Source organism: Hypomesus nipponensis, chromosome 5 (genome assembly GCF_054491055.1).
Source record: "Hypomesus nipponensis isolate SF chromosome 5, ASM5449105v1, whole genome shotgun sequence".
In the NCBI taxonomy this organism is placed as follows: domain Eukaryota; kingdom Metazoa; phylum Chordata; class Actinopteri; order Osmeriformes; family Osmeridae; genus Hypomesus; species Hypomesus nipponensis.
In genome coordinates, this window is record NC_140365.1 from 14,749,590 (window position 1) to 14,821,678 (window position 72,089).

The following is a 72,089-nucleotide window of genomic DNA, read 5'->3' on the forward strand; positions in this document are numbered from 1 at the left end:
CCCACATGTGATCAAACATAGCTTCAATCATGTTGAGAATATCAGTATATCAGAATATATCAGTATTCTGAAGTGGCCAATAGGATTTATTAGTGGCCTAAGACTTTTACACGCTACTATGTATTTCAAGTTTCCATCCAGTCTCTTAAGATTGTGGTGTAGTTTTCTTGCAGCAATGAAGATGTCCCACCTTGTAGGTTCTCAAGTCTTTAAATGTGATGCAAGGTTCGTTGGCAACGCTGGAACATTTCTGTGGTCACAATCTAGGTCACCTTATGAACGAGTTGTAAGATCCTAGCTATTGCAACAAACAGACAGAAAGTAAAAACAGTATATAGGATGACAAAGCATAGATAACAGCTTTCTATAAGGAAATACACAGGTTGGACCATTTATTTCTCAAGTATGACATGGTTTTTATACAGAGACAAAATAAAAAATCTTTTTTTTATTAGATTATGCTCATTAAGTGGCCCTGATTAATGGTGAGAGGGGAAAAACAAGTTATACAAGTCATACCTTTATTTGAAAATGTACACTGTTCTAAAATATTATGTTGGTGATATGAGTTGGGTTGTGCACAGCTGAATACAGCACAGTTGAATAGATGTATGTGACAATCCTGTAAGGTGCAAGGTGCAGCCTCCGTGGATCAAACTTGTTGGTACAGCAAATCCCACACATGCTCAATTGTATATCTGGAATATTTGGAGGCCAGGGCAACACAGGAATGTAATGAATGCAGGATGCTGACCATATTCTATCCATCTGTGGTGGAGTGCAAACAAAAATATTTCACTATACTCATCTATGATTTACTCTTATACATATCACTCAGCCACTGCCTGTCTGTCTGTCTGCTTGCCTGCCCGCCCGCCCGCCCGCCTGCCTGCCTGCCTGCCTATCAAAAAAGAATGGCTAAAGCATTTGAGACCTCCTCCATCTACATTTAGTAGACGCTCTTATCCAGAGCGACTTTCCCCCTGAGGCAAGTAGGGTGAAGTGCCTTGCCCAAGGACACAACGTCATTTGGCACGGCCGGGAATCGAACCAGTGAGCTTATGATTACTAGCCCGATTCCCTAACCGCTCTGCCATCTGACTCCCATCTATATCAATGTATCCATTTTTCAATTTTTCCATCCAATGTATACATTTTTATAGGACCTGCATTTTATCTCCTATCCTTTCAGTTATGAGGGTTGTTATATACACTAGATGTACTACACAGTAAGTTACGGAAAACTTTGTTTACTTAGGAGGACATCTAGTGTTCATGTCTGGAAATACCGTACTCATGTTCCTATATACTTTTATTGTTATTTTGTAGCAGTTGCTGTTACAAAATACATACAAGTACACATCTTCCATGAGCCATTCAAAATGTTACTTGTGTTATGACCTGTTTATGCACGTCAACCTAAGAAAACTAGTACGTTAAAGGTTAGGGCATACTGTAGGTAGTTTTGAGTTGGGTAATGCTTTTCTTGACCCTGGTGACACATTTATGCTTTCACTCCCCACCAACCTTGTCAATAAAATGTCATGGTACTGTTAAAATGATATTGATGATACTGGGTTTTTTTGCGAAATGAAGGACTGAACCCCCTGCCGTGTTTATGCGACTACTTATTAATAAAATAATCAGGCTCACTCGGAGGTCAAGTTCACACGTGAAAACATCACTTGGTTTACTTTAGGTTCTGCACTCAATGTATCCATGCGCATGGCGAATAACTAATATGAGAACAATACACAGGGGTGTGCTTACACAAAGAAATAGATTCTTATTAAACACTACACCCCCTAGTTCAGGAATATATCTATGTACCACTAATCCTGTCTTTAAAGTAATTTACAAATATGTATATCAACTCAACAATTTTGCTACCTGTATTTCCATGTATCAAGCTGTCAAGCAGACACACACGGAAACACCTTTTTATTGAATATTTAGAATACATCTAAATGTACATCTAATGAAAGCCCTGAAACCTGAACTGAAACCCATCAACTATCATGTTAATGAAAAACTGACATGTTGCCGCATTTTGTTTCATGATACTTGCATGAGAAGTCTGTGACACTAAAATTGACATTTGCTTAATAAAAAGGATCTTCCGGTTTGGTTAAGTATACTCTTATAAATGCCTTTTATGCACATCAACCCGAAAGCTGAGCTCAAATTCTGAAATGGTTGAAAAGTCATAAATACAATCAATGGTTATATGATTTAATTGCTTATTATGTTTACCAATAGCTGGCGCTTTGACCAAATTGATGTGGTGTCTTACAAAAAAGAAGAATACTTCAAGTTTAATTTGTAAGTATACTTAAGTATACTATTATCATGGTACTTAAAGTATACTAGCAGTGTACTTATTTATGCATTGGAAGTGTACTTATTTATATACAATTTTTTACTAAGTAAACTGAATTGGCCCACTTTTTAGGTCATTTAGTGCTCTTTAAAGTACACTTATAGTGTATTTGAAGTTTACTTTAGAATATTGTAAAGTAGCCTGTGTAGTGCACTTTTAGTTTATGAAGTCTAATTCCTAAAGTATACTTTAAAGTGCACTTTCAATTAATGTAAATACTTCAAGAAGTAAACTTAATAAATGTCCATTTACTATGATTTATTAATATATTTAAATGTTTATAGGCCCCTTCAAACGCCGCCGATCTTGCGTCACTTGACGAGAACGGGGGCCCTCACCAAGTGAAACTGCAGATTATTAGTTGAAAGAAGCTATTTACTGCATATGCACTCATGTTGTAACAACCCGGCTCTTCTTATCAAACATAACATGTTTGATAAGAAGACATGTTTGATAACATGTCATTTAACTCAAGAACTTATATTGACAAGAAGTGAAAGCCAATAGAACACTCCATTGCAACACCAGCGCCCAGTAGCAGAGCTACGCATCCGCCATTTTGGGGTGAAAGCGACTTGGCAGTCCACTAGCTTGTTGCTGTCGCTTCAGCAATATCAGCTACTTTGTAAAAAAAAAAAAAGGAATGACGACGACACAGAATAACGTAATCACTAGACTAGTGATCATCAAATCCATTTTAACAGTTTATATCACACATGCGTTAGATAATCAGGAATGTTGGACAATAAATCTAAATCAGAAGGGATTTTATTCGCCTTGAATTTTTGCACAGACAAGAAATTTAATTTGGCAGGAAGGTGCATACAGTAAACATATAGGAATCTTGAAACTTAAATATGTGGACTAACTATACAAAAAGAGCAAAGTCTAGCTGATACTAAGTAAGTAAGTAAGTAAGACTTTATTTATATAGCACATTTCATGCAAGAATTGTAGCTCAAGGTGCTTTACATAAAATCAATAAAAACAATAATACAAGTGATAAAAGTAATTATTAAAATAGCAACAATAATATAACTAATAAAAGTAGTAAAACCATTCTGAGATAAAATTACTTAAATGCTTCGGTAAAAAGGTAGGTTTTAAGCTGTCTTTTAAAAGTGTCGAGCGAGTTTGCTTCCCTAATATTTATGGGTAATTTGTTCCATAGTTTTGGGGCGTAATTAGCAAAGGCCGAATGACCAATCTTTTTATAACTGCTTCTGGTGACCTCTAATAGGCCTGCATTTGATGATCGCAGTGTTCTAGCTGGTGTGTAGTTTATAAGGGACTTAGCAATTTAGCTAGGTCCTTGTCCGTATAGAGCTTTGTATGTGAGGAAAAGGACCTTAAAGTCAATCCTGAAAGTGACAGGGAGCCAGTGTAAAGTAGCTAGGACAGGACTATTGTGTTCTCTCCTTTTAATTTTGGTTAATAATCTAGCTGCAGAATTTTGAATGAGCTGAAGTCTGTCAGTGGTTTTCTTGGGAAGAGCAGTGAAAAGTGCGTTACAGTAGTCCAGCCGGCTGGATATAAGAGCATGAATTAACTTCTCTGTATCATTTTGGTTTATGAATGGTCGTACCTTTGCTATATTCCTCAGGTGAAAGAAAGCTGTTTTGGTCACTTTATTTATTATATAAAACTAAGTGGATTTAGAATAAAGAATAAAATATAAAATATAAGTAGCCATAATTTACAATCTAACCCAAAAATACAGATAGTGCAAAGAGAAGGATACAAGGATACAATAGTGCAAATTTCATTGTGCAGATTGTGATTTAAAGTCAGTGTGAGTCCTTGGCCTTGTTAAAGTGGCCAACAGCGGATGGGAAGAAACTGTTCTTGTGGCGTGAGGTTTTGGTCTTGATGGACCGCAGCCTTCTGCCGGAGGGGAGTAGCTGGAACAGGGAGTGTCTAGGGTGGGAGGGGTCGGCCACAATCTTCCTTGCGCGCCTCAGGGACCTCGAGGTGTGCAGATCTTTGAGGGAAGGCAGATTGCAGCCAATCACATTCTCAGCAGTGCGGATGATACGCTGCAGTCTGCTCTTGTCCTTGGCAGTGGCAGCAGCGTACCAGATGGTGATAGAAGAAGTGAGGATGGACTCAATGATGGCTGTGTAGAAGTGCACCATCATTGTCTTTGGCAGGTTGAATTTCTTCAGCTGCCGTAGGAAGTACATCCTCTGTTGTGCTTTAATATAGAACAGCAATACAACAGCTTTACAGTAAACAGTTAAAACAAGACTCAAATGTGTATTTAATGATTAAACTGATAAAAAAAAACATATACAAGACAACACAACATTTACTGTAGGTGTATTAAGTGAACAACATTTACTGATGGCTTTATTTAAGAAATGTTCTATTGCGCTTCTGATTTGGCTGTGAGATTCTCTGATTTTGGGTGCACAAGTTATGATGTATTCTAATCCTTATCAAGAGTCTAACCATGTAGCGTTAGGTGAGTGACTTTTTGCACTCCTCTGTGTCTCACACTACTTACCTGCACTCACACACAATCACCATACTACTGGTAAATAGCTTCCTACCCATCCCAACTGTGTGGATAACTGAGCTGATGTTTTTTTCAGAAGTTAGACTCCGAAGCTATTACTAAATCTACTTTAAGGCCCTTCTCTCCTGACTGGAGGTAAGCATACTGTTTGTCCTTGAGGAATGCATACTGTGAATCAGCAGGGATATCTGTGGTCAAGATTTTATAATCCTTACAGGGACCATCTTCATTGTCTGCAAATTTCCTCACAACCCTACTGGCCATATACCCAGCTATATAAACCAGTACATTTCCATCATGGTCAAAGGCAGATGCTGCTGAAACTTGTGGCCTCATCTCACTCAGCAGGTCCAGGGCACGTTTTGGTCGGATACCCTCAGGGATCTTGACATCTGATTCCAGCACAGCAACACTGTTCTGGAAATACAAAATACATACAATATTAATGTGAATCTGAATCAACATGCACCAATCCTACAATTTTCAATATTTCATAATTACTATTTGTTAACAAACAAGTATTCATTACTTCAATTAGATCATTTTACAGTTATCACTGACACCTTTGGCTTTTTTAGTCTTCTTCAACTGGTTCACTTCCCTAATTTAACAGTTTGTTGTTGCTTTTGGCATGTCTGTATATAGACCTCATGTTATTGCATATAGCTGGTCCTGGCTGAGTACTCTCCCTGGATTCTGAGGTTCTCAGTTTTACTATAGGTAGATAGCTGGTCCTGGCTGAGTACTTTCCCTGACCTCTCATGACCAAAGAGCAGTCCATCGGCTCTCCTTAATGGATAATAAAACAAGTTATTGTAGTGTATGTTACGGCCTGGGGGCCTTTTGTGTACTGTTTGTCTGCCCTGTCGTGTTTGCCCCTCCCCTTTTTGTTCTCCCTGTAGTTGTCTGCAGGTGTCTGTCCGCGATTGGCTGTGTTTGTTCCGGATCTCGTCCAATCCCGATCCCGTCCGTCTTCCCGGCAGCCTCTAAGACCCCGGAACCGTCTTTGGAACGGGAGTCAGCCATCCACGTTCTGTTTTGTGTTCACATGTATGTTCTGTTGGTAGCAGGTCCGAGTGTTTTGTTGAGTTTGTGTTGTTCGTTTGGTCGTTCACAGGAGAGAGGGGACAGGTAAGCCGCCCATGGGCATACAATCCTATCACTCAGCTTACTCCCTTGTTAACTCACTAGGCAAGGAACGGTGCCGCCCCATGTATTTTTGTTAGAGAGGCATTATCTGGGTTAGGCAGGGTATTTAGCGCTTTTATTATTTTCATTCCTTTGGCACCGTTCATGGTCCCCTTGTTCTCCTGTGACGCCTTTTCTGTTCGTGAAAATAAAACGCACGGTTCTCTACATATGCCTTCATTTGTGTTCATGTTGGCTGCTGGTTGTTGTTGTTGTTAGTCCCTCATTTGTCCCTAGACGTCGAAAGCCTTAGTTTGTTCAGCCAGGGAGGGTCGTAACACATTGGGGGCTCGTCCGGGATCTATTGGGTTGTCCGCCGTAGTACCGGTCTGCTGCAGCTAGCCAGGGTTGTGTGTTTTCGCGTGTTTTTGTGTTCTGTGGTTGGTCATCGCTCCGACCATCGTACAGCGGTTTTTGGAAGCGCCGTACAGCGAACTGCTGGACCAATGCCGCACGACTGATCTGTGTGGGTTAATCGACCATTATGGTCTGCCCGTAGTGAAGGGTAAAGTCAAGACGGTGCTCAGACAGAGTGTCGGAGGAGAAGATAGCTCTGGCTCAGGTACGTCGCCTCCTTCTGATCCTGGGTAGCCTCGTGCTCCGCCTGCCCAGTTTGACATCACCCGGAACATTGCCCTAGTGCCGCCGTTTCGTGAGTCCGAGGTCGATGCGTACTTTAGCGTGTTTGAGAGCATCGCTGCCACACTGAACTGGCCCATGGAGATGTGGCCTCTGCTGCTGCAGTGCCAGCTGACAGGGTAAACACAGGAGGTGGTTTTTGCTTTGCCTCTAGAGGACTGTGTGAAATATGACTGTGTGAAGGCGGCTGTTCAACGGGCGTATGAGCTGGTGCCCGAGGCCTATCACCAGAAGTTTAGGCACCACAAGAAGAGTACATACAAAACGTTTGTGGAGTTTGCTAGGGAGAAGGAAACCTTATTTGACAGGTGGTGCATGGCCACTGGCTGTGACTCTTTTACTTCTCTCCGTGACTTAGTACTGGTAAAGGAGTTTAAGAACAGCCTGCCTGATCGGCTAGTGGTCTACTTAACGGAGCAAAAGGTGGCGTCTTTAGCCCAGGCTGCGGTTATGGCTGACAAGACAGCGTTCACCCCTGCCCCTGCTACAGAGCCAGCCACCCGGGGCGCTGCGCCCTCGCACAGCCCCTGTTTCGCAACCCCCCCACCTCGCCGCACAGGTGGAGAGCGGGAGTGCTACTATTGCCACCAAACAGGTCATGTTATAGCCTTCTGTATGAAGCTACAGCGGAGACCGGTCCCTCCTCGTCCCGACCAACACCCTAAGCCTGTGGGATTGCTTAAACCCCTGTTTCCGGTCCCTTCCCTGGCACCACCTAGTGGTTTCGAACCCTTCATTTTCACCAGCTCTGTTTCTCTGTCCGACGATGACCAGCAGCATGTTAACGTTCAGATTCTGAGGGACAGGAGCAGGGCAGTCCATTATTCTCTCGGGTGTGCTGCCCTGGTCTGTTGAGTCCTCATGCCACTACATCGTCCTGCTACAGGGTATTGAGATGGGTTATGTGCCGGTGCCTTTACACTACGTGCACTTCAAGACCAAACTAGTCTCTGGACGGTTCAGAGTGGCGGTACAGCCAACTGGGATTTCCCTGATACTGGGGAACGACGTTGCAGGGGGTCGAGTGCTGCCAGTGCTAGAAGTGCTTGATATACTACAAGTGCCCGAGGAGAGTTCGCTTTCCTCTGTGTTTCCGGCTTGCGTGGTGACGCGTTCACAGTCTCGTAGGCTGGGTGATGAAGTGGTTGGTTTGGACGACACGGTGTTGGGCCCAGTGTTCCCCGAGGACAGCGTAGCTGGTTTGTCCTCCTGTAGCACTGACCGGAGGCACACGGGCCCCCTTAAATTAACGAGGGAGGTGTTTCCTGTGCCCAGAGAGCTCTTCGTGTGTGCGCAACGAGAAGACCCCTCTTTGGCCAGCTGCTTTTCATCAGTAATAGACCAGATGGAAGCCAGGGGGCAGTATACTGGGTATTTCCTGGAGGATGGGCTCCTGTTGCGTAGATGGACCTCCCACAAAGGGGAAGATGAGGGTTGGAGTTCAGTGTTTCAGATAGTAGTGCCACTCGCTTTTCGGTTGGATGTGTTGACCCTCGCTCATGACCTGCCCTGGTCAGGGCATTTGGGTGTCACTAAGCAGGGAATAGTACATAAATAGTAGTGAGCAGGGAATGTACATATTTACTGTATTAATGGAGTAATAAATGTTGTGCTGTAATGATTTGTTCTGAGTGATTTCTGGTGATGTTTGTAATGATGTGAACAATGTTTCTGCTTTTACATGATCATTGTTTAGTAATTATTATTAGTTTTCTTTTTGCTGGACCCCAGGAAGATTAGCGTCCCACTTTGGTGACAGCTAATGGGGATCCTTTCAACAATAAGCAATAAACTAAGATGTACCTTCGAGTACTACAACATTTATTTTGGCCGGGTCTGAAGAAAGATGTGGCAGGGCACTGCCGAACTTGCCGAACCTGCCAAGTAACCAGAAAACAGAACCAGGTTGTTCCTCCAGCTCTGCTCTGCCTTATCCCGGTGATGGGAGAGCCGTTCGAGCGCGTCAAAGTTGACTGCGTTGGCCCGCTACCGAAAACGAGGTCTGGGAATCAATATCTGCTAACGATAATGTGTGATGCCACCCGTTACCCAGAGGCCATCCTTCTACGCAGAAAAACGACCAAGGTGTTTTTTTCTGCCCTGACCAAGTTTTTTGCCACTTTTGCCACCACTCCCTAAGGTGGTACAAACCGATCAGGGTTCGAACTTCCTGTCCAAAGTGTTCGCCCAAGTAATGAAGATGCTCGCCATCCAGCACCAAGTTTCCTGCGCTTACCACCCGCAGAGCCAGGGTGCGTTGGAGCGTTGGCATCAGACACTCACGTCGATGCTAAGCAAGTATTGTCTAGATACAAGCAAGGACTGGGACGAAGGCGTGCCTTTTGTGCTCTTCGCATCCAGAGAGACCGTACGGGAGTTGCTGAAATTCAGCCCAGCCGAGCTTGTGTCTGGTCACACTCTCCGTGGTCCGCTGAAGTTATTGAAGGACCATGTAATGTCCCACATTCACGGTCCCCGTCCTGTGCGTGACTACGTTAGTCGGTTTAGGGAACGGTTGCACGGAGCGTGTCACCTGGCTAGACAGAACTTGGAAGTTGCTCAGGGGAAAATGAAGAAACGCTTCGACAAAGCGGCTGTTTTGCGCGACCTAAAACCTGATGACGAGGTCTTGGTGTTGTTGCCAGTACCAGGTTCATCTCTCTCTGCCCGGTTATCCGGCCCGTACGTCCTCGAGAATAAGCTCAGTGTGACCGATTACGTAGTGAAGACGCCCGATCGCAGGCGGCAGTCAAGGGTATGTCACATAAACATGTTGAAGTTGTTCCATGCCAGGGAGCCCGCGGCCCCAGTCGTGCCGGTGTTGAGCGTAGTTGTTGACAACTCTGAGGATGATGCGTCTTTGTTGCACCGGCTACCTCAGCAAGGAGCCCGGCTCGACAACTCGGCAGTGCTGCTCTCTCTTTTAAAGTACCTCAAGCATTTAGACGACGCAGAGAAGGTCGACTTGACACGTTTGATCCGGGGATTCCATGGGCTGTTTTCTGAAGTCCAGGGGTGCAAACTCGTCACCTTTCGGTGAAATTAGTTTTTGATCCAAAATAGGTCATTTGTGTGATTTGTGTAGATCTTCAATAAAAATATTTGTGTGTGTGTGGGGGGGGTCCTCCAAGTATCCTAGTCTGCGATAGTCTGTCATTAATATTTTTCTCAAGCTTGTTGTTTGTCAACATGACACGCACGCTTTTTATTTCGAGTCTTCCGGTCTGTAGCTCCCAGAGCCCCAGACATGACGTTTCGTGGCCACAAAATGCTAATTCGTGGCCACAAAATGCTATTTTGGGGATAATGACCTAGCCCACCTTTATTGCGGGCAGTTCAATTATGTGTGGGGCACATAGGCTATCCAGAGCAAGCTAAAGGTGCAGTCATGGACAGAGATAATTTGATTGTATTGTATTTTAGGCTCGTGAATGACCGTGGTAAATTTGGTTGGAAGTTCGATATTTAACAGATATTTGGACGCCCAGTAGGCTATTGTGTTATTTTAACCGGTGTTAGGACCACTACAACCGGCCACTTAGCCAATGCTTTCGGCTGGCTAAACTACGCGTATGTTTAGGGACCATTAACAAATTACACGTTTCAAAAGTCAATAGCTTCTCAACAACATGAACTAATGGCATCAAAATAATGTTAAACTGTTGAAGATGTATGCATTCATGCTGCAAAGCCGTTATTTTGTAAAGTTATTAAGTTATTAAAATAAACCTTCAAACTTCAATAGCTTTTTGGTCATGTGACCTATAATCCTCAAATTAATTTCAGTGTTCACTGACTATGCATATATTATTAAAGCAGTATAGTGCGAGTGGGGTTGTTGAGGAATATACCACGGGTGGTGTTCGGCCGTAGCCACGAGGCCGGAGGCCGAGTGGCGTAGGCAACAACACTGTGGTATATATGAAGTTTGAAGGTTTAAATTAATAACTTAATAACTTTACAAAATAACAGCTTTGCAGCATGAATGCGTACATCTTCAACAGTTTAACATTATTTTGATGCTATTAGTTCATGTTGTTCCTCCTCAACAAAAAATAGTTCCGGTGTCAACGTCAGCTGAGCTATTAGCCCGAAAGCTAACGTTATGCTAGCAAGATTCAAAGGCAATAACATTGTGTACGGTTGACAAACAGTAAATAATTTTACAGTATGTTTGACAAGAAGATTTGCTAGCTAACCAGCCATGTCACTGTCTCAAAGTCAATATCAAGATTTTCACAAACAAAGTATCGGCCATACTAGTACTAGGCTTCAGTACAGTACGGCCGCAGCCTGTGACGAGTTGAATAGCAAATGGATGTGAGATGACCGCATCAAAGTTGACATTTGCTCCAAACAGTAATTATAATTTGACTGTATGTTTAACAACAAGACTAGCCAGCTATCGACCCATGTCATTGTACATAAATAAAATCAAGATTTTTAAGAAGAAAATAATCGGCCATGTGTAGAGTTAGCTACTGTACTGCTACTATCGTGTTGGCCGCAGCCCGTCTGAAGTAGATTGACTAGCGAGGTGAATAGCGAATGGGATGTGAGATGAGCGGTTACGTGACACTGACACAGTACATTCTGAAAATAAACATTTTTCAAATACGTTATAATAAATATTGAAGTCACTCATTGTATACAAGTTAGCTTGTTAAATAAAGTCTTTCAAAATTGTAAATGGAGGCTTTGACTTGTCCCCGTTGTTATGGTTACTTCTTTGTATCAAAGCAAATGTTTCATCGCAGAGTGATTTTTTATTGGAGTGAAAAGTCAGAGTGGGTTGTTGTCAGATAATTCAACTCATGGAACGTCTCTCGTCCAATCAGAAACAGCTATTTAAGTCGAAAAAACCCAATTGTTTTAAAATATATATTAGCCTATATATATATATATATATATATAGATAGATAAAAATATATATTCCCCAAGGAGCATGCCCCGGACCCCCGAGGGGGTTCGGATCCTTGTCACCTTTTTCATGCCTGATGAGTTTGCACCCGGTCAGATGTACCCTCCCGCACGACTGTGTCGTTGTTAGTGGGGCTTTACCACTTAAACAGCGTGCCTACTGCGTTACCAGACCAAGCGTCTGGTTATGAAGCAGGAGGTGCGATACCTGTGGCTTGGCCACCTACAGCTCCAGCCCATGGAGTTCTCCATGCCTGTTGATCCCCAAACCAGATGGGACTTTCAGGTTTTGCACCGATTACCGGAAGCGAAATGCAGTCACCGTACCGGATTTGTTCCCGTTGCCCCGTATCGACGACTGTGTTGACACTATAGGGGCTGCCACCTACGACAGCAAATTAGACCTGCTAAAGGGATAGTGGCAGGTCACCCTCACTCCCCGTGCTTCCCAAATGTCTGCCTTTGTTACCCCCGACAATTTCCTACAGTACACCGTTATGCCCTTTGGGATGTGTAACGCCCCAGCCACTTTCCAGCGCCTTATCATTGTGTTATCAGAGGTGCAGGGCTGCACCGCAGGTTGGATGACCTAGTGGTTTACTTTCAGAGCTGGGAGGGGCATGTCACAACACTGCGAACAGTTTTCAAGCGCTTGGCTCAGACCAACCTAACCTTGAACCTAGCCAAATGTGATTTCGGGTTGGCTACTGTCACCTATCTAGGGAAGGAGGTCGGCCGCGGTCAGGTGCGCCCGGTGTCCGCGAAAGTGTCCGCAATAGAAGCATATCCACCACCTACTACACCCAGAGAGCTCCGTCGTTTCCTGGGTATGGCGGGTTACTATCGGGGGTTTTGTCGCAACTTCTCCACCGACAGTTGGTCTTCTCTGAGTTGTTAAACATCAATCTTGTAGCCAATGCCCGGTATTCACACTCAAACTGGACAGAGTCCGGGCTGTCACGGTTACCACCACGAGCTGAAAACACAAACACCATATTAATTACAGTTACAACTTACAATAAAGAGTTCAGTGGCGGTTCTAGACTAATTTTCAGGGGGGGCAAAGGGGGGGCCAGTGTTTAATCAGAAGGGGCACATTAAAAACGGAAACAAATGATATTTAAACATTAAATACTTTAATTTAGCAATACATTAAAATCATCCAAAATGCGCTGGCTCTCCCTCTTCCAGCTCCTCAACTCTCTCAATACCTTGATATGTTTCACTAACTTTTTAATGATATGTTTCTCTAACTTTTTTTTATTCAAAAGGCTGCAATGTCCCTTCCTCGGTTCATGATGACTACTACAAGAAGAAAAACTTAATAAAAAACAACAAAAAATACTTTTTTTGTCAGCTCAGGGGGGCCACAGGGGGGGCCAGGGACATTTTTACAGGGGCACTGGCCCCTGTAGTCCCCCGTGTAGAAACGCCCCTGAAAGAGTTACAATAAGCCATGTAATAATGCAAGGTACTGACTTTTTATTTTTACATACCACTAATGGTTGAGAAGTTATTCTCAAGGCAGTCTTGATTCAAGGGATTTGTCAAAAGATAGGAAACCTGGTGACGTTCACGGCGATCACCAGATAATTTTCAAGCACTACACATGGGATCTGCTTCGTTCCAGGGAGAGCACGTACAAGCTTCAGATGGGGGAGCCGCTCCATACACTTTTCCAAGAATGGGAAATGGGCAGATGCATCTGAGAGACTAGGCTTCAGCTTGTGGGAATCTTTGAGCTGCTTGGAGTTGAAGCAGTTGAATATGCCATCAAAGTTTTCACAGAATTTAGCAGCAGCCATGTAGTTCCTCTGCGCCTGACCTGTGAGTTGCTTTACATGTGCCAAGGTCTTTATCCCCACAGCAACGGAGTGGCTCAGGACCTGAATAGCAAACCTTACTCTCATGGAAGCAAACGGTGGGAGATGCACATGCTTCTAAGTAAGACAGCAAAACAATCGAATGTCCTGTTTGCGGTTGCAAGTATACAGATCCTCCAGAATGGTCCAGAAGATGTGATCACCATCCAGTGTGAATCCGCTTCTGCGCCAGTTATTGTGTATATTCTTGATCAGATGTGGTGTATCCCACAGGCAGAACACTCTGACAGCATCTACTTCAAAGTACGGCTTCTCCTTGGTTACACCAAGACAAGCAAGCATTGAAAAAGTTACCAGAACCCTGGTCACAGATGAAGACTAAGCACTCCATCCCAGCCTTCCTAAGCTCACAAATGGCCTGTAACAGCAATGATTGAAGCCGGGTATGTTGTATGGGCCTACTAGTGAAGCAATATCCAAAGAGTTGCTTCCACTTCCGAAACAGCCCTCTTACCATGAATGCAGAGGCATAGTTGGCTACGGTGGCATCACGAGAGGACGTGTTGTAGAGGGGCGGTACGTTTCCCTCTACGAATGGCTACCATGCCACAAGATGGCTGACGCAAGAACTACACCTCCCAGAATGCACCACGCCGACAGCTGCAAATGCCTCAGTCCTCTGATTGAGGCAGGAGCACAGGCGGGGGAGGGAGAGAGGACAAAAGGCTTGATACAGAGACCAAGAGAAAGAGAGCGTACCTGGCATAAGCAGAGGTCGGTGCCAGACTTCTAAGTTTTGATACCCTTGGTAGGATCCAAGGCGTGGAGCAACCTTTTTGTGTTTGACGGCACTTTTGTTTTGCTTCCTGACCTGTTTTGTGTAAATAAACCAGTTTCTTTTGTTTGAACCCAGTTTTGCCTGCTTTGTCCAGTTTTTATGCATTGCCCTGCACCCGGCATCTTGGTCTAGCCTCTCATGATACCACACTACATATGGAGTACGCTGACTTCTACCGAAATCCTGAAAACCTTCAATCCTGTCAGCAGACTCATTATAGTGGACTGCCTGTTTGAGAGACATTTCATCAGTGATGATGGCACAAACTTTATCCATGGGCTTTGTGGTCTCCATAGCCTTCTTCATTGTGGCAAGAATGTTGTGGTTAAAGCCAAGTTTGAAATTAATAGACTTCATAATGTTCTGCAGTGTGCGGACAGATGGCATAAAAAACACTTTAGACAGTAGCCTGTAACACTTTGGACTGGCATGTAGCAGAGACAAGAAGAAAGCTTTGTCCTGAGTGTTCCACCGAAAACCAAGAGCCTTCCGCTGAGACATATGTATCTGTGTACTCACAAAAGCATGTGCTTTGGCTGGTAAAAGCTTCTTAAACTGCTTCATCGCTGACTCCTTATTAACACCAGCCTTCCTGGTCTTCTTCAGCCGATTCACTCCCCTCATTTTTGCCTTCAGTTTGCACACCTGTACCTTCAGATTCCTAATCTTCATCTTTAGGGCATATTCCTTGGCAGCGACTTCAAGGCCTGTTGGCAATGACATTGGTGGCAAATCAAATCAAATGTATTTGTATAGCCCTTTTTACACGCAAGCATGTCACAGAGGGCTTCACATACGCCCATAGAACTGCCCCTCAACCAACCTAAACCCTCAAGGAAGACAAGGAAAAACTCCCAGAAAAACTCCCAACGGGAGAAAAAATTGAAGAAACCTTGGGAGGAGCAATTCAGAGAGGGATCCCCTCCTCCAGAGACGGTTGGTAAGAGAGAGGAGCAGAACATAAGCTAAACATAGTCATACAATGTCCATGGGTTTTGAAACACAAAATCCATTGTTCGGCTTTATAGACGTTGGATGGGACCTGGAAACTCGCTGTTGGCCGTCATGGAGACTGGTTTCCGGTTGACGACCTGGTCCAGCGTTGGTAGACTGACACCCGGGCAGGTCCTGACAGCTCAGACCCCCCACACCACAAGGGATGTGTGGGGGGGACAGAGAGGAGAACAGGGATTAGAGAATGCCAGGAGCAGCTAACAGTTACAGTCATAATCAATTGAGATCCCCACCGGTCAAGTGTGGACTAGTGCAGCAATTTAACAAAGCTAAGAGGGTATTTGATGCAGCCCCACACACCAAGACAGCCCCCCTTGGTTGGAACATGAAATCCATTCCGGGGGAAACAACTCTAAAATAGGTTATATTTATACGAATAAGGGTGAAAACAACCAGTCCCCCGTTGTCTCCAACTAGTAAACTATAACAATATACAGCAACAGAACTTTTACAGTAACAATATACAGTAACAGGTTTACTTTATTTGTAACATCTAAATGGGCAGTGTGAAAATAAGCTAAAATTACAATTTAAAAGTTACATGTGAACACACATAGGCAAACGCACAGGCAACAGTGGTGTCAGTGGCATTGAAGGCCCTGCTACAGAAGCATCAAGTTTATATCTGTCTCTGAACTAGTGGGTTGTTGAACACTGTCTGCAGTGGATGAGCCTGCATTTGACAGGTAAACAATATTCGTTTTTTTGCCTGTAATAGAAACACAAATTTTGAAAATGATTAACTCAAATCACATTACAGCAAAACATCAAGGTGTTACTTTCCCTTAAGACCATCAGACTGCCACTTTAAAATGGATAATGTGATAGCCATGATGAATCAAAAGTTCTGTACATCTTCAGTCAATTCTAAATATGTAAAAACAGCACTGGAACTCAGCAGGGTTGATGCAGGGTGTTTTATTGGTTCTCAACCTGGGAAAAAAAAAAAATGCTAAGTATACTAAATCTTAGCATACTTGAGTATACTTTAAGACTGATTAATCATCAGTATACTTCAAGTTATTGAATGATTAGTTAATTTGAAGTGTGCTATTTTGGAACAATTAATTTTGTACTTAATATATTTTAGTTGTAATTAAATTGTACTAAAGCACAATTTAAAGTGTATTAAGTGTACTTTTATGTGCTAAAGTGGAACAACTTCAAGTATACTTAGTACACCTTAAAGAACAACAGTTAGCTATCATTAGCTGAAAGCTAACTCAGGGTTCCGTTAGGAGGATCCCTATTTGCGTGCAGCTTATGCTGGGGACACACTAAACGATTTTTAAAAATCTTATAAGATTTTTTTGGTACTTATTTCAAGGTGAAATGTAACTAAACTTACATACTCACAAGAAAGCTTTATGCAAAACATTTAAATGGATCGGGGATGCAAATTTACATTCATTTCTTTTTATAGTCTAGATTTTTCTTTGTCATATCTGGCCTGCTGATACCAGGGGAACAATGCAACATCAACTGCTGTTGGTTCACTGATTATTAGATTAATTAAAATAGGTTTTACCTTCACACAAGACTGCATATACTTCCTTTATATTGCTCATGCAGTCCTGAGAGCATTCATTAAGGATGGAACGTGGGGTTAACACGTGGGGAGAGTGGGTTTGTCCCCTGCAGCCTGGAGTTTCTCAAGCTGAAATGACATCAGTATGACACTGTGAGAATCATTTTAGGAAATTACAAAGCAGAGTCTCCCAGGAGTCTGTTTTTGATGATTTTGCTTCACTTTCATCAATCATAGATTGCGGGTGGGGCTTCAGTCATCTACAGTTGGTTGACATTCGTTGCACATAGAAATATCTCACCATTAAGCTACATTTTAAGTAGGGGTTTCTTGTTAGGTACATCCAGACATAACTACAGATATTATGAAATACAGCAAATTTTAATATCATGAACCTTCTTAGAAAGCCAACTTACCAATAAAATGGCATCATTGTGTAAGGCTGGAACGTTGAGGTTTATCTTCAAACCAGCTGCCCACACTTCTTTTCGGTATCAAATTTTGAAACCTTTTTTGTAAGATGTCTTTTGTCGGCTGTGGCTGCTTATAGCTGCCACATATTTTTTCAAATGGCAGCTCTTTTTTACAGATCCTCCTGCCATTTAAAATACAAAAAACTGTCAGAGAGGAGAGATTGAGCATGAGAGAGAGATAGAGAGAGCAATAGAATAAGAAAGAAAGATGTGGTTCTTAAAAAACCCTTTGGGTTGGTTTGGTAACAAACAGGTAGTAGGTTTTGGGGTTAAATGGAGCTGAACAGAAGGTTAAAAAAAGAAGTGAACAAGAGCATATAAAAGTATAGAAGACTGATTTTCTTAGTCTAACCAGCCCATCTGAAATTATGTCAACTATTCTGCCTGATATTACAGACTACTACTGGTGCTGATCTTGGTAAATTTAGAGTCCTGCAAGCAGGAAATCGGACACTAGATACATTTACTAGCTCAGCTATCTGAGCCCGCTCAAATCTGGCATGCTGGCTAACGCATGCACTGTACAATGCTAGCTTTAGCTAGCCAATATGCCTCCTGTTCTTAAATGTTTATACTGCCGTTTTTTAATAAATAAAAAAAATTGCAATACAGTTAGGCGTCTATGTTTTGTTGCAAAAACAGAGGAATTATGGCTAGCAACTTCATCAAAACGTAGACTTCACATGAAAAATCGAGCAGGTTCATTTATATGCTACTTACCAGGAAGGGGTTGGAGTCGCACTGAAAGTTAAAATTGCGTGGTAGATAGTAACCATGGCAACCAGCCAGGTCGCGTGCTCTCCTTGTCCAGGCCTCGTTTCATTATGAATGACACATAGTTGACATCTATCTTTTCTCAGTTAATGTCAAGTCTTTTCTTGGTTACGGGTGGTAAAGGATACGTAAAAGCACGGATCAGTGGTTAAGTAGTAGGCTTTAATAGGTAAGGCTAGGATATTATTCTAATAAATGTAGCCTAATGTGCTGAGGTTTTTGCCTGTTCCCACACTGTACTCCTCATTGCAGCATTGTCTGGGGGTTGCCTTTTTCTCTCCTCTCTCCTCATGTTATACTGTAACCTCTCAAGTTGGCGCCGAAATATGTCTGCCTAGGTAGGCTCTCCTGCCAAAGTAAATTCCTTCTCTGTGCAAACTTTCATGGCGAATAAACACCAATTCTGATTCCAAATGAACACATAAAAAATTCCCCATTGTGTTGCTCCATTGAAATGAATTGGTTAATTAAAACGTGCCGAGGTCACAAAATATTCTCTCCATTGAAATGCACTGGTGGAAAAAACGTGGCATAGTCACGAAAAAAGTGCCAATTTCGTGAACGTGTCACGAAGTATTAGATTCTTTTTCGTGACTGATTCACATATTATGTGATACTGGGTTGAATTATGGGCAGTACTTTTGCGGGCAGACCACTAAAACGAAGAAGCAATGTCCGCTTTGTTTTCTTATTGATTATGGCATTACATGTGCAGTCCTGAAGAACAAAATGCAAATAGGATGATTGATTACTCATTTTATTTATGAGTCAAATAATGCAGCCACATACTTAAAATGAAAAAGCATTTCTGGACATTTTTTTTACATTACATTACATTTAGCAGACGCTCTTATCCAGAGCGACTTACATTAAGTACAGGGACATTCTCCCTGAGGCAAGTAGGGTGAAGTGCCTTGCCCAAGGACACAATGTCATTTGGCATGGCTGGGAATCGAACCAACAACCTTATGATTAATAGTCCAACTCCATAACCGCTCAGACATCTGACCACATTTTAATTTTCAAATTGAATTTTGGTATCTATTTGCTGGGAAATATGTGTATTTCTTTTTCATTTTTAATTAAGTGAAAGATTGAGCATTCTTGAACAGTGTTGGGTAACGTTACTTTGTAAAGTAACTAATTAGTTACTAGTAAAGTAACTAGTTACATTACTTAGCTACTTGCTTTAGAGAGTAAGGCGTTAAGTTACTTTTGCGTTACATTAAGAAAAGTCTTTTATTTCTAAGACAATTCACCTTGGTCACTCTAATGCCCAGAAGGCACATTTAATGGGTTGACCTCAGCAATAGCACATCATATACTGAATATTCAATGTCACTCGCATATAACATGATCAATCCTCATTATACAGCAAGACAGATCAAGGTAATAATCCACTATAATGAAAAGCAATATTTGCATGAAGTTCTTCAATCAAGAAACTCTTTAATCAATAATATTGTAAAATGTCAGGCAGAAGTCTAGTAGTTAGCTAGGTCTACAAGGGCTAGCTTTGAATCTAGGAGCAAAACGAAGCTAAGCTATAGCTAGGTATATGGTAGCAAAATGGTGTTCACTTCTGTACTGAACCAGACTATTTTACTTACTTTAATATAATCCTAAACCGAAACCACTGAACGATTCAGCAAACATCACACAAGCTTGAGTTCAATACATTATTTATTTGACATTACTTAGTCCTGTACATGCAAGTCTTAAATAACTATTTAACTGGTCGGCTCCATGACGCTGGGTAAATTGGGCTCGTGAGACTGCGCACCAAAAGAACGAAGGGGAACCCACCTGTCTAGCAGAGTAAGACGTTTTCGTAGGTACCTAGCGAAAGTTACCCTCAACTTTCCTAGACTTTTAGCTACATGCTGAGTGCTCTCGACCAAAAGACTAAATTAAGTATCGCGTTACTTGTTTGAACAAGGAACTAGTAACGTATTCATTCAATTAAATAAGTAGCGCGTTAAGTTACTCCTTACCTCACAAAAGTAGTCTGACTACTGTAACGTGTTACATTGTAACGCGTTACACCCAACACTGTTCTTGAAGAAGAAAATGTTAATGCAAATAGGATGATTACTAATTTCATTTGAGTCAAATAATGCAACCACATTCATTAAATGAAAAAGCATTTCTGGAAATGCAGTTTCATTTTAATTTTGGTCACGATTTGCTTCCATAATCCAAAAGCCCTCTCTCCATCATTCAGCTACTGTTGGCAGTCGAAGTCATGTGACGACAGGTGATTCCCAGGATCAAAAAGGAACCTGCGTTAATTGTTGCGTTAAAGTGAGAATGCTTTAACGCATTATTAACACGTTAACTTTGACAGCCCTAATAAAAATATAGATTTCAAACGACCATAAGTCTGCCTTGTTCCATTCACCTCTCCCACATCGTGTACAAAGGTACGGTCCGCTACAGATAGGGTTTCCAACCGTCCCAAATTGTTCGGGACATCCCGCATTATGAGTGATTTTGATTTGTCCCATCAGGGACAGCTCCAGTCCCGTATGGAACGCGGTTGTTGCTTGTTGTTGACAATGGTTGGTTTAGGCCTAAAGCTTATCAGTGTCTGTGGCATATGGTTAGAGTCTAATGCTATTTCAAGAAAACAACATGAAATTTGACAGAAACTTGTAATAATTGTCTCGCCTGCAGCCCGGCTGACTTGAAGCAGTCAATGGCATTCTCAGCTTCAAGGCAGCCGACTGCCGGCGCCGCCGGCGCTGCATAAAGTTGAACACGCCTTATAATACATCCAAGTTCAGTAATGGTTTGCCAACATTACACTGAAATCCGTAGGTTTATGGTATGGCTAATGAAACCTTGTGATTTCCTTTATTGTTGGTCAGCTGTTGGCGCAGGCGCATACAAAGTGTCCCTCATTTAGGGTTGAGGAAGTTGGCAACCCGAGCTACAGAACGAGAAGCAGACACTTTCTAAATCACAGACACTTTCCACACACCAGACACTTTCTAAATCTGTCTGAAAATTTGACACATTGTTCACTGTCCGAACATTTAGCAATTTTAGTTGCTTACATTTCAAATTCTTCTCCTTTGGTTTTACTGGCGGAGCGGATTATCAACGTTATTAAGGGGCACAGAGACACAGGATATTACCGTTTTTTACAATCGCTATGACAGTTTTTTCAAAACCTTAAACAGGTTTTCTAAACTCTTAACGCACCAACACACCTACCACACACAATTGGCAAAACAGTTAATTTCATGCTCAAAATCGCACATTGTAAACTGAACTCAAACACTAATTGTCATAACACAAAAATACACTAAACATGACACCATGTCTACCAAACACTAACACACATTCTCTTTTCTCAGGAACATTTAGTCAATCATAGCACAATGTCATAAAAAACACTAACATCAGATGGAATTACAGAAACTGCATTCTTTTAAGTATATGTGTCAGGTCTCACATTATATAGATTATAGATTGTGTTTGCAATGCAGTTTCTTTTGAAGCCTCTACATTTTTGTGTTGTTGGGTTAGTAAATGCATACATTTTGTTTCTTTTGCTGCAGAAATTCAGAACAAAAAATGAATGACCGATGTCAGTGTAGCTTTATAGAATGTACGGTTACTGTATTGAAAAAAAGAAGACAGAAACATAATTGCTGCAGTAAAGGCTTCATTTGGAACAGGACGTTTACATTATTACAGTATTACCCTAGCTCTGGCACTTCTCTGAACGCCACACCACATTCTAACTCCTCTCCCTTGCCCTTGTCCCACTCCTCTCCCTTGTCCTGGTACTTGTATTCCTCTCCTTTGTGCAGGCATTACTGTATTCTTACATTCTTTGTGTTGCTCTATATAGTTTTTTTTCCACACAAGATCAGCACAAAGAGCTCCACTTTGCAGTATATATACCATATAGTCATGCGATTGAAAGAACCTCAACACCATAGTGTTTCCTAGTTGGGAATCCACTGTAATTTATAGTATTTGCATAACTTCAACCAGCTTTTTCTCAGAAGCAATGGAATAAAATACAGGGGATATATTTGTATTTCAATTCACAATATGAACAGCTGTTCACTTTGACTTTAGCTAATAAATTAGGTTTTGAACATAGTGTTATCTGTTCTGACATACAGTGTTAAAGCATTGGTAAATTGGTCTGTAAAAATTGATTTTGGTCTTGGTTGAGCTTGTGTGTAAAAGAAGTTCAAGCATTTAAAATTTGAGTTTACTCTATGCATTTTGTGTCAAAGCAACAAGAAATGTGTTAATTGTATAGCCAACACAGGCGGATGTTGAGCTTACTGTGTCAAGGGGTTTAGGAAACTTGTTAAAGGTATTGAAAAACGTGTCATATTGATTGTAAAAAACTGTAAACTGTGTCCTTTGAACCTGTTATTGTTTCCATCTATCACTAACAGATAAGTTTGTAAACTCTAACATTACTGCACAAAAAATGCTTTAAAGGGGCAATTGACTGCAAAACCGATTTTACCTCGTCATAGTTGAATAACGACAGTTCGGTGGGTAAAATGAACATACCGTGAATATCAAAGTCCATTGACACCTCTTTCCTATTCAAATCTCAAAAAGAAAAACGCAAGCTCTTTAACAAAGCTACCGGTCCTACGTAGGACCGGTGATCGCCCTCTTATTGGCTCTGGTCTGTATCTTTGTCACGCCCCAGAATTTACATCCAGACCAGCACGAGGTAGCGTCTATCTCCGATACTAGTTTAGCTGCGCGCTGCTCTCTGTAAGCTACTTATAAGGAATTACAAAGAAGAACGTTTTGAATCATAACAAGGATATTGAAAATGGACCACGGTCGTAAATGCTGTGTTCCAGGCTGTAGCCTACAGGGAAGGCTAACACTCACAGTCTTCCCAAGGAGCCAAACATTCAACAGGCATGGCTGCTGTTGTCTTGTGAGAAGATCCTGGCAAAGTTCGACACTCAATCATTCATTTGCTCTGAACATTTCACCCAAGACAGTTTTGACAACCTTGAACAATTGCAAGCAGGATTTGCTTGGAAGCTGAACCTGGAAAGAGGTTCTGTTCCGACCGTATGGTCATTGCAAGCGCCTATAAGGACAGTATGATGTTACAGTTATTAGCAATGCTAACGTTTCCTGTATAATATAGCATACCAGGTAGAATGCTAAATAAGTTTCTACACACATCAAATGACTCTAGCTAGATGTTGGAAAAATTGAAGATGTAACATATTTATCCTGTATAAGAATGATTCTGTGTTCAGTATTACTTGGGTGCAAAGAAAGGCCTAACCCCAAATCTGAGCTGTGAGTAAACATTCAAGACCCATATCTTGGGGCTGAGGACTAAGAAGAGGGGGGTTTTGATTGTTTTAAGGATATACTGTGTGACAAAGGCTATAGGTGGAGACGCAAGGTCTGGTGACCATTTGTTGACACTTATGTGAAGGAGCTTTTACGACATCAAGAGATCCTGTTGTGTTTCAATCAGGGTTGATGTCGTAAACACGCGCGCACTCTAACACGCACGCACACACGCGCGCCAGGTCTATGCAAGGAGCCAATGAAGAAGAGCCATGGAACATTTGCATGCCTTTGTCTTAACCAATGACTGTAAAGAGCGGTTCTGCTTAAATAGCTAGCTAGCGCAACATGCTAGCAGACAAACTTGTAGCACAATGGCGTGTGATGTTTTTGTCTCCTTGTGGGCCGGCCGCAAGCAGTAAACTTTCTTAAACTTGTTCACCGACTGACTGTGCAATGCTTGATAGATTAATATTTCTGACACTAGACTAGCTGTAGTCGGCATTAGAAGGGAAGCTTCCGAAAAAAAGCCAGAAAACGAACAGCAGTCTGGCTTATTGCTAACGCCTGTCTAGATAATCTATTTGAAAGAACTGGAGAAAGGCAGGTGCTTGATACAGGATACGGTAGCATTGCTAGTAACTGTTACTAGTAACACCTAGACTGTAGGCATGTAAACAAGTTTAGCTTGCTAACGCAAGAGCATAGGTAGAATGTGTGATAATTTAGCCTAGTTTATTGGCAATGGGGCTAACGTTGATTCATGTTCCTGACTGTGTTTCATTCAAATAAATAACCTGTGTAATGTAAATCTACAATTCAAGATGCATGTTTGTCCAGATCTTGGTCATGTTATTTTTCAGCAAGTTATTTAGAGCTAGCCTAGCTAGCTAACTGAAGCCGAGTAGAATCACGATATGGTTTGGTTGCTAAGCTGTAGCCTAATGTTCTACCCACCCAAGTCAATCCAGTTTGCTTCAACAACAGAAGTGCAAACAAGTAATATTATAATTTCAAATGATATATAGTCAATCTGTTGAAAACAGTGTTGTGTAGACACAATAGATTTATTTGCACGTTTTTATTTCAAGTCTCCAACTTCGGTGTTTCAGCGAGTGCTGCTGTTGGCCGTGTTGCGTTTTTGCTCCCCAGCTTCACTCGTTGAAAACCAACCAATCAGCACGCAGCTCATCTAAATATTAATGAGCATACCATAAAAGGAGAAAAGCTAGTGTTTTTTCCCGGGAACATTTCAAAGGATCTGTCAGTGGGCATAGAACAGCACCCGGGCCATTTTCAACCCAACCAATGTTACATACCCTATTTGGAGACCTTAAGGAACAGTGTGAAATACCAAAAAATATATGTCAATTGCCCCTTTAATAAGAAGAATTATTATTATTTTATTTTTATTATCATTTTCAGATGTGCTGAGATGAAATTTTACTCCTAAAAATCGCCACTAGGCTGAACCAATACCGAAACACAAATGTCAAGCTTTTTTGACAACTGGTTTACCGGAGTCCTTTAGCAGCTTGTGCTGTCATAACAGGGTATTAAAAGTCTTGAAAAACTAGAGCTAAAAGATTTTTTTCCAAATCCGCAGAATTGAACTGCTCAATTTTCTGATAGCCGTCCATTGGATCAAAATCAGGTCAAAAAAGTGGTGACATCCTGGTTGCTTTACAGGCGAGACTGTGAGAGAAATGGTTTGAGTAAAGATGAGCACATGTGGCCTTCAAATCTCATATTGCACAGGCCCTGAGGCAACAAAATATTTGTGGGGGCTGGAGGGAGAAAGCACATATTAAAATGATTTCATATGTGATCCAAGAAAGAAATTGGAATGTTTCTAAATTTAAAACGTACATGTTTGCAGAAGAGAGTGACACCAGAGGAAATTACTAGCATGACAGACGTAGAAGCCATGTTCCACCAAGTATAGGTGCCAAATGAAGGTCTGCGAAATCATCTTTGCAGATTGATATGGTGGCCTTCCAGAAATGGTGGAGTACAAGATGGTGATGCACCTGTTGAATGCCACTTCATCTTCCAGTTGTGCTAGCTTTACCCTTACAACGTGTGTAGAAGACAATATGGATATGTTTGACGCCAAGCTGGTCGACTGTCGCGGAAGTTAAGAGAATCAATCGTTAAGCTGAAGTTGGGTGAAGTATAAAGTGATGTTTATTTGAAGTATGACGTATACATAATAACGTTACCAATCTATACCAACGTAATATCATCGGCACAAACGAAACCAACATTGTCACACAAACATAAGACGATAACACAAAACCATCTGGACATGTATCAGATAATCAGAAGCAGTGCACACCCAAACAGCGTAACACAAGTTCTGATGCCCTGCACATGTATCAGATGGGATCAGAAGTCTTGCACGCCCAAACAGCGTATCACCAGTTCTGATTTCAAAACTGCTCCATCCAACATAACGCAAACACAATTCTATACAGCTCCATCTAGCATACTAGAATGGAACTGGAGAATCCAGCAGACACCAGCACTACCCAGCTGATGGTCCTGGACTCCCAATAACATCCTTCAACAGACCATTTTATAGCACACAGTTCTCAAAAGTCATTGGTCCATACACAATCATAATTCATAATACAGACATCCAGCTGACCAGTGTTTCTTCTGTCATTAGCTCTCTCCTTAAAAGAATACAATTACTTAGTACAATCAGAGTTTAAACAACAGTCCTTCAGACCAACTGTCCCAAAGCTTCTTCCCCCGAGATAATAAAACACCCAAACTGGAAGTCTCTCCAAGTCCGTCATAAAACGAAGTTGACCATCCAAAACGGTCAGCTGTTTGTGGGGTCATCACCCTCAGAAATACTTAACATACAGTGTAGTATCTTGGTATTTGCTGTGTTATGTGAGTTCAGCATAGGCACCATCTACTGTTAGGATGAGGTAATACCAGAAGTGGGCTTGTTAGCTATGTTTCTTCTATCTGAAAGGTACCTTGGAAAAAGCCAGTAAAGCAATTACAATTAAACTTAAACACATTCATTGTACATACATCCTAAAATTCCATTACATCGACACAGTCCTGAGCTATTTCTATGGGGAAGACATCCTAAAAACAGTTAACTCAGCGGAGGAAGCTGTGTCATTGTACAATGATTTTAAACCAACATGTGGAAAGGGAGGGTTTTGACTCACAAGATGGGTAAGCAATGACAGGGCAGTGCTGTCTGTCATCCCCTAAGAGGGAAGAGCCAAGGAGATTAAGGACCTAGACTTGGATCAAGACTTGCTTCCTGTCGAGTACGTTTTGGGAGTTCAGTGGTGTTTCCAGTCTGACAGCTTCAAAATTGCCATTCAGGACAAACAGTTCAACAGAACGGGCACACTCTCTATTGCCAGTTCAATTTATGACCTGTTGGGCATTCTGGCGCCTGTGGTCTTGACAGCGAAAAAGAATCTACAAGAACTCTGGGATGACATAATTCTTAATCATCTCGTTTACCAGTTGTCCAATTGGATCAGAGAACTCAATCTGTTGGAAGACTTTGGATGGCCTCTATGTTTTAAGCCTGTTGACTCAGTAAAGCAACAATGTCAGAATAATCAAAGCACAATGCCATCCTGTCCAAGGATATCTGTATGGCAGAGCTTATCTTCAAAGAGATCCCCCAAAATGTGGGTCACAGCGATGGCAACCTTATGTTATCCAAGCCAGGAAGTCCTGTGGGACAACCCTCACTTCACCTTAATGACAAATATGACATTTTTTAAAGTAATTTCAGATTACATACTGTGGAGGTGTTTTCGAACAAAATGCTGCACACAAGTCACTAAAAGTCATAACCCAAACTAGCTTTACTGCCTCCATGGCTATGAATTCATGAAAAACTCACTGGCTCTTCAATCAGAAGCAGCAGTGCTGCTAGATCCACATGGACCGTTGATGAAGTAACTTCAAAATACAATGAAAATATTGTACCCAGCAACAAAAATCCAGATTAAAAAAAAATATATATATAGCTGCAAGCAGCGATGCGGGTTCCTCCGCAAAATGGCAAAATATTGTTAACATGTACACTGTAGAAGATCGAGACTTGGACAACAAGAGAGCAAAACGACTTCATGTTTGGCCAACAACAATAGGCTGAACGGGGATTTGAACTCATGAGCAAAAGGTAACAAGTCAGTCTCTCTAGCCTCTCTGCTACACACCAACAGCTGAGATATCATAAATAGTAAGGCCTGAATATTAACTTTTCATAGGATATTGAAACTCTTCTTGAGTTGATCTCTTTCTAGACTCTCAGTCAATGTACTGAACTAATTAATATGCAATGAACTAATAAATCATGTGGACAACCGGGCTTAGGCAGAGGTCATGTTCAGCTCCTTGCAAGAATAGCCTGTGACGGTGTAGCAGCCGACTCTCTGGTCCGATTAAACTACACAATCAGGGTGACCAACAAGATTATATTAACGAACCAACAATAACATTACAAACATCTAACTGAACGAACACAACAACTGAAATCCCTCGCACAGCTTTTGTAACCAAACTATTTTCCACAAGTTTTCGCGTTTTTGGACATACCGCACTGCATCCTGGGTACCCAAGTGGCTGACGCTGATTATTTAGCTGTGCTCCAACTGCGTTATATGAGTATTAGTTTTTGGTCAGCTTTGGGACAAAGGTTAAGAAACAGTTGACATTTCAAAGTGAAATTGCATGAAATTGCGCATGGTATTTCAGAATGATGTCTGCCTGTTTAACTAAACAAGTAATCAAGTTTAGTTTGTGTCACTAAATCAAAATTACATTTGATTTAGTGACACAAACTTATTGAGGCAATGTGGACATTTACATAAATACACCCCTTTCAGACATTTTGTATTTGATTCAACTGTCTTAATTAAAAATGTTCAATATGTCAATGTTATATATCTGTGCAAAATGTCAAGTCAATTTGACCTTTTTTGTAGGAGGGGATCTATTTTGAAGGTTTTCCCAAATTATCACTGTACAGGAAAATCCATCATGGTGGACCTTATGGGTCCTTGAGGATTTTTTGTTCCTCATGAAAAATGAGGCATGCACACCAAGTTTCAGAAGAATTGGAGCAATGGGGTGGAAATGCTCTGAAAAGTGGACATTTGGGTGTGGCGCCCCCTATGGTCTGATGTGGGCCAGTCTGTGTTTGGGCCGTAGTTGTGGCATGTTGCATCAATATGCCAAATTTCAAAACTTTTTACCAATGTGTTCATGAGATAAATTACAAGAACAAAAATAATAATACCAACAATTACAATAGGGTCCTCCTGACGGAGGAACCCTAATAATAATAATAATATCAACAATTACAATAGGGTCCTCCTGACGGAAGAACCCTAATAATACCAACAATTACAATAGGGTCCTCCTGACGGAGGAACCCTAATAATACCAACAATTACAATAGGGTCCTCCTGACGGAGGAACCCTAATAATACCAACAATTACAATAGGGTCCTCCTGATGGAGGAACCCTAAAAAATGTATGTTCTCATCTACAAGTGCACAGTGCATGTGATGCAGTCAGTGATTAAGATGTAAGTGAAACACACAAACACAGATTCTTTGAACTATAGTTAGGGCAAAATGCCTATGATAAAATTGATGGCACACACACAGATTCCTGGAATTGTAGAGCACAGTTCCCGGGATAATGTTGGTGACTATGGAGGACTAAATGTGCCCAAAATAGGTCCACTAGGTGCCAGTAGGGGCACTGGCACGTACCATTAGCCACTGTCACATACCACTCGGCCCACTGGTGTTACCATACAGGTTCCAAATCTCTGACCCCTGGGTACACAACAATACAGAGACGTGATAGTAGAAAAGTTGGCTTTATTGAAACGGTTTAAAAAGTAGTAATCGTCTAAAATGGGACACCAGGAGAGAGTCTTAATTAAGACGACTAGACCGGGCGCCGGTAGTAACACTGTACACTGTGCGGAAGCTGCAGAAAGTGCCAGAGTACCCCAAATAGCCATGCGCAACCTCCGTAACAAACGCCAAACGTGCAAAACTAGTACTAGAAAGTCACTGCAATCATACGTGAAAGAGAACAAAAGGTGCGATCAATTCGGCACTTCAATCCTGCATGTCAACCGTGCAACCAATCCATTAACGGGCGAACCCCACTGCACAATGTTACAGTGCGGCGTCTAGGGCTCTTGGCACGGGGATATGAAACGCACAAGTTGACAAGGCACTGCGACAGCCAGTGGGGCGTCTAGTCGTCGCTCACTATAATGCCAAGTTAAAAACAGTGGGACTGCTTGACGTCCAGCAGTGTCCAGGGTTCCCTTGACCCAACCCACGGCCTAGTCCATCAGAGTTCCGGCTTATGATCCCGGGCGTAATTGTCCGTGCACTCGCCACTCCGTCCCACCTGGAGGTAAGGAAGCAAGAATGAGCAGACTAAACCATTCCGAGACGGCCCAAATGTTTCGATGCGTGTGTAATAACTACCCTTTAGGCCGTAGAAGATTCGTGCGTTGATTTTGACGGGATGTAGTCGTCCCGGCCGTTCCTCGGTGCTTTACAGGGTGAGTCGCTCGATCCGTTTTTTTGACGAGTCTGTGTCTCTCTCTCTCGTGCGCCCGTCACTGCTCGTTGTCGCCCAAACAATCACTGCCGTTTGTCACGGAGCTCAGGTGTTTATAGGCAGCCGCAACCAATCCCGTAGGCTGCCAATCAGCTACACAACCGGGGACACCTGCAGGGGGACGTCTCAAGCACACACACACAATCCCCAGAAAGACAGGCTGTCCCACCCCCAAATACATGTTAATTTCATTTGCCCCCGTTACACTGGCACGTACCACTAGCTACAGTACAGTTTTGGTTCTAACTGCCTCTCTTTGTCACTCATACATTTGCAGTTTATGGCTAATAGCAGAGACCTAATGTTAAAACTAGAGCCTCAAGTAGATAAACAAGAAGCTAACGTTCTACTGCTAACAATGTTAGCTGGTCGGTTTTGTGGGGAAATCTTAAATACATGTACTGACTGTAAAATGTATCACACGACAGGACCTAAGCTTTCAAACAAAGAATAGCAAATGCATATGCCCTGCAGTGAAAATCGTTAGAACATCTTATGTTTGTGGCTAATGTCTGCTTATTGCAGCACAGCAGAGCGCAGTGCAGCGATCTGACTGGCAAACGAATTATATAAACACTTAAGTCGTTTTCAAGCCATCCAGTGAAAGGGTGTATTGTTGACTTGTTGTAGCACACGAACATAGCACATCTTGCACAAATCCACCTAATTATTTGATATTTAACAGAGGGACTTCTCGGCAGTTCTCCATTGAATTGAATAATATTCCCTGCAAAGCGGAAGTGTAAATACAACAAAAGTGCAAAAAGATGAAAAAAGTGGGCAGGGCGGAATAAGGTGAATAGACACATTTTTTGTTTGTAAACATTCGGGATACGCGCGCAATGTGGTTGCAGAAAAACCGGGAAATGATAGCATTAATAATGGCAAAAGGACCACATGGATAATACAAATAGTTAGATTTATAAAGACTAAAAAGGTCAAGGAGGACAGCCTTTAAGAGATAAAGCAATTCCCAATTGATCTGTAACATCAGAATTTTGGTTTGGGTCACGAAAGTCTTGAAATTTGAGTGAAAATATCGCCCGGTGGACCGCATTGTCTAAGGTGGCAGCCAGTCTCTTGTCTTGGTCGCGTCATGTCACAAAGTTCATTATTTTACAGTTCGGTCAATTCTACATTAAAAGTTTTACACCAAAAAAGTAAAGCAGGGCAAGAGATATGGGAATTCTGTTTTTAGCCATCTGGTTTGATTATTTTGGTGATTTGTGTAAAACTGGCTATCTGAGGTAGACTGCGTCTCACGGCTTTATACTGTTTTGACGTTCGCCTCAGAGTCAGACTCGGGTCGCTCACTGGCACAATGTTGCATTTCACTTCACCAAAAACGTCAGTGAGGACTGCCGTTTGTAGATACGAGCCTGCTGAAGATAGCCAGCATCTTGGATTTCTTTAACCGAGCCTGTTTTATTCGTCATTTGCCTGCCTGAGAAAGCAACCTCCGTTAGCCAGGTTAGTTTTGCCCGATCACTTGGTCAGGCTATTTAAAAGTATCGGGGTCAAGTGATTTTTGTGCATGGACAAGTGAAACGTAAATGTACTTGTCCAAAGGACAAGTGTCTCAAAAAATTTAAGTCAAGCCCTGCAATCCAGCGGCCAGAGATATATGATAACCTGATCAACACTCCAAGTGTATTATACCCGGGAGAAGTTCGTCTTTTGCAACCGACATGCGCAGTTGAGCCTGCTTGACAGTCATGTAAAAATTGGTCTATTGAAACAAATGGGACGATTTCAAATCTATTGGTAACATTTGGCCTGTTCTTAGTCACCTTCATCGAATAAAATGCATGATCAGTTAGAGGGTCAGAGAAGTGTGTCTTGGTTGTGTCTGCCTGCATGTGCTAAGCCCTTATAAGTTAGGTAAAACAAGCGGAGCTGGTTCATGCAGGGGGACGCGAGACATAGCGCTTCATTAGCAGCGTGTCACTGGCAGCATGTCATATCACGCAGTAGGGGCACACCTTCTGAGCAGGGCGGGCTATTTAATCAGGATATCGCTGCACTCTGCTTTGCTAGTGCGACACAGGTTGCTCTCTGTTTAATCTGCTGTTTCTTGAGTCAAACGCTGTGTCCAATCGATCTGGTTCCTGGGTGGTGTGAATGGATTGTGTCTTTGGGTAAGGTCGTTGTTTGGCGGATTCCGCTGTGGGGCTGAATCTTTGGGGACGCTTGGTCTCGTTGTTATGGTATTGACCTAGCACTAAAGCTCTCTTGGAAGTCGCTTTGGATAAAGGTGTCTGCTACGTGAATGAATGTTAATGCAATGCGAGGGTTTTTATATATAAAACCAGATGAAACTTTATGGTTGGGTAAATGTCTGCTCAATGTCACTAGTGTGTGCTTACTGCAAATGTCTTCTCACAGCTACCAGTACATATCTGAGGCAGTGGCTGCTGCTGGTTTTCGAATAGGGGAAGCTAATTTTCAGCCTGTATCCTATGTTTTCATTTATTTAGCTAGTTCATCCCTACGACACTAGCCTGGCCTACTGAATGAATGAATGAACGAGCTAACGAAGAAACATTAACTCAAAGGGAATGTAGGAATTAGGTAAACTGAAACGAGAGATGTGGTGTAATTGTATGATCGCAGCATTATCCAATGACTGTAGAGTTTCGAAGAACTGTTGGAAGCAGCCCCATCGAAGTTCATTGAAGCTGGGCTTCAAAAGGGGAATGCACTGTGACGCTACAGGAATGTTTGAGACGAATCAGTCAGTCGACCTGTCACTGTATGTAGCTGATTCCGAACGAACTCGCCTTCGAGATGAACGTGTTCTAACTCATTTCAAATGTTAACACAATAGTACATATTTAACCGTAATTTTACATTTAGGGTAAGCTGAGTCTTTAAGGAATCGGCTGATCTGGGGTGACTGACAGGGTTACAGGGCCTGGCATTTTGCTTGATCTGCCTGATCCTGTGTGTTTCGGCAATATCGGTCGACATCAGTCAATCGCCGGGCAGGCGTGGGCGCTGCATGGCTCTGGCAGGCTGTCTCGCCGACACGTAAGGTATGCTCTAAACAGTCGCAGTGGCACCTGTGGGGATTAAACGGCGATCGCGGATGTCTTCATGCTCTTATGGCTTCAGCGTCGTAGCAGGTGCGCATTTCAACGTTCCGTCCGAGTCCTGCGTAGGTCAGCTGGACGGGTGCAGGGTGCATTCGTGCTGCACATGCCGGCCAATTTTGTGTTCGATTTTTTTGTCCTTGCACCGGCTCGGTGCGTTTCATTTGTCGTTGCTCGGACGTCCTAATTTCGCATGTGCATCGTCTCACGGTATGTCGTCATTCCCATTTGTGGCCGTGGCTAAATCGGTTGCGGGCTGCTGCACAATCTCGTCGTATAAGGGTTGCAATCCGATTGCGATCTGGGCCGTGCTCTACGGGCATTTGAACGGGTGTCGTTTCTGTACTGCCGGGGTGCAACTTTAGCTCCCTGTCGGTACATTGTGTTGGGGATTCGATGCAAATGAAGGGCTTGTGGCTCGTTGGAATGGAGATCGGCGGGCGATTGGAATTCACAGCACTGTTCGACTGTATCCCACTATTTGTACCCCACTTGTCATAGGGTAGTAGGGGTAGCATGTGTATTATATTATTCTTAGGTCTATAAGGTTGGTATAGGTTGTAGTAGGCATATTAGAGGTCCAGTATATTGTATTGGATATTATCTATTCAGGAGGTTTAACTATTTATCTTTGTTAAGATGTAATCTATGTTCTGTGTGTACTCACGTTATGCCAGGTTGCTTGCGTTGTCTTGTCGTGAGAATTCAGGGCCCAGTCGGACCTGGTGTTTGCGCATCCGTCATAAAGACTTGAATGTGAATTTGTATCCTATCCCTGTAGCTCTCTGACGTAGGCTAAGCTTAATATGATGTGATAAGATACAAGGGTTCCTGTAGCTGTGACAAGCTTGTCTGGTAAATGACTAAATGCAAAATGTAACAAATATAATATGGTGCAGAAAGAGACATTGTTGTGTCTTCTGATAATGAAGACACAGTAACAATCAAGGGCATTAGATTAACAGTAGTGAGACGTCTTACATGCTGGACGTGCATCACGGGCAAATGTTTGTGGGCTGCATTTCTTCCCGGGTTGGTTAACAACGTAAGTGATGTCACATTCCAACCTTGACCTTTGCACATTCTCACCCTGGCGACTTAACCATAGACACACACATACTTAACGTAGTACTAGTGTGACGCTGGTGCGGGTACTCTTGTTACATGGCATATTAACTCCGCTTTCTGTCCCCTCTTTTACATGGTGCACCACCTCCACTGTATGCGTTCATCAACCGCAATGAGCGAGCCCCTGTTCGTCACATATGCCGGGAAAGCATGACTACATAACTGTCACCGGGAGGCTTGGAATCCTGTGCCGGCCCTGTGGTCCGGACCCTAAACAACGTTGGAATCTCAAGTGGTCTCGACTCACTGCTCAGTGTTGGGTCATTGATCTGCAACAGTTCAATGTTACATAGAGCGAATGCAGTCATGTGATGGAAGGCAGAGGAGGATGGCATCTACCCTCCCTACCTCCAAACTACGTAATGTTCACTTCATGTCATACATTGCCTGCTAATATTTACAAATGAAGGTCAGGTGATGCAGCCACCGTCAACGTTGGGACGTCGAAGCAGTGCCTCAGGTGGTTTGATGCAACGCATCAGGTGGTATGTCAAGGCAGTGCCTCAGGTGGTTTGATGCAACGCATCAGGTGGTATGTCAAGGCAGTGCCTCAGTTGGTATGTCGTGGCAGTGTCTCAGTTGGTATGTCGAGGCAGTGCCTCAGTTGGTATGTCGAGGTAACGCTTCCGTTGGGACGTTAAGGCAGTGCCTCAATTGGTTTGTTGAGGCAACGCCTCCGTTGGGACGTCAAGGCAACGCCTTCAGTGGGATGTGGAGGCAACGCCTCCGGTGGGATGTCGAGGCATAGACTTGCACATGTCCACTGTGGTTCTTAAACAGGGCAAGTGCGGGTAGCCTATTCCTGATGTGATATCACAGATTAACTCCTCTTTCTGTTCCCTCTTTTCCATCATGAAATACCTACGTTGGCGTTCATCAACGGTAATGAGCGAGCCCCGTTCGTTACCAATGCCGGGAAGCCATGACGGCTTACTGGTTCACTGGCCGGCTTGGAATCCTGTGCCGGCGCTGTGGTCTGGATCCTAAACTGTAGCTACACGGCGCACTCGTTTGGAATCGGAGCGGCTACGTCGGCGTTTCAAGTGGTCTCGTCATCTACACGGAAAGTATGGGTAGTGGTCATGTGCAACGGTTCATTGTTACATCAGACTTAATGCAGGGATGTTCTGGAAGGCCAGGAGGATGGCTTTCACTCTTCCAACCTCTAATACTGTTCAATCTTCTCATTCTTGTATTTCAGGCTATGTAGTCACTCACTCCATGTTTAGGTGTTAAAATGCTTAATAAGAAATGTTTTGTCTGGTGGCTGGGCGGGCGCGGGTATGCAGCAGCATGTGGAGCGACAGGTGACAGTCAGCATCGAAAGTTGGGATGTCGAGGCCGTGCCTCAGTCAGTAATCACGTTTGTTCAATTTCAATTAATTCACTATAGATGCAGCAGGAGCACAGTCTGCTCTGAGATACGATGCTGAGGGTAAGTATGGCTGACACGACGCTCAGCTAGTTTGACTTCTAGCACAACAGGGGCACCAAATACACACAGAAGTCTTATGCATTGTCTCGTCTGGCATGTGGTTTTGTGCTGCTCTCTACTGACTGTCACCTGTCGCTGTTCTCTGCTCGGAGGTCGAGACGGTGTCTGCGTTGGGTGCGGCAGGGAGCCGATGCAAGCAGAACCATAATGCCAAATCAAATGTTACAATGATGTGTTGTACCGTGTGAATAAAGTATCAAGTAAATACTATACTTAGTCCTTCTGCCTGAAACAAGCGGAGCTGGTTCATGAAGGGGAACGCGAGACATAGCGCATCATTAGCAGCGTGTCACTGGCAGCGCGTCCTATCACGCAGTAGGGGCACACCTTCTTAGCAGGGCGGGCTATTTAATCAGGATATCGCTGCACTCTGCTTTGCTAGTGCGACACAGGGTGCTTCTGTTTAATCTGCTGCCTCCGCCTCCCCGGCCTCCACCCTTGGTTCTGTGTTTCCTGTCATAGGGGGAATGCGTCGCTGCTCTCTGCTCGGAGGTCAAGACGGTGTCTGCGTTGGGTGCGGCAGGGAGCTGATGCAAGCAGAACCATATTGCCAAATCAAATGTTACAATGATGTGTTGTACCGTGTGAGTAAAGCATCAAGTAAATACTATACTGAGTCCTGCTGCCTGAACCAACGTAACGTTCAAGTTGGATGTTCGGAGTTTGCAGATCTACTAACTGTAAATGTAAAAGTTCCCTTTAACGTCAGGTTTCGTTAATTGTGTAACGTTAGCCGGTGGCACAACGTTAGTGGTTGATAAGTGTGTGCAGTATTGCATCAACTGTAATATTACTTTCCCCAGTAACTACTTCAAAACAGTAAAAATGCCAGTTGTTAATCCATGTAACGCTATGTTACTTCTACCAGAATGGGAAGTTGTTACACCTTGTCCTAACACCGTGTCCTAACTGGATGGACGCGAGCGACGCGTCTAAAAGCACTTTGATTGCCTTGTCGTCTGTTGGAATGTCCAAACTGGACGCTAGAGACCGTGTGGGAATGTTTTGTGTGTCTGTTCTCCTCTGTTTTCCCCAATCAGCTGCTTGCAGGGTGTGTCTGTCCGGTGTGTCGGTGGTTAGATATTGGCAGACCAGTGGCCAGCCCCCAAATTGGCCCACCTCCAATCAGCGGTCCGGCAGCCCACATAAGAGACCGACACGGTTCACTGTGGAGGAAGGGCGTTCTTTCGGTTTATCATGAACTGTTGGTATTGTGAACTGTTTGAGCGAGGAAAGAGATATCACGGTCTGTGAGACCTTAGCTGTGTGTTGCGGTCTGTGAAACCTTAGTTGTGTTTAGTTTGTCCTGTTACAAAGTAGCGTGTAGTGTTTTATTTTTGTTCTGTTCAATACTCTGCATAGTGTATTTTTTGTTCACCAGTTGTTCACTCGCACAGGGGGGGGCTCTGGGATAGGCAAGCTGCCCATGGGTTTACACACCATCACACAGTAAACCTCTTGTTGTGCACACTAGGTAAGGAACGGGTGCCACCCCATGTATGTTTAGTTAGGAATAATTATGGTTTTGTAGACAGTGCACTTTTCTGGTTTTTCTTTGACACCGTTTGTTGTTCCATTGTTTCTCCCCTGTGACGAAATAAATATCTCTGTTTCCGTTACCGCTGTGCTTCGTTTTATCCGCACCACCATTCCCTCTGTGTTAGGTCAGAAGGGTTGTAACAGCAGTGTTTTATGCTTTATAAAATATTGTATTTTCCTGAACATGTTTAAATGGCCCAAAAACGTAACCTGTAAAGGTTTATGCCTGGGATTGAGCTGTTGAACGGTGCTGGAAGCCTGGCACAACCAAGACACACACACTTCTCTGACCCTCTACCTGATCATGCACTTGCTTCAATGAACGTGACTGAGAACAGGCCACATGTTAACAATAACATAGATGTTAACATCACTTAAGAGATGTCTATATTTATTTATGTATTTATGTATGTATTTAAGTATTTATTTATGTATTTAATTTTGGCACATTTAGTCCTCCATAGATGACACACAGATTTCTGTGTGTCAACCTCCACTGTGTGTAAACCTCCACATCATCTATTCTAGTGACTTATTTCTCATTATTTTAAACAAATTGCCAATGCTCTGCGAAATTCATGAAAATTATAATGAAGTCTTCACTTGACTGCTGTTTTCTACATTATCAATTGCTTGTTATGTTGATCAAAATGCATTATATTGGTTATCTGTTAAATTGTCTTACCACCGCAAACATCTATCCATTTAGTTCACAACAGAAGTCATTACATGCACAATGGTTGAGCCAGTTGACATAATTGTAGGCCTAATTCACCATACAGTGCTTGCTTACTGTAATTCTGCCTTAGAGGTGTTTGCTATGTTTACATAATCGTGAAATATCGTCTTTATTGTATTTATTGTATGTATATATCGCATTCTTCTACATAAGACATCAGCACAGTGCCGCATCTATAATTCAAGGAATCTGTGTGTGTGTGTGTGCTATCAATTTTATCATGGGAACCATGCACTGTTTATAGTTCAAGTAATCTGTATTTGGGTGTTTCACTAACATCTTTCTGTAATCACCAACTTCATCATGGGCACTGTGCACTAGTAAAGATAACTTCTGTGATCACACACCACTCACAATGTCTCTTATAACCATGTCTGGGACCACAGCTCAGTAGCAAGCAGCAGTAAAGAGGTGTGTTTTTGAACTCTGAACAGCTGCTGGCTTGTCTTTCAAAGCCAGACAATGACACATCCTGTTTATATCTGCCATCTGGGACCTAGACCAGACCCATTCTCTGTGAATTGCCATTAAAACCACAAAAATGTGCTTAGTCAATTACGTAATTCTATTGAGCAGCGAAATCTGTCTTATGCGTTCAGTCTTGACTTTCCACCCCATGGTTTATCAGAAATGGTTAACTATCTTCAATGTGAAGGATATTGTGCTTTAGACTAAATGAAAAAGTACACTAACAGAAAGGTGATTAACAATAAAAGTTCCAACTATTATGTGTTATCAAACACGTTGTGTAAAACATTTAAGTTAAGTAAGCCGCAAGCTTTTCTATAGCTTCAGCCCAAACAATTCTAATTAGAGTTAAATCATGGTGGAATCTATTGTGAAATCTATTGATAGAGAATGCTTCTCTTTCAGATTTTTTTATTGTCATTTACATAATAGAAATCTTAAAAGGGAGGGCAAGCTTATGCTCACAAACCTCTCTGGGGGAAAGTGGGAGTAATGCAAGGAGTTTGCCAAGTGATGACATTTCCTCCAAACAAAAGCCAAAAGACATGTCCTTTCATTTAGTCAAAGACAGTGAATTACTTGTACCCTATTTCAAGAGAGATCTCTCCGAAGACTCCCCTTCTAGATGGATTTCACCCTCACATAAAGGACTTCCAGAACTTGTTTTGTAGGAAGTTTTATTATTGACCAAGATCCAGTAAAAAATAAATGATAGAACTGTCTTGTCTGTGGCCCAATCAATGTCCATAGTTCCAATGTCAAACCCATTGACACTTGACCTGTTCATGGCATTGACAAGATGAATCAGTCTGAACAATAAGGCCAACAACACAATGTCAACACCCATACTGTTGTCATGTTACATAGATTTGCCCTAAAGTAATTTCCTCACCCATTTACCATTTCTAACCAATTTCAGTAGTTTCCTTTTATGCTTGCATGTTATTTCAAAGAATAATTTCATCAAAATTTTTAAAATGCCATGTCCCAGCAGCTCACACACACAGATAGACTAGATGTTTTCGAGTTTGTGTTAAAGCTATGAAAACTGTGACTTTACCCTCCATCATGGTCTTGTTGCATGGCATGTGACGCTGTTAAACTGATAAGATCCATGTCTAAGTGAGCATAACTGGGCATATAGATAGACAAAACTGTGAAATATGAATGACTGACAAGAGCTGGAGCCTTGGAGATGGAGATGGTTATCTGGCAGTCCTGAATCGCTGTACTATATGCCATGCTCAGATCTTAACCAACACTTTTGTTGGCGCAATTCTCACTGATTTAGCAAAGACCATAAAACGAAGGAGTTCAGCCTTTTGCCTCCAGTCCATCCAAGGAAGAAAGTGAAGACTCAAACTTAAACAGAGGGTTCTTAAGTAGGGCTCCTGGACATTTGTGCTTGTATGGATTCACTTTAGACAACAATTAGCTTGATATGAAGTACAGCACTTGATGAAATAGGCGGCCTGGAGTTCTGAAAAATACTTTCCTAGACAGCATTTGCCTTACAGCGTCAGACTTCATCAAACCTGATCTTTGCTTTCTTGGAGTGCAACTGGTATGATTTCAGTTTGCTAATAACTTTGAGTTGAGTGAGTGATGTGATGCCATGTGATGTCCATGCAAGGTGTTGCTCAGAAAGCAGAACCGTCTGATTTCTATGATTATAACAGCAGAATTTCTGTCTTCTTATATACCTTCATTAAGTGCTCTGAGAGAGGATAAGGAACACAATTACGAAATATAGTAGTAGTATCTGTAGTCTGTGACAGTTATGTCAATTTAAACATTACTTCTCAGTTGACATGCTAGTTAACTAGCTGTGTTTTGTGTGAACATCATACAAGAGTTTTGTTAAAACTAATAATTTACAGAGACCTATCAAATTCCATATTCACAGAACTGGTACTGTCAATACTTTGCCTGTAACCCCTCACATATGCCGCTAACCATATGGATGATAAGATGCTCTGGGGAGGATAGGATGCTCTAATCCTGTAAAAGCCTGTGTGCGGCCACAGAGCCTTTACTCTCTCTGTGTGGGGCTCCAGGAGTACCAGTCAAAATTGAGAGATCAGAGTGAACAGGTGGTGGCTCGTAGCCCCACTGATTATAGAGACCGGAGATGTGCTGACGGAAGACGTACCGACACAAAGCCTGAAAAGTAGCCAGACAATCCCGGGGCCCATGGACCCTCGGTCCAGGGCTTTGCATCAGCCAGGGAGAAAGAGACAGCTCAGTCAGCGAGCCAGGGCCACTCCGCAGGAGCGATGAAAAGATAATTCCCCCAGCACGGACCTCATGCGGCGTCAAACCGTTTATGAGCGGTGACAGAGGCATATCGGGCCGAAAGGATATGAGTGGGAAACTTCAAAACCTGCTCATATTTCTGTGGCCATGAAAGGATTTGTATAACACATTCAGATGTGATGGACTTTCCCATGTTCGTTCGGACAGCCCTTTTTTGTTGACGTGTTCAAATAATGAATCTCTTATGTGCGGTACCCTTTTTCCCCCCCTGGTCCAAGTCGTGTTTTGTAGTTGTTGTGTAGGAATGCTGTACAGACCATTCCATCACATGCGGCAGTCCCAAGCATATGGAGAACCGCTGACTCGCCAACTTCCAGGGACCAGGGTGAGTAGCGGTAGTGCTAGCATTAGCACCACAGATTTTTTTTATCTCAAGGATCTCACTTGTTTTTAGCTTTGGAAACTAAACTGGCACTTACCAGGGCACCTCATCCACTCTGAATGTTCTTGCTCCTCCTCAATGGCAACCCTTGTCTGGTAATTATAAGATGCAAGTATTTTGATATCAGAAATGGATAGAAAATGTGTATTATGCAGAACAATGACATACAACATACTTTTAAAACGCAACATGCTTTTAAAAATACTTTTAAAGTATGTAATGGTGACAGTTCGCACTACAATGTACAACACCGATTACACACTACTTGAGGCCAAGTGAGACTAGTGGACTAAATTGCATGCAAATTAAAGAAAATCTTACTGTAGGTATGATAATACTGTAGATAAGGTACCTTCCATTGATGGGATTTCTTAGGTACCTTAGTCAGTCTATGTTAGCTGATGATGATGTCCTTCGATTTACTTGTCAATTCTCTTAAATATTAATGTACATTAATAAGAAAAAACTATGTTAGTTACGCATTTCTTTTTTCCACCAGGTGCTGAAATGGAACAAATATGTTTAATCATTTTGCTTATAAGTAAGGTACTGTCAGTAGGATCGCAATTCAATGGATACAACTGTGACCCTAACTTCCACAGTCGCTTCCCTGGTGAGAAAACCAAAGACATCTTTTAGTATCAATTATAAGACATTTACAGACACATGCTGGAAATAGATTACACTTTCTTTCCACCAACTTTTCCCTTTGGCTTGAACTGTATGTAGTAGGCGTTGAACCCCAGCCTTAATGCATGGTGAGCAGTATCATCTGAATCTGGCCAGGTGCAGTCATCTATTGTTGTTTCCAGCAGTTCAGAGTACTGTGGCTGCAAAAGCTCTAAAGTATTGGTCAACAATTTGTTAGAATATCTGTGATGCTTATTCAGTGGCTATTCCCTTTGCAGAACAATGTGAATATAACAGGATAATTCATGCACATGTGGTGTGTGTTCTCTGTGACAGCGGAAAGGGACATTAGTGTGTACTGTGGAGTACAGACCATCACCCTCAAGATCAACTTTTGCCCCGTTCTCTTCTCTGGCTACATTGACACTGATTTGGCCCTCAATGGTCGCCATGGAGATGCCCACTGCCGTGGTTTCATCAACAACAACACCTTCCCCACTGTGGTCCTTTTCAGCATCAGCTTAGCCACATTGGAGACCTGTGGGAATGCCCTTGTGGTAAGAAGACTACATTACAACTCATTTTTTCAGAATAAATAATACATGAAGCTATAAAGCATGATTGGAGCATTTGTTAAAAGTATTTGAAAGGTAAGATTTATGTATGAAATGTTTATCTATTTATGTATACAAGCTTTCATCAAAACTCATAGGCATCCTTGAAATGTACTTTTCAATCCATAGGTGCACCTAAATTATATTTGAAAAAACCTGATATGCTTGGTGGGTGTCTATGAACCTTTTAGGAAATGAGGTATCTGTTACTATAATAATCACAAAGAAGACTCAGTTTGTCCTTGAAAAGAAAACCTAATGAAGAAAAAAGTTCAAGCATCCGAACAGTTCTCACTGTCAAGATTAGATCTGTATCCTCAGAATGTGTCTACAGAGTTTGTGTTTTGACATTGACAAGCTGGATTTAGCGTCCTTTGGGCCAGAGGGCATAATAATTGGAATGGAGGAGTTGAAGATGGGAGAACAGAGGCCTGCAAAGATAATTGTTTTTCCAGGAAAGAGACTTTTAAAAAGAGAGATTGGAGAGGATTCTTTGCTGTGGTGGCTTTCTTTTCCTGCTTTGTTGATGGACAAGTCAGACTGTAGGGGGGTTCCTGGACAGCTGATGTTTCTGTGATAAGGGGGGATCAAATTGGGGATTAGCAATATGCAGGTGCATTAGCTAATAGTACGGGTGATGTTATCACCTGTAGTCTGCTAAAGGAAACTTAACTGTGATAATGGTGGGTACACTGGAAGGGGGCAAGTACTTATCATTGATTCACTTTGCAGGTTTCCACGGCTCAAGGACCCAATGCTTATGGGAACCTGTCACTGGTCCAGATTGGCAATATATCAGGGTACATCGATACGCCAGACCCTCCGACCATCATTAGCTACCTGCCAGGACTGCTATACAAGTTCAGTTGCAGCTACCCTCTGGAGTACCTGGTCAACAACACTCAACTGGCTTCGTAAGTTGTTTGGGATGACTGCCATTCACAATAAATTGTATTAATGTTTTGTCAAGAGTGTCGATGAAGTTAGCATGAAATCCATATACTCCACGTTTGTCACTTATTTGATACACTAAACATTCTTTTTGCAGTATAGTAATGTCTCGGCATAAATTTATTTGGTAAGCTTCAGGTTTAAGTGTGACACGTGGGCATATTGTTAGACTTGCTCCAACTAAAGCAGTAAAACAAAAAGGGGTGTGAGAATAGTAGATGTGTTTTTTAATGATAAACTAATAACACGATCCGATAATAGTATGTCTCGATATTCCAGCCAGCACACACACACACACACACACACACACACACACACAGACTTGTGTCCTCCAAGTTACTCCAATGCCATGAAATGTTTGATCAATGTTAAAGGACAATGCAAATATTGTTTCCCTTTCCAAATTGAGACAGAAACTAAATGAGTGAATATTTGAACAAATTGGGGATTTTCAATGACAGATGACAGATGATTTCAACTACAGGAATACAAAAACAACAAAAACAGAATAAAAAGGTATTGAGAGAAGCATTCAGATCAAATTAATATGCAAAGGTTGTTTCAAAATGACAACTTATCCTCCATCAATATATCAAAGAATAAAACAGTACATTGAAAATTTAAGAAAAAAAGAAAGAATGCAAAGTGCTATTCTAATGTTTGATATAAACTAGGTCATAAACTATGTTTAGCTGTTTTTCCTACCTTGTTCATTGAAGGTCAGCAGCTGCGATCTCAGTGAAAGACAGCAACGGTACATTTGTCAGCACACTGAGCCTACTACTGTACAATGTGAGTATGTTTACACCGACAATGGTCACAAAATGTGTTCAGTCTTGTATTTCCATTGATTGTTTGTATACGTTTTTCTGTTTTTGGGTTGTTCTTGATCGTTCCAGGCTATTGACTCTACAGAACCTGCTTAGCAATGTTATCTTTTTCCCATAAAAGCATACCATACAACAACATCCCATCCCAGTTTACCATATAACAAAGTTCTTACTCAACTATGAGAGCATAGAGAATATTATAGGAAAGATGACACACGGATATACATTCAAAGATAGATACTGAACACCTACTCTACAGTTGTGCATACACACAGGGATGCCGTTGTAACTGTTACTTGCAATTAAGTGACTTTCGAGCCCAGATTACAAATGTTAATTCATAAACTGAAATGAAATGCATACAATCCACATATATGAGTATAGAAGCTATCAAATGGCTCATCACTTATTTTATTTTTTTATTACAAAGGACTCAACGTACATTCAACAACTGTCCATCCCCATGGCAGGACTGACACTGAAGACACGTGTGTTTGCAGCTGTGAAAGCCACCAACCTGGACAGGAGGTATTATATTGAGAAAGCCTACCACACCAGAACAAAACAATGACCACATCAGACCATAATGAAAACGGCTATGCTTACATTTTTGCAGTTTTACAGACAGTTTGATCTTGTTTGTTGTATGGGTAACGTCTAGTTGTCCTGCTATTTCATGTATTAATTATTTTACAATGATTTTACAATGATTGCAGATATGCAAATAAATATAAAGTACTGTACTGTATGTGAAATAAATGTAATACACCTAATGAGGTCAGCATAGATCAAGCTTAACAAAGCTACAGGAATATTAATGATGCCCCATCTGAATCTAATATTTCTTAGTGAGTAAAACAACACTCACCAGGACAGTAAGATTACACATCCAGTCCACTGCATGGGAATCATGGTCACCAGTGGCTACATTAAGTCTAGTTAGCCATGTAGCCAAACTATACCCTTAATGATTATGATGTTTAGATTAATGGAGAACAATGACACAATGACTTACAGTTATTGACAATAATGAATATTTAGTGTATTGTAGTATCGTATTAGTCTCTTTACCTAAGATGCACCTTTGTGTATCTGACCCATTGTCCCTACTGCTGATACATTGTAGGCACCATAACAACCAATGAAAATGGTACACAGCAAGCAGTAGTATACATCAGTGTTGTCTGTGTTTAAAATGTGACATTAAAATACACATTGTTCATGCTGTTTGTCCTTAAATTATGTTGTTTCCTGATCATAAACTATGTTCTTTCTTACTTCCTGACAAAAATAGATGGAATGTTCTTATGGACTACTGTTACACCACTCCTTCTGGAAATCCAAATGATGACCTTCGTTATGACCTTTTCTTTAGGTTATTCTGCAATTCAAAGAATTTATTTAAAAAAAAATTGAATCTTATTTTTTTTTGTTGGTTATCAAATGATCTTTCTCTTCTCTCTGAGACAGTTGTGAAAAAGACCCCCAGACCACTGTTTTTGAGAACGGAAAAAGTCAAATGGGCAGGTTCGCCTTTGAAGTATTCCGCTTCGTCAAGCACAAGAACCAGAAAATGTCCACTGTCTTCTTGCACTGTGTCACAAAGCTGTGTCGAGCTGACGACTGCCCTATGCTCATGCCGGTGAGTTATAGGAGACAAAGAGTAACTGCAATTGGTCAAAAAGGCGATTGTTATAAATTATAATCTGCCGTCAAGCCAAAAAACGACAGTAGGCCTAAATAACTAATGTGTTCTAGTGAAGGATCTCAACTTAGATTTATGTACACTGTATATCATATTTTAACTACCTTTACAGATCTGTGGAAGCCGAAAGAAGAGAGATGTCTCTGAGATCACTGAATCAACCACTGCTTCTGGAAACGCTGTCATTACTGCTGGACCTATCATCACCCGGAGTGGTACTGCTCACAGTTCTCCTATCCCTCCCCCATCTAAGTTCTCTTTTCCCTATTGTCTAAATGATCAGAATGCAGTGATCATTTTTGCAACCTTAGTACCACCTGTTGTCTCACAAGGTCCCCATTAGATAGAAGGTAGAATGTTACCTGGTGACCCATATACTGTTGCATAGCCTTAGGGCTTCCTGTTGACTCATGCATAGCAACTGTCCAGTATATCCTTTCAAACAACCTTGTTATGTTTTGCAGATGAAACTCCAACCAACAATTCACAACTTGGTAAGCCACCGATCCCCCTACCCCTATCTATCAAGAGTTTAAAATTCAAGTGCAGGTACTCTGACCTAAACCAGTTGCATGTCAGGAAATATGCAATTGACATTCTCTTTATAGTGTCTTGTTAGCTTGAGTTGCAATCCATTGTGCTTATTCAGCTGTGAAAATCAGAAGAGTATCTCTGTCAAGATGAAAGTTGATTTGTGGATATTATTGTGTTCAGAACTGGTGCTACTGAGACAACAGGCCCAAAACGGTTGCAAATGTATCACGTTTGTGGCTTTGTGTTGTTGTTTATTATAGCCCAGCTAAACAGCCCGGTCTTTCGGATGAACACAGTGACCAGCGCACTCATTTCAGGCATCATCATCCTAGGAGTAATGAGCCTCTGCTTCTTCATCTTCTCCCTCACCCTCCTCAAAGGCAAGAGAGCCCCGTCCACCGTCATGTCTGGTGTCCGGAACCCTGCCTTCAACTGACAACCTGATCTATGCTGCAAAAACTCAAAATTCATGTATATGAATGAGTTTAGGAGTGAAAGTGCCTGTATTGTAGTTTACTCTGTTACTACAGTTAACAACACTGTATCATTAGTGTAATCGTAAGAGGGTGAATATTTCAGGATATCCTTTGTTTTTATTGTGATTTTGTTTCAACCTCATTACGGACAGATTATTTGTTTTTGCTGGTGTTAAGTTATAATGAGGATTTGGTCCACGCACAGTCCTGTAGCAGGGTCAGATGCAACTTTAATTCATTACCTCAGCTACTTTTTTTCTGTTGCAACATGCAGGATTAATTACAAGAAATACATGAAGTGTATACTGTTTTACTCCTATTTCTTATTTAATGGATGAAATATAAGTAGTGTCCCTCCCAAAGGAACATGACAAAAGAGCTCTTGAAATTGATGGACCTTCATACAATGTTCTTGCCTGACGTTGTCATACTCATAATTCTAGTCAGAATATGAGTCTGATAACTCTCCGTTGGGCTGTGACTATGGGGCATATTTCAACCGAACTCGTAAAACAAATGCCTCTTCGCTCAATTGGATAGACCTACAACCAATCATAGCAACGTAATATGTTGTTTGTTGACAACGAATTAAACCCAAGCGCTCTTTCGTGACATTGTTGATTACTTTACTGTTGATCATCTGTCCATCATCGTATAAAGCCCGCCCTGGAAATTTCATTGGTCCGCACAGCTCCTGGTTTTATATAGTTTGTCCCCAATACGAGCCCCTCCAGACCCAACTTCCCAACCAAATTTTTGTTGTGGGCGCGGCTAAGTTGGGCTGGAAGCCAGGCTAACAATGTTCAATACTATATTGGCTTAGATAAAGCAACCCATAAAAGACTGGGGTTATATTTCATCCATTTCTGAATAGTTAGAGACCAGTTAACATATGGGTTGTATTAGAATAAAAGCTAACTTAAAACATTTGATTCTAGTTTTAATTAATTTATAATGTATTCATGTTGTCAATTCAATCTTTACTAGGCATGGTATGGTGTTTAATCAATTCATAGATAATTTAATATGCTACCCAAAATCTAACAAAACAGTAATAATGTATGCACTGTGGGATTGTTAATCAAATTGTATATTTACCCCACCATGGTATTATTCTGTCTATGTACACCATATACAATGTCAGAATAATATGTTCTGCCTCCACCTCAAGTAAGAATGTGTCATTTAAGGGTAAAATGTTTCCATGTATTCTTCCATTCCATGTGTGCATATAGCACTTTCCCTTAATTGAAGTGTGCACAGTGCTGTATTTCTAAATAAACACTAAATAAATGTACGTTCTTTTTAAACTTCCCTGTAGGATTCTAGTGTTTTTTTGTGTAGGTGCCAGTTTTCATTGCAATTTGAGGTGTACGGCTATGTTATATTTACATGCCTTATGGTACACTGTAGGATTGGGGTTAGGATTCGAAAATAGGAAAACATTAAGTGAACAGTCATGTTGGCATTTACAAAGGAAAACCGGCCTTTCTTCTACAACTTTCCAGTTTCCCAACTTACTTAATAGTAAGAATGGCTTTGTAATTCAGAACTGCATTAAGGTGATGCTGGCATAAAACATGATCATTCTTTTGCAAAATAATTAAATGTTATTATAATGCCTTCAAGAGTGAGCACCATTAATGAGGAATGTATATATAATATTACAACTTAAAATGTCACAAGTATTGGCAGGCGAAAATATATTTTTGAGTTTAAGCAATTTATTTTAAATTCAAGTACGGTAAACAGGTCTAGCCTAAGGTGATCATTTGGTAATACCAAAGTGGATTTGGACTGGGGAAAACACAACATTGCTAATTATCAGAAGCAAATCATCTTACCAAAATGCCTTGTTATCTACACTGTAAAAAAAAAAAACGTATTAAATTACCGCACTTTTTCTGTAATTTATACGTGTTTTTTTCTGTATTTCTGAATTACAGGAAATGCAGATAGAAAGACAATGGCAAATTGTAAATTTATAATTTTACATACGAATTACAGACAAATGTTGTTACTTAAAAATACACTAAAATGTCAGTTTTCTTACAAAATTAATAACATTTTCACGAAAATGTTCTGATAAAACACACAACTTCACTTTATCAAAACTAGCTATGTAAAAGTTATTTTGCTGATATTTACTTGCATCCCAGGACAAATAACTTAATAACAATTTTTGGTTTAGACATAGGAACCTTGAATTGTGAACTGAGCTCGAGTAGTTGACGTCATGCAATCCCAGCATGCACCAGTCAATATCAGAGACTACAAAAGCCTGCAAAAGCCTTTTTGGGGCTATCACGTTGTTTATGATCATTGACCAATGCACTTTTAGTAAAGCTCTCTTTTGGAAGTCTGCTATATGAATAAATGTAATGACACCAGAGTAGAACAAAGGACATTTGATTAGATAATTGTGTAGCAGTAGCGCTCTTGTTACCCAGAATGCCCAGCGGCTAACTGAAAAGCTACAGAGTTAAAGGTTTAAGCTTAGTTACATAAACATTGTTTGGAGTTTTGTTGTTGTGTTCGTTCTATTTTGATATGTGTTATGTGATGGTCTGTAGTTTGGATACATTAAGTGTTCACCCTGAGTTTGAATGTTGTCCAGTTAGATGGGGTTCTAACCTGTCTTTAAAAAAATGTGTAAGGTCAAATATATTGATTTCCGATTCGTACAACTAGCTGACGATACAGTGGAAATCTGAGACGCCGGGAAATATCTGTATCATTTGGATACAGAATACAGCATCTGGATGGTGTGTGCACACAAGTAGTTTAAAATGAACATGTTGAATCATTTTAACTTATTTAGACTTTATTGCATTTTTTTATTTATTGAAAATGCAGTTTTTTACAGAGAAGTTGAATTAATAAAAATCATATTTACCGGCAAATAACAGCCTATTATGTGATATTACAGATATAGCTTGTACATTTTTTACTGGAAAATTACATTTATTTTAAGATTAATTAATGTTAATGAAAAAAACGTTTTTTACTGTAATTTAATGGGTGTAATCTGGCGTCCTAGCTGCCAGATTGTTCCTGTTTTTTTTACTAGTGCTGTCAGTTTAACGCGTTATTAACGGCGTTAACGCAAACCCAAGTTAACGGCGTCAATTTTCTTATCGCACGATTAACGCTATTTTTGGCCTTGCAGACTTTGTAGTTTTTTTCACATGCTGTTGCAACAATTACCGACTTTAGAAAAACTACAACACCACACCGGATCTAGCTAGACCGGAAACAAAACAACAGGCGCGCCACAAACACAGCCGGCTAAAGAGTAGTAGCAGAGCCCGTTTACGGATATTAGACATTCTCTTGTAGTAGGCTAACGTTACGTTTTGAGTGGATGGCGAGTGCGAGATGCTGAAATGGATGCCAATAAGATTCTGAATGGAGAGTTTACTTTTAAAAAGTTGCCAAATGGTTCCATTGACAAGACCAGTGATCTGTGTGTGTTTTGTCGTTGTAAACTGAGCTATCATCGCAGCACGTCCAGTCTGAAATACCACTTGATGGCCAAGCACACAGCTGATGCGAATTCTCCGCCCCCTCGTCAAAGCCAGGCGATTGCTATGTTGTTTTCAATAAAAAAAAGCAGGAATCAAACTGGCAACCTTCTGATTACTAGCCCGATTCCCTAATTGCTCAGCCACCTGACTCCTAACTCTCCTAAGACCCCTGACTCCAATTTCTCAACTCTAGTAAGATTCTATTCACAAAATGCAACAAATAGTACTGTAATGTTAAATATTACTTGTGAAAAGTAATCCCCTGAGCTCTATTTGAGATAGTTTGCTGATTAGAGCATGAATATGCGGCACAGTGGTGTGGCATCTTGTTTATTCTGCTGCCACGCAATTAGGAATTTGACCTTTCCAAGATGGCAGCCGCATTTCTTGCGCCCAGCAGCCAATGCGGCGTCTACTCTTTATTATGTTTATGTTCATGCCTACATAGCTTGTGGTTCATCAATGATTTTTGGCCCCTTTGATAGCATCTTTGGTAAGATATTGTGATTTTGAAATGTTGAGGTTTCACCCAGGATAAATATTTGATGTAAAAGTTGTTCTTATGTATGTGTTTAATATTAGCGAAGCTCCAGCTGCATAGACATAATGAAGAGTCGACGCTGCATCGACCGCTATTGCCTACTGGCGCTGACGAGACGTGGCGTCGCTATCTTGGATAGGTCAACCGCTCCACTCAGTGTAATCTGTTTGGCTGGGGCAATGAGCTGTCAGCGCATTTAATTAATCATACTGAACTGAATATCAAACTGATTTTCACGTGGTTTGCTTTGCTGCAAAGGCCATGCTATGATACAGGACATGGTTATTCTATTCACAAAATAACACAAATAGTATGGTAATGTTAAATTTTACCTGTGAAAAGTAGTGATGGGAAATTCGGATCACTTTACTGATTCGATTCTCTGAATCTTGTTCAGTAAAATTAGAGAATCTTTTTTCGAGTCATTCCTTCATTTCAACGGGGGGTGGGGGGGGGGCTATACGTCCACTGCAAACAAGTATCATATTCTCATGTAGGTTAGTGCATGACATGTGCACCAGTAGATACTATTTCAAAATAAATTCAGTACGTTGACTTTGTTTGAAAACAGTGGAAACAAAAAGAGGCAACTAACCTAACATCTCACCTAAAACATAATTATCCCACACAGTTGTTCAACTGTCTTCTATACAGTTATCTGTTACAGATGCCTTTTTCCGACAGTGCAAATATAAACGTGACAGCGCGAAATGGCGCACACACACGGTTAGCGTAACTCGCTATATAGCCAAAGAAATGCAGCCATTAAACATGGTCGAAAAACCAGCATTTACAAATACATATGGCTGACAACTCTCACGATGCGCAGGTTCATGGAGTGAAGCACCATAGACTTGCGAACAGGCGTGAAAACTCGCCTTGGGGGGGGGGTGGGGTCATTATGTAATCAGTGGCATAAAATGGTGCAATATATTGCACAACAAAAAGTAGTTATCATGACCTACAGGGCAGTCGCTACTTGTACTCTCATTTTATTATGTTGTAATTTAATCCGAAACTGATCCGCTTTGTTATAATTTTTTATGCATCACGTACTGATTATATTTGCTGTCTAGAGAGCTGTGTTTGAGCTATTCTTTGTTGTATATAAGTCTAGATATCGCTGTGTAATCGCTCACCTATGCACACTTTTCAAATTGACCCTCTAGGTGGCACTGTTATCCATTCTGGATGTAGCTCTTGGCTAGTAGTGTGCATTCAATACATTATGTTATGTACTTTGTATGTATTTTAAGAATGTGTATGGTTACTTGTACATTTTGTAATGCCTTTGCAGCAACAAAAACAAACAAGCAAAAAAGTGTGAAAATCAGTTTGGTATTTAGTGCGGTATGATTAATTAAATGCGCTGACAGCTCATTGCCCCAACCAAACAGATTACACTGAGCGGAGCGAGTGACCTTTCCAAAATGGCGGCCCCGTGGCTCAGCAGCGCCAGTAGGCAGTAGCGTTCGATGCGGCGTCTATTCTTTATTATGTCTATGGGCATGAATAGTTATGATATAGAAGCTGCGTCAACTGAAAACGTGTTTGACATCATGCAGCTCCGGCGTCGCCTGCAGCCCAGCTGACTTGAAGTAGCCAATGGCATTATCAACTTCAAGGCAGTCGGCTCAGCCGTATGGAGTCAAATTAGGGGCAATAATAATTTGCAGGAGCAGAAAACAATTAGCAGGAACAGAAAACGATTAGCAGGAGAAGAAAACGATTAGCAGGAGCAGAAAACAATATGCAAAACCCAGCGTTTTCTAATGTCTCTGGCTAGGAAAGCGTATTCGAAAAGCTCAGTTTTCAGTGTCCGAATAAACCGTATTAGTGTGGATGGTGGGGCAAACGCAGATGCGTTTCTAAATTTACTTGGGCTAATGTGAACGGGGCCTCTGTCCTCTGTAACCGTCTACATCTAGAAACTAAGCTGCGTGGTGCAGGGAACATTTCGTGATCAGACATTAGGTGTATTCGACTCCATGCAGCGCCGCAGCCTGCAGATGGGAGAACGAGTTTATCATAGCCCAATACATAAAATGACAAATTTTCCGACTTTACAGAGCCGCTTATAACTCCTCCCCGACTGCAAGCGGCAACTCTCGCTGATCATTTCAAGCAGCCGCAGCCGATGTCGAACGCACATATTGGTTTGTGGAGCGCTAGATTGGCTTTGCAAAAAATAACTTTGATACGGAGCGTTCTATTAACGGAATGACGCATTTTAAAAATCGCTCGATCCCGTGAATTTGATCGTGGGAAGCCGAAATCGTGATAAAAATTAAATTAATCATGCAGCCCTTGTATACATTGCCACCACCAGTGTTTCGCTACATTTACAGTAAGTCAATTGCCACAAGAATATTTGAAAGGCCGCAACATATCAGACAAACACACAAATCCGAATCCAATCCAAGCTCAAAAAGGCTGCGCTTTTGAGCCCACAAACACCACTAGGATAGTTTGTTTAAAGATCGCATAAAGTAGCCCACTTTACGTTATTTTGTAACTTGTGACCACTTATAGCTATTCCGATTGGAAACTGAACCTAGTCAACCTTAAGCTAGCCTACCTTTTTCTTCCCATATTAGTAGAAAAGAGTAGTAGGATAAGTGTTGATATTAGCAGCGACCACATAATCCAAATATGGAATTTATGAAACTCTGGAATGCATGCAAAGGTGTCTTACATGTATGTAGCTAACTATAAAACTTTATTGGTATGTACTTGTGTCACTGATGCATTTGCCTCAGGCTCCTCCATGTTGAATGACTCCAGAGAACTTGGCGCCCCATTATTGGATGGTCAGTGATCAGCATTCTGATTGGCTACTCTACAAGCGACTTGCTGATAGAACACCTTTTTGACCAAATTTTGACACGGCAAAAGATTTTGCAGGAGCAGTAAACGATTAGCAGGAGCAGAAAACGATTAGCAGGAGCAAAAAAGCATCAGCAAGAGCAGAAAACGATTTGCAGCAGCAGAACAAAATTTGCAGGAACATAATTTTTTTTGCAGGAGCAGAAAAAGATTTGCATCCGTAAAAAAAAGTGTTTGTCAAAAATAATTCGCATAATACAACATTTTTTTACGAATGCAAAACTATTTCTGTTCCTGCAAATCTATTTCTGCTCCTGCTAATCGTTTTCTGCTTAGGTGCGTTCGACTTCATGCAGCGTCTGCGTCGCCTGCAGCCCGGCTGACTTGAAGCAGCCAATGGCATTCTCAGCTTCAAGGCAGCCGGCAGGTGGTACATGAAGTCGAACACATCTTGTAGCTCTTTTCACGACAACACAGATAAACGCCCGTTCGAAAGAATTATTGCTATGCTCTTCTGTTCGTCAAATACATTACACATTACTGAAGAAACGAAAAAATACAAATTGCACTTTGAACCAAATATAAATAAATCTTCAAATGCAACATAATATACCTCATTGGCTGCTTGTCTTGAAAAGAGGTTGTTATTGTTCTTCTTGGCCTTTACAAAAGTGTCAGCTTAATTAGTAGAGCGTTGAAACGTGCTAGATTTCTCTGGTCCATTAACAAATTCAACAGCAGTGGAAACCACAACAGAGAACTTTAGTTCAGAGAGGAACAAAAAACACAATGGAATAAATCTAATTATACCATGGTAGGGTGAATACTTGATTCTGATTGGCTGCAGGGGTGTCCATTATCGGGTGATAACGGACACCTCCTGCGTCATTGCAGCAAAACTGTCTTTCCACCATTCTAAATTATTCCGCTGGCATCATAGTATATGAGCCTGTACAAAGTGTCTAAAATAAGTAAACATAACAACAGTGACGGAGTGAGTCAAAGCCTCCATTTACAACTTTGAAAGGCTTTAACAAGAAGCTAACTTGTAATTTACAACAATGAGTGACTTCAATATTTATTTTAACCTATTTGAAAATGTTACCTTTCTGAATGTACTGTGTCAGTGTCACGTAACCGCTCATCTCACATCCCATTTGCTATTTACCTCGCTAGTCAATCTACTTCAGACAGGCTGCGGGCAACTACACATGGCCGATCATTTTCTTTAAAAAAATCTAGATTTTATTTGGGGATAGCTGGCTCGATAGCTGGCTAGTCATGTTGTTAAATATACTGTCAAATTATAATTACTGTTAGGAGAATGTCAACTTTGATGCGGTCATCTCACGTCCATTTGCTATTCAACTCACTCCACAGGCTGCAGTCGTACTGTAGCCTATATACGACTTTATCCTTTACAGTATACAGCTGATACTTTTGTGAAAATCGTAATATTTATTTTCGGACAGTGACATGGCTGGTTAGCTAGCAAATCTCCTTGTCAAACATACTGTAAAATTATATTTACTGTTTGTCAACTGTACACAATGTTATTGCCTCTGAATCTTGCTAGCATAACGTTAGCTTTTGGGCCTGTAGCTCAGCCAAAGGAAAGCCGGTGTTGGTTCTATGAGCTGAGTGGAGAAAGCCTGACGTTGTCATACTCATAATTCTAGTCAGAATTTGTTGAATAAGTTGGGTTGGCAGCCAGGCTAGAGCGGACTAGAAATATCAGAGTTGGTTAACGTTAAAAACTGTTAGATTTCTATTGCCAAACGCCTTAAAACATAGATAAATGTCTGTAAAAAAAAAGTTGTTGGCAAGTGACCATGGTATAAGCGGGATAATGCCCTTCGAGGTGTCCAATATCACCTGATACTGGACCCCAGTGTGCGTCGGACGGATCACACCTCCGCATTGTCTATTATCAGATGATATTGGACAACTCGTCGGGCATTATCCCTTACCTGTTACATCACATTAATTTAACTAATACGTTTCCTATGTATTCTTTTTTTTTGTTTTTTTACATGAATTTACTATGAATTCCGCATTAATTATGCATAACGCAGCAGATATTTTAACAGCACTTACACACCTATAGATATATATATATACAGGCCTTTATATATATCTATGGCTGCAGCCGTCTGTCGGGATCGCTGTGGCTGCATGAAGTCAAACACACCTAGGGCCTGTACTACGAATCAAGATCAACATGCTCTGGATTACTTTCAGTTACCCGGCAACGCAAAGCCTAACCATCGCAATCACGATAAGCAGTACTACGATGGTGGTTATCAATTCTCTAACTCAACCCAGATCTTTCCAATCTAGAGACGTGTGCGTTCACATAAAGGGGCGGTGTTTGCACCTTATGTCCAATCACAAACGTGGACGAAACAAGAGCCGCATATTTCACGCAGGAGGAATAGACAATAAACTTTTTCTACTCTTCCTGCGTGAAATATTGTAATACAAGCATATCAGGAATACAGACAAATAATATAGGCAACATTTAACAAAGTCGCTGCTGCCAATCTGGCAGAAAATAGCAGACGCTGTAAATGCGTAAACTACATGACTTATTGAAGATGTGATCATAATTACACGTGTGCATTCCAACGTAAAACTTTTGTTGCTGTATTATTTTAGTTGCAACCCTGCAGTGGCAAACGATTGTGGGAGCAAATAAAAATTAAAACCATAATTCAAAACGGTAAGTAGCAGTGGGGGGGGGGACTTATCTTCAATAAGTCATGTAGCTTACGCATTTACAGCGTCTGCTATTTTCTGCCACATTGGCAGCAGCAACGTTGTTGAATCATGCCTATATTATGTCTGTATTCCTGATATGCTTGTATAACAATATTTCTTCCTCCCCCTGAGTGTAGGGCTTTAAACCAGGTTTGTCTTTTAATCCAGTTGCACCAAACTTTAAACCTAGTTTAATCTTAGTTTACAAATAATACTGGGTAAATCTAACCCTTTGGCAATCTCTGTTTAATTTCCATTCAAATCTAGATTAAATTTAAATCTGTTGCACCAGTCATTTTAAACCTAGTCTAAACCTGGATTAGCAGCTATATTTAAACCACCCCTGGAGGAGGTTTATCTCAGTTTTATTGACAACATGGCTGCATATCTTCGCTGGATGGGGTTAGAGGAAAGAGTTCCTCGCAGGAAAATTAGAGATAGGCTAAACCCAATTGAATTCTATGACAATAAGTTTTCACAGCGGTACAGATTTACAAAAGAGTCTGTCATATACCTGAATGGGAAGGTTGGACCAACAATCAAGCATGGAAGTGAGAGGAATTTTTCTGTGCCACCGCTTCTCAAGCTCCAATTAGATTTGCGATTTTATGCTACAAGGTGTTTTCAGATGGTTGATGGAGATCTTTTTGGAGTTCATAAATCCACAGTCTGCAGAATTGCCAGCAAAGTGTCCAAGGCAATTGCAAGTTTAAAGGCTCAGTACATTCACTTTGTACCAAGGAGAGAGACAACAGCTGGATTTTATGGGAGAGCAGGTTTTCCAGGAGTAATTGGGGCTATTGACCAACCCAGGTGGTGAGAATGGGGAGCTGTTTCGGAATCGAAAGGGCTACTGCTCAATTAATGTCCAAGTTGTGTGTGATGACCAGGCCCAGATCACACACATTGTTGCAAGATGGCCAGGATCCACACATGACAGCCGAATCTTTGACAACAGTCAACTTTGTGCACTGCTGGAGAGAGGGGAGATCCGTGGACACTTAGTGGGGGACAATGGCTATGCATGTCGCCCATACCTGATGACTCCACTTTTGAACCCTGAGACCCACGCAGAAAAAAACTACAACTACTCGCACATTCAAACAAGAGGGGTAATAGAGAGGGTGTGTGGGGTGTGGAAGCAGAGATTTCCATGTATACAGGAGGGACTCCACACAAAACTCTGGACACTACCCTGACCATCATTGTCACATTTTTGTCACGTTATTGCTGCACCCAACGGCGTTGGAGTTCGTAGTTACTTACTTGCAGCTTCTTTGGTTGTACTGTCATCCAATGCGCCGTCATCGTCGTAGGGGTTGGGGAGGGGTGAAATCTGCTGCGGGATCATATCAATTATCTTCTTTGACAGCGCATCCGTAGCATTAATTGGTGGTCCGCCGCCGGTTTGAAATTGCCTACGCCTCTCTTCCGCCGCATCTTTTTTTGCTTTTGCTTTTAGATTTTTCCAACAGGCTTTCAGTTGTGCCCTGTCCCTCGTCTCTTTGATTCCGGTAGAACCATTAAAGCGGTCAGCTAACTGGACCCAGCTCCCCTCCTTCTTCTCTAATGTACTGTTGTCAGGCCTTTTATATTCTGTCGTTACCCCAAACTCCTCCATTAACTCGGTGACCAACATCTTTTCAAATGTTGAAAAGTTTGAACCGCTTTGCCTTGCCATAATGTAATAGTTAGCTAGCTGGCTAAAGTGACGGGGTTGATTAGCTATTTTATAGCCGTAGTGGTAGGTATAAACGGTAACTAACGGTAGCTATCAGTAACGGCATTTATTCAAAAAGCAGCTAGTTTAGGAAAAAGAGTGCATGCATTGAATAAGGGCTATTTACATTTACATTTATTCATTTAAGCAGACGCTTTTATCCAAAGCGACTTCCAAGAGACAGCTTTACAAAAGTGGATAGGTCAGTGATCATAACACCGAGATAGCCCCAAACATTGCGGGTAGCCTAACATGAAGCATACATTGTGAAAAACCAAAATAAGTGCAAGTTACAATTAAACAACATAAACCTCAAAAAAGTGTAAGAGTGTACCTGTAGAAAAGCAAGCAACAGTAAAAATATTTCACAGCGAGTACAATAATTTAAAATCAGTTACAGCTGAGCAACAAGTCTCTAAGTAAGAGTCATTGTGATCCTGGAGGAAACTAACATTAGGTCCAGCAAATCATTCCTAGGTACCGTTGTATTCCTGGAACAAGTGTGTCTTGAGCCTTTAGTCTCAAGACTGAGTTTTATATCTTATTTAGGAAAATAATATAGGAATACAATAGTTTTCAAACATATGTCAGCCCACACTTGTGATAAACTGACACAATAACCCTGCAGTCAACAGTGACTGTAGTGCTGATACAATAAGGAAGCCTGTTCCAGAGAGTTCAAGTTGAAACTGTAGATCATTTACACTAAGCTAATAAAAGTGAGTGATTATTCCTAAACTGTACTCGCATGAAAACGGCCCCAAAGACTTAGGAGCCCCAGCAGTGTGTCTATTTACATTTACATTACATTTACATTTATTCATTTAGCAGACGCTTTTATCCAAAGCGACTTCCAAGAGAGAGCTTTACAAAAGAGCATAGGTCACTGATCATAACAACGAGACTGTCCCAAACATTGCAAGTAGCCAAAACATGAAGCATACATTGTGAAAAAGCTAAACAAGTGCCAAAAGGGAAGACCCATAAGAGCATGCAGTTATACAAGTTACAAATAAGGGCTATTTAGTTCTGTATATGTTAAAAATACGTTGTGAATTTGTTTACATTTCGTTGGAATCCATCATGGCGGACATTGAACATAAACTAATCCTGTTTTAATCCTTGTTTAAACTAGTTTAGCTAATCCAGGGTTAAAATTAAGATGTGCAACACATCTCTGATTAATTATAAACCAGTTTAAACATAGATTTACTAACCCTAGATGAACTCTAAACCAGGATTAATTTAATCCATGTTGGTGCAATCCAGCCAAGGTATAAGAAATGAACCTTGTAGTAGTCAAATGGACACCTTCAACTTTGACCAAGTGTGCCTTGGAAAGGGACAATGTTCTTTTGTTTCAGGTTGGAGCAGACAATGTGAGGGGCCCTGTATAAAAAAAAAACCTGGAGCTCGATTATAAGAGGCTTTAAAAAAAAAAAACAAGGCTGGAGACAGAAAAACTGGAATATGAGAAGAGATAGTAATTCACTGAATGAATGACACTAAACTTCGTTACACTGACATATTTTTCTGTGTTCCTAGGGAAGGGAAAACACATGAGGATGTATTTGTTAAACTTTGTTCTACGTTTTGGTCTTTTTAATACCTTTTTGTGGCTTTCTTGTTGTGCCTTTTGAGTATTTTCTGGGGGTTTTCACCACTTATCTCTTTCAATGTTCTATGTATTATTTTTGAAAATTGCTATAAAAGTGAATGAAACATCAAAATTCAATGAAAGTAGTGAAGTGATCATTTATGTATCACGTGTGAAGAGCTTTGTACAGATACCCATTGTTCTTTTTTGTTTTAAAGGTTTTGGTTGGAAAACAAAAACACATTTCTGATATGGAAATTATAAGAAAATGGCTCAAAGCAACCCAAGGACAACAGAATGGGTTAAGGGGAGACACCCCAGTGAATAGGGATAATATATCAACATGAAACCTCCCCAGTTGATAACTAATAGTAGGCTAGGTCCAATATTGTTTTCATTACTAGTTTCCTGTAAATGTATGTTTAAATGAGCAAATGATTAAGTCGTAAAATATGATATTATTTTCATACATTTCCAGAACGGAAATCAGAACATTGAGTGAAAAACCTTGTTTCATTTTGTCAACATATTAGAGTCCAAAGTTTTTACAAAGGGCACTTTGGATATCTCTTTCATCACTCCATTAATCAGAATATGGTGGCAACAGCCATTAAAGAAAATCTGTTGCAAATTGCGCGGCAGACCGAGTTCCTGCTCAGGTTCTCTGCATCACCCACACTATAAAAGTACCCATAGCAAAATAACGAAACGCTTTGCATACAGTCTGTGGGACTGTGAGTGCAAAGCTTCAATGTGTCGCATTGGCAACATACGGCTCAAGAAGCTGGCAATATACATAATTCCAGTAAACACGATCTTCTATGAACGGTGACGACATTATCGTCAAGAATGAGTTCGTGGGCGGGGTTTTCATACTGGTTGATCTCTGATCTCCAACTTAACCTGCTCCCGACCAGGTTGCTGTTCAGCATGTTTTACCATGACGATCTACCCTGGTAACAAGAAATCCACGATCGTAGTACAAAAAACCCTGGGTTGAAGTTACCTCGCTAACGCCAAATCTTGATTTGTAGTACAGGCCCCTAATGTAACAAGACAAGAAACACTTGCGGGCAATGACATCACCATGCCACCCGCACCAGCAACAAACTCAAAACATAACACTTTCAGCTTCTCCTGCATTGTAGGCTCTTAACTTTGTTGATGCAGTTCAGATTCCACACTGCCTCTTGAAATTCAACTATTTCTTCGATTGCTTCACAACGTTCAAAAGTATTCTCCCGCATTGTATTTAAGCACTTAGCTTTGTTAGATGATGCAGTTCAGCTTCCACACTCCCTCTTTTGTGTGAATCATACATTTTTTTAATGTATTTCAGCTTGCGGAAATTTTCTCATTTCTATATTTTCAGCCATTTAAAAAAAAATATTTCAGCATTCCAACGCATTTTCAGCAGGAAATGCATGTTCTAGTCTTCTTCTTATCCTTCTATTTCTTCTGCGACACCTTTCAGCGCCTTCAATTCTTCAGCTATTAAAACCATTCAGCTATCAAAAATTCTGCAGTTTCAGGCTGTGACTGCTAAGACTTTTCAGCTTTGTACCTCTTCTTCTTGAATTAATATAAATCAATATTCATCAAATTCTTTAAATGGTTTTCTACAGAGTTTTTTTCAAATCCTCTCAATCCTCTTAAACTTTCAAATCATTCTTCTTCCTTCTGACAAATTCGTCAGAAAAGGCAAAAACAACCAGATTTAGGAACTGCCAGTACAGTCGTATTTCTGACCGCACAGACATATAAAGGACATCTCTGGTTTCGGCCGAGTCTTGGGTCTCGGAAAATATCGTAATTTTTTGGATTGGACTTATAGTTTTGCGTCTAGGTTATCTTGTTTGAGGTGTGGATTCTACCTAAATGTTATGTTATTCTCAGCCCTCAGCTCATTAGCAGCCATAGCTGCACCATCACCGTGGCAACCACACAAACACGCGCCAGTCTCTTACACAGGCGATTGGTATTAGTTGATTAGTGGAGACACAAGCTATTCAGTCAACTCGTCTCATTAAAAGACTAAGAGTACGGTGGCCCACGGGTGCACACCACAGCAACATTAGCGAAGCAAACAAAAGTTGAAAACACCACAACATTAACACACAACACAACGACATTAACAAAAACAAAACATTTATAAAAACGCTACATTTCAAAAACAATCTACTACTTACAACACAACAGCATTGGTTCACACCACCAACATCAGCCGAGAACACCGCAACATTATCCGAGAACACAACAGCATTAGACGACAACACCGCAACATTAGCCGAGAACACAACAGCATTAGCCGAGAACACCGCAGCATTAGCACAAAACACAATGACATTTGCAGAAACGCTGCATTTCAAGTTCACACCAAATCGTTCTCCAGACCACTAGGGGCAGTGCAATGTGGAATTGGTTGGGTTCTCACCAAAATAAAAACGAACTTTTTGACAGCCCAATTTGAAATCATTCAAATCAAGAACATCAGAATCAGAATGGGATTTATTCGCCATGAAAGTTTGCACAGACAAGGAATTTACTTTGGCAGGAAGGTGCATACAATAAACATATAGGACCGAAAATCTAACAAGAACACAATTTAAATTCACCAATGAAAATTGGTTTTATTATATTTTAATTATAATCTTGTTTTAAAACACCCTCTCTTAGTTTCAATGATGTTGTACTGCGTTAGATAGCAAACCTCCAAGAAGTACGTAAGCGTGGTCCCGTAGAGTTAATTTACTTCACTAGATTTTTTTACAACAGGTAAAACACCCCACTTTGCATGCACTGCCCCTAGTGGTCTGGAGAACGATTTGGTGTGAACTTGAAATGCAGCATTTCTGCAAATGTCGTTGTGTTCTCGGCTAATGTTGCGGTGTTCTCGGCTAATGCTGCAGTGTTCTCTGCTGATGTTGGTGGTGTGAACCAATGCTGTTGTGTTGTAAGTAGTGGATTGTTTTTGAAATGTAGCGTTTTTATAAATGTTTCGTTTTTGTTAATGTCATTGTGTTGTGTGTTATAATGTTGTGGTGTTTTCAACTTTTGTTTGCTTCGCTAATGTTGCTGTGGTGTGCACCCGTGGGCCACCGTATAAGAGCACCACAACACGACCAGTGTTGGGGTAGTTACTCAGAAAATGTAACTAGTTACTAGTTACTTCTGAAAATTGTAACTAGATTACTATTTACTGCATTTGAAAAGTAACTTCAATACTAGTTACTTTACTTTCAATGTTTTTAAGCAAATGTCTAAATTTACCACAAAGATACATAGACAATCATGGCCCTTTCATCACTTTAAAATCTCATTGAGTTGACAGCAGTTTAAAGACACCTCTCGCCTGGACATAGAGTGCATTTTACTGTAATATGTTTGTCCTTTCAAGCAAAAGTTAAAATTATGAGAATATCGCCACTGGCTGAACCCTCCTGTCTCCGTCTCATCCATTTTCCCGCTTCCCTCCTTCTACGCCAGCCCAGGCTCTGCGCCAATCTAGTATCGGAGCCTGTTAAAGGAGAGCCTTGCCACTCCCTATTAAGCCCCATTGTACCAAATTTGGCTGCAGTTCCACTGGGAGTGATCGCGAGCGAGTGCATGTTGAATGGGAGTCTATGGAGCTAAATGGCTAAATTTGTCTCTTTCGTCTGATTGTCGTTGAGAAATCTCAGATTTTATTGTCGTTTTTGCGTGTTTAACATGGATTATAGGTCAAAAGTTGAATGGACGAGTACTTATGTCCTTTTGTTTTCTTACAGGCTTAGTCGTTGTTGCCCATAACACGCTAGCATTCTGCTAATGAATGGTGATTGGTTAGTGAGGGTCTGATACGACCAGAGCTCCCGCTTGATGGCATCCAAAGCGAAATCAGAATGTCAGAGCATTAGCCACATTAGCAACAACATTAGCAAGCCAAAACTCTTTTTAGCATGTGTATTGACAGGGAGAACCTGTCAGCTGTGTTGTCGATGCCCTGAGACAAAAAAATAAGTGACCAGAGCTTGCCGTAAAGCAGTAGCTCTGGTCATACGATGTGTATGACATCAATTACATTTTCAAAAGCTTTTTAGAACAGAAAGGCGACTTAAAAACAATCTAACAGCCAGCAGTGTGTATTTTTTTTGCCTCCCCTTTCAAATTCAGAATTAAAATGACTAGACATAAAATTATATCCTGAGAAAACTAGATTTTGAGGGGTACCGCTCCATAGACCTCCATTCATTCTGCACTCGCTCGTTAGCGCCCTCACATGGAACTTCAACCAGTTCAGAACCCGGAAGTTTCCCGAGAGTGGCAGTTCTCTCTATATTAGACATTCTCTGCTAGTATCATGTGATACTGGGTTGTCAATAGGTGCGTTCGACTTCATGCAGCGCAGGCGTCGTCTGCAGCCGCCTGCAGCCCGGCTGACTTGAAGTAGCCAATGGCATTCTCAGATTCAAGGCAGCCGCCTGCAGCCGGCTGCGGCGCTGCATGAAGTCAGCCCATGTCAAACGCGCCGAATGTTGTGGTAGAAAATTCTTGCTGGACTGTGTAGATTGAACATAGTCGAAGACGGGGGTTGCAATTGACTTCATTAAGACTATACAATGACATGTTTAAACAAAGTTTTGTTGATCAGTCTCTATGAAGGAGGTGCTATTAACACAGATCGTTCGTAGGAGTGATAGCGACTATCACACATGTTCAACCTTATATAAACTTTAGATCAATGGCATTCTGTAAGGTCAATCAATCAATGTAGCAAACTCTGTGATTGGCTTACTCAACTTAGTGACAGCTTAAAACAATACATTTCCACCAAGAGTCCCAAAGTTCTTTGTTGTCACAGCTCTCTCCAGAGCAGTAGATAATAAAGCCACAGGGGTTGACCAGTCAAATGGTCAACTGTCCTTTGTGTGACCATCTTCAAACAAGAACTTAATTAACATCACCTATGAAACAGGAAGAGTCAGGGCAGCTTGATCCATTTATCTATCTCATCAAAGGTGACAAGAACAATACAACCAAACCCACATTGTCCTTAGACCAACTGTCTCTTCCCCCCCAGGTGACAAGAACTCTCAGGTCACCCAGACTTCCTGTCTCTTACCAATGAATATAGAAGATTATAGATTTCATACACATACATATATGCATATGACCAAAATTTCTACAACAATGTCTACGCACCAGCAGCTACGTCACTCGAATCACTCAAATCGGACTGGCAAAAATGGCTTGGGTAACGCAGGAAAGCGTTCCTGAGGTCTAGTAAAGTAGTGTAGTTACCAATATTTTGAGTGTAATGCGTTACTTAACTTTGTTACCTATAATAGTAATATCGTTACTGTAATCCGTTACTTTGTAACTCGTTACCCCCAACACTGAACACAACTACTATCACTACTTATACTGCTATATCTTATGCCGCTTCTACAAATACTAATTCTTCAGATGCTGCTAATATCTCTTTTACTAACTACTATGCTAATGGTACTGTTTTGTTCTACTATGCCACTGAGTGCGTACACTTGACCATGAAAAACCTGATAGCCATTGTCGGTTTATGCCAATAATACGATTACTCCGTTTACATGTGTAATTAGTTATGCGATTACTCAAAGACGTCTACATGATTCTTTTTATTAATTGTTGTATGCTCCATGGACAAAACTTGCCCCATCATCCTTCTGCAACAAAGTGTTGCCGTGTCTTCCTGTATCGGCCCTACTGCTGTATGTTTCATTCAATCAAAACATTGAATCCTACTAAGAAAGCCGAGTAAACGCACTCAATGGTAGGCTACATCGGCTGCTGATAATACTATCCCAACTAATTTCAGCTGTTAAAACTATAATATTCTTGTTACAACTAGCTAGCCTACTTCTTCTTCAACTTTCAGCTTCTCCCGCATTGTAGGCTATTTAAGCTCTGAGCTTTGTTGATGCAGTTCAGCTTCCACACTGCCTCTTGAAATTCAACTATTTCTTCAATTGCTTCACAACGTTCAAACGTATTCTCCTGCATTGTATTTAAGCACTTAGCTTTGTGAGTTGATGCACTTCAGCTTCCACACTCCCTCTTTTGCGTGAATCATACATTTTTACAATTAATTTCAGCTTGCGGGTATTTTCAGCCATTTAAAAAAATTAATTTCAGATTATAGCATTCCAACGCATTTTCAGCAGGAAAGCTAGAAAATGTTCTAGTTTAACTTCTTAATATTCTTCTATTTCTTCCGCGACACCTTTCAGCGCCTTCAATTCTTCAGCTATTAAAACCGTTCAGCTATCAAAAAATTCAGCAGTTTCAGGATATGACTGCTTTATCTTTTCAGCTTTGTACCTCTTATGCTTGAATTCATATAAATCAATATTCATAATCTTTTTTACATGGTTTTCCAATTGAGTTTTTTTTCAAATCCTCTCAACCCTCTAAAATTTCTTAAACTTTCAAATCCTTCTTCTTCCTCAATCCTTCAGCTACAGCCACCATTTAAACTTTAAAATGTTGACAAAACCCTAAACTATTAAAAACAAAAATCAGCTTTTTGATATCTATTCAACTTTGTTTTGTATCACTGATTATGTTTCATGACTTTTTCAAACCGTTTCTGAGATTTACATGGGTGTGTACGTGAAAGCCTAGAGTGAAGACTGAAACTAAGAGTGCAGGGAAGCTTGGATGTTGTAGATTTTTTTTTTCTAGTTTGCCAGCATTTCCACAATTTTCGCTATTCATGCTTCGTTTTTGGATCAATAGATAGCTCATTTTGTGCTGGTCGTAGACAGTTGTCTGTGGAATCCAACAGATTTACACATTTGTTAGCCCCACGAAAGAGAGACAAAGTCCAACTCTCGCCCCATAGAGTCCAATGCAAATCTTGTGAAAAATTCGTCAGAGAAAGCAAAAAGAAAAAGTTTTTGAAATTGCCGGTAGAGTCGTATTTCTGACCATAGGAGGACATATCTGGTTTCGGCACAGTCTTGGTTCTTAGAAAATTTCCAAATTTTTTGGACTGCACATACAGTTTTGCATCTAGGTTAACCCTTGTGCTGCCTTCGGGTCACATGACCAAAAGGTTCATAACGAACCATCGTTGTGTTTACCCAATTTTACCCAATACAAAAGCAAATAAAAATAATTTTCTTTTAACCTTCGCAATGTGGGGGGTCTGAGACAGCCCAACGGTTAAAAGAAAATGCTTCACTTTGTTTTTGTATGCGGTAAAGTTGTCGCAAACGAAGGTGGGTCACAATGACTGATGGGTCAGAATGACCCGAGGAGAACACAAGGGTTAACTTGTTTGAGGTGTGGATTCTAGCTACATTTCTGTTATTGGGGTGTGCTTGCCTTCGGCGAGCACAAACCATTGTTTTCTCTCATATATATTTATTTATTATTGTTTATTTTCCAACCCCTAAACCTCAGTCAATATTTGGACTACATAGACAACCTAGGTGTCAAACATTTCGTTTTGGTAGCAGTTGAGTTGCTTGTATTGGGATTTACGTTCCGTTGCACAATTTTAGGAGGTTACAACATTTTTGTGGCGAAAAGTGAAGCTAACGGTGGCTAACTTGCTAGCCACAGTCATTGACGTTCCTAACGTCACAAAAACACGCGTGACTACCAGGCTCTACTAGCAGAACATGAGTTTAGCAGCCAACACTAGTTAACTTCTGGGAGATAGCTAGGCTAAATAGAAACGCCACATACAAAGAGGCCAGGGTGATAAATATTTACTAATTTAACATTGTCATAGAAAACAACATTCTTAAATGTTAAGTACAATATCATATATGCTGATATTATTAAGTACATGTATTTTCCGAAACAGTAGTCTGCTGCTAAAGCGTTAGCATCAAGACATTAGCTGTTGCCTGGGCGACATGCAGCACATAAGAGAGCGGTCTGTGATACATCTGTTTTAAATCGTTAAAATAACCATTCCTCACAAATGTTTGTTTTGGGATTTATTATGACATGAGATTGCAAGTTAACGATTTGTAATGCCACAACCAAAGACGCCACAGTGATTAACTTAACTATTTACTCATTTAACATTGTGATATGAAACACAATTATGAAATGTAGCTAAATATGATAGCTCTGTACGCTGATATTATTAGAGCTAAGCTAGTAGATCCACTTTCGGAAACAGTAGTCTGCTATTTCACAGAGGAGTTAGCTCAAGCTGTTACCCGGCACATCTCTGCTACTATCTGTTACCAAAAGTGTTAGACCTTTCTACACCTAATTTGCTACCTTGTTAGTCTTCCGCTTCTGGGAGGTACTGTACAAATCGTCCAGCCACCAGCTAGTGCCGTAGTGGTAGCCAGTTAGCAAAAAAAAAATCTAGCTAGTCTAGTCAGATTTGTTGTCTTTCCGCTGTTGGTCAGCTAGAGTACAAAGGAATTCTTTACAGTCAAGTAGCTAGAGAATATGTTCGGTTTACATACACATTACAACTGATCAGAGTGGTTTACAAAGATGCCTTTTATGCCTTTTCCATTCATACATCTCTGGGCTTGCTTTTAAATAATAGACAACATTGTTGATACATTTAGATGCGTTCATGAATCAATATTTCCTACACCGGCTTGCGATCCACTTTTAGGTCAACCCACCACTTGAGAAACACGGTCCTACACATTATTAGACAAACTGGAATATTCGACGTCCCATAGCCTACAATTGACCTTTTAAATAGCCTATAGCAAAGATGGGTGTTCGTTTTTTAATCCTTATTGTAAAAAAATTCCACTCATCCCGGACAAGCCTTAATGTCGAGCTATGTACATGGCGAGACTGTTGAAACAGATGAGAATCCATCATACCTTGGACACCCAAAATCAGAGAATCTCGCAGCCAAATCAATTAGATATAAAGGCCTTTATATATGGCTACAAACTTCTGCTGGGCGTCTAGGATATGGTCTAGCTGGCTAATTGTTACTTAGTAACAACTTTGTTGCAGGAGCATTCTTTGTACATTGCGAGCTAACAGTGTCCGGTAGGCTTCTTCGCTATAAATAATGATGTTGCTATAAATAATGATGTTAAGCTGAGACCACTAAGCCCTAAATGAAAATGTTAGGTCAAAGAAACAAACGAAAGGTTTGAGGTTACTCTGAAAATTATTAATAAAATAGGCTAATGTAATATTAAATCTGCTAAATCCTTCTCTAACGAGGCTCCTCTATCTTGCATAATGAAACATAATGTTTTTTAAGTGATCAATAAACCTGCGCTTGCCCTCATTACTCAAATGATGCCGATCAGGGCGGTAAAATTACAAAATATGACGCGAGTGTCTCAGAAATAATATAGAGCTATTTGTCTTCAAGGCCAACCAATGAGAATATTGCGATTAAAAACAACACAGAAATGGCAAATAAACAGGCCAATGTTAGCCTTGCATTGTTTGAAAAAGAAGAAGCGGGAAGCCCTAGTATATAAGAGGCAGATGTTGGATCATATCACACCATGGAAAACCAAAGTCGTCCCCACGTCTGGGTCGTTGGCAGTTCCTTGGTCTACTGGCTTGCGCAGCACGCGGAGGAGGTCAGACTGTACCCCGACCTTGCACTGGAGTGCCATTTTGAATGGGTAGAGGTGAGGGGCATGAGGTGGGCAGACCTTGTGCCTAAGCTCCGTGAGAAGCGTGGCATGCTTCCCAGCCGGACATAATGGTGCTCCACGTCGGGGGAAACGACCTCAGCCAAGTGACCGGGCTAGACCTGACGAGGCGGATGAAGCAAGACCTGGGGGCCATCATGGAGATGTTCACAATCACTCTGCTGGTGTTTTCGGATATCCTGGAACGCTGCGTCTGGAGGTATCAGATCAGAGGAGCGCCAGCGCTTCTGGTATCGACTGGGCAAGACGTCGAGTCAACGCAGCAGTGTCTAGCTTCCTGGCCGACCGTCGGATGGGGAGCATTCAACACCCCCAAATGCGACATGGTTTCGTGTGGATGTACCGACCTGACGGTGTCCACCTTGATCACGTTGGAAACAATGTGTTCTTGGGAAACATCCAAGATGGTCTCCGACGACTCCTGTGCTAGCCACAGCACACACAACAATGGCTCTTTTAAGAGCCAACCAAAATGTAAAAGAAAGAGCAATTGACTGTTAAAAGTGCCGTTGTAATTTTACAACCATGGGGTCTTACAAGGTTAAATGGTACCATCTTTTCATCTTTGAAGTGTGTGATAAAAAGCTGCGTCACGTAGGCTACATTGCAAGCACAGATCACGGTGTCCGGCAAGCTAGTCTATATAGCGAGCAACTCTACATTCATACGTCTCTGAGCTTGCTTTAAAAAAAAACATTAATATATTGATGTTGATACATTTAGATGCTTTTATCAATCAATATGTCCTACCACTTGAGAAACACGGTCCTACACATAATTAGACAAATGCAATATTAGACGTCCCATAGCCTACAACTTCATAACCAGGTGCAACAGGTGCCTCGAGAGGATTAAGGAGTTGAAAAAGCAGATGCTGTGTCTTCCTCTTGTTGGGCAACCAACAAGTTGTTTAAATCTGATTACAATTTACTTTCTAAGTTTCCTATGGCGTTGCATCTTCATGAGCTACATTTGGCCTCCTTCTCTTCCAACCAACTTGTAAAACCACTCCATCTGAGGGATACATGTAATTTTTACAAAATTATTATCAAGGGAACATAATGGTCAGAACTGCAGTCATATACTTAAATGCTTTTTGAAATATGTGAACGCTAGGAGACTTTGGGCAGCTGGGGAAGCCGCAAGCGCACCCTCACAATGTCCCCAGAAATTGTATGCTCTCTAGTTCTCTCTGCCCTCAGTGCATTAGCAATCATTAGGTGCATTTGACATGGACTGCGAAACATGGACATGGAAACCCTTTCTTGATTGGCCAAACTCACACATGACACCTTTGACGGGTGTTTTGTAATTATTCTGACACCTTCAGTTTCGCCAATGCTCAAATCCGGACCAAACTGTTCCATTGAATTAAACATTTATGGAAGAAAGGGTTTCCATGTCCATGTTTCGCAGTCCGCGAAAAAACACCCGTCAAAGGTGTCATGTGTGAGTTTGGCCAATCATGAAATAGCTGTGTCGTCACTAGAACCCATGCAGTTGCTCTTCAGAAAATGCGCTCAGCTACACAGCCGGCAGTTCTCGAATCGATCTTACGGTACTTTGATGGCCACGTCACAGTGACCTAGCTTTGGCGCTGTAGGACAAAAAGTCTACCCAGAATTCACTGTTTCAAGTCAGCCGCCTGCAGCCTGCTGCTGCGCTGCATTAAGTTAGTCCATGTCGAATGCACCTATAGCTGCACCATCACCGTGGCAACCAAACAGATACGCGCCACTCAGTCTCTTACACAGGTGATTGGTATTAGCCTATTAGTGGAGACACAAGACAAGCTATTCAGTCAACTCGTCTCATAAAAAAACTACGAGCACCACAACTACTACCACTACTGATACTGCTATATCTTGTGCCACTACTACAACTACTGCAGATGCTGTTAATATCTCTTTTACTAACTAATAAGCGGAGCTAGTTCAGGCATGGAACTCGGGCAGCGCGCGCCATATCACCCATCGCCGTGTTCTCAGCCCCATAGGCTTAGCTTGATAGGCGGCGCTATAAAGTCGCACACATGCACGCACACGCGTCCTCGCCCCCTTGTGTTTTGCGCTGCTGCCATTGCAGTGCAACACACTCCCGACTGCTCCCCGTTCTCTGTGTTGTGTTGGCATGTCTGTCGTTCGCGTTTCCCTGTCCGTCTCTTCGGTCCCGTCCACCGTGTGCGTGTTTTGGGGGATCTGAACGAAGGTTTCGAGCTGCTTCCCGATGATTCGCCGTTCCATCCGCTCCCTTGCATGTTGCCCGGGGAAGGCTCCCGCGAAGGGTGGCTCTGTTTCCCGTGCTGCTGTTGTGCTGTCCACGAGCACTCGCGGCATATCCGAGGAGCGACATTTGTTTGCAGGTACCATCGCGAATCACGTTCAGGTTTTCTCGGTGCACAGACCTGTTGGATTAATGCTTTGCTGCATAAGCCCGGATTCGAAAAAGCAGCCAGAGTTCGCTAGGTAGCTGCTAGCCATTAGTAGGGTTTACTGTTGCTAAGCCGCCCTGTTTGTCACTACTTGACCGAGCCGAA

The 72,089-nt window shown here is 41.4% G+C and overlaps 1 protein-coding gene across 2 annotated transcripts; it reads left to right on the plus strand.

Moving 5' to 3' along the window:
- Nucleotides 1–41,714: 41,714 nt before the first annotated feature.
- On the plus strand, nt 41,715–48,242 carry LOC146288811 (zona pellucida-like domain-containing protein 1). 2 transcript variants are annotated; one of them, XM_084698391.1, is made up of 10 exons: nt 41,715–41,823; nt 42,177–42,397; nt 43,187–43,368; nt 44,125–44,197; nt 44,666–44,763; nt 45,530–45,610; nt 45,706–45,877; nt 46,053–46,155; nt 46,405–46,434; nt 46,735–48,242. In XM_084698391.1, exons 1-10 carry the CDS (start codon nt 41,718–41,720, stop codon nt 46,908–46,910), a joined length of 1,242 nt encoding a protein of 413 aa, XP_084554517.1. In that variant the 5' UTR covers nt 41,715–41,717; the 3' UTR covers nt 46,911–48,242. The 2 variants fall into 2 exon arrangements, with proteins under 2 accessions (XP_084554517.1, XP_084554516.1); XM_084698390.1 differs by having other exon boundaries at nt 41,718–41,823; nt 46,405–46,445; nt 46,746–48,242.
- The last annotated feature ends 23,847 nt before the right edge of the window (nt 48,243–72,089 follow it).

Coding starts and splice junctions, on each gene's coding strand:
- LOC146288811 (XM_084698391.1), top strand. CDS start 41,718: ATGGAACAAATATGTTTAATCATTTTGCTTATAAGTAAGGTACTGTCA. Junction 45,611..45,705: donor CGTTATGACCTTTTCTTTAG/GTTATTCTGCAA, acceptor TCTCTGAGACAG/TTGTGAAAAAGACCCCCAGA. Junction 46,156..46,404: donor ACCTATCATCACCCGGAGTG/GTACTGCTCACA, acceptor TATGTTTTGCAG/ATGAAACTCCAACCAACAAT.